General features: G+C 35.0%; 1 protein-coding gene and 2 long non-coding RNA genes across 8 annotated transcripts in view; 2 read left to right on the top strand and 1 right to left on the bottom strand.

The window, feature by feature from the left end:
* Positions 1–5,298, top strand: part of LOC127849275 (thrombospondin-2-like) — a 10,426-nt gene extending 5,128 nt beyond the window's left edge. The window contains exons 7-10 of the mRNA XM_052381991.1: positions 156–326; positions 538–714; positions 822–983; positions 4,883–5,298. Of these exons, the coding sequence (XP_052237951.1) occupies positions 156–326; positions 538–714; positions 822–983; positions 4,883–5,298 (926 nt within the window). The remainder of the gene's footprint in view (positions 1–155; positions 327–537; positions 715–821; positions 984–4,882) is intronic.
* Positions 5,299–57,241: 51,943 nt separating this feature from the next.
* On the bottom strand, positions 57,242–69,555 carry LOC127848754 (uncharacterized). Of its 6 annotated transcripts, none has more exons than XR_008034741.1 (5): positions 69,467–69,555; positions 68,160–68,319; positions 59,557–59,643; positions 58,257–58,416; positions 57,242–57,955 (listed from the first exon to the last, which is right to left on the bottom strand). It is a non-coding gene; the product is annotated as an uncharacterized LOC127848754 (long non-coding RNA). The 6 variants fall into 6 exon arrangements; XR_008034742.1 differs by lacking the exon at positions 68,160–68,319 and adding an exon at positions 63,813–63,972; XR_008034743.1 differs by lacking the exon at positions 68,160–68,319 and adding an exon at positions 61,644–61,803.
* On the top strand, positions 60,044–66,422 carry LOC127848759 (uncharacterized). The gene is made up of 2 exons (XR_008034748.1): positions 60,044–60,142; positions 66,190–66,422. It is a non-coding gene; the product is annotated as an uncharacterized LOC127848759 (long non-coding RNA).
* Positions 69,556–72,089: the final 2,534 nt, after the last annotated feature.

The raw sequence follows: 72,089 nt of genomic DNA, 5'->3' as shown, positions 1-72,089 counted from the left end.
CATTTGAACATTTGAATATGTTTTTGTAATAGTTCTATATATAATGATATTTAAACTTATTATTATATGCGAGATATACCTCATTATTAAAATGTTGAAAAATATATTTATATCGAAAATAAATAAAGGACTTTTATACTACAATATCGTTACAGTTGATGGCAGCTGGGCTGATTGGGGCGCCTGGTCAGCTTGCACGGTGACGTGCAACAGCGGAACGCAAGAACGCTCTCGAAAGTGCTCAAACCCGGCTCCTTCCAACAATGGACTCAACTGCACCGGGCCAGGTGTTGAGTCAAAAATCTGTCAGAACCAGCTCTGTCCAGGTATGAAAAGGCTAAAGCATATTTTAGATTTTAATTTTCCAAATGAATTCCATCGTTTTACGATTCAGTGTTTGTTAAACAATCGACGTTGAGTTTATGACGATATATTGCAAGTGACTTATATGAAACTATTTAAAAACAATATTACATTGATACACTTTCTGAAAGCATTGTGGAACTAAGTAGTCTTGTGGTACACTTTTTTCGCAAGTACACGGCAACTGGTCAGACTGGTCTATATGGTCAAACTGCTCAGCTACATGTGGTGTGGGGGTACGACAGAAGATACGAACGTGCACCAATCCAAAACCAGACCGGTCGGGTAACGATTGCGTCGGAGAATATATCGAATATACAGTGTGCCCAAATAAACCCTGCAGCGTAATTGGTAAGTTTCCGAATTCAATTGTATTCAAATGCCAATTAAGTTGGAAATATAATAAAATCAACTAGTTTAATCAAGTCTAAATTACAAACTTCTTATGTTTAACTTAGACGGTGGCTGGGCGAGTTGGGGTTCGTGGGAGAGATGTTCAGTCACGTGTGGAGTTGGTCAGAAGTTGAGGAGCAGGACTTGTACCAATCCGAGCCCCACATTGTACGGCAAGACTTGTGAGGGCGACTATACAGATTATGCTGTGTGTGTCAACACGCCATGTAAGTAAATATTAGCGACCAAGTGTATACAGAAGAAAACAATATTATTTTTAATTTTGACTCGTAGATCAATAAGAAGCATTAATCAGCACACCTTGCGTTATAGCATTATCGTAATACGCCAAGATGCCATGCTAAACATAATTTGAATGGTTGAATAAATAAATAAAGTTGGTATATATCGTCCGGAAATTATTATCTTGGTATACAGTAGTGAAGTGATACAAATATTAACGTGTGCCAAGAATTCAGGATATTGGTTAGTTTCTCGAAGTTTTGATCAGACAGACAGACATTTTATTCAAGACTTGTACATAGTACATCGTCGAAACACATACATTTACAAATATTATGTCGACATACTAAGACATTCTCATTTCCGCATTTCCGAGAAAAAATAAACAACAAAAAATCAACAGAAAGGAAAAAGGTGTTAAGTAAACATAAATGACAATGCCATCTCTGTAGTGGAGATGAGCTAGTAATGAATATACATTTGAACTTGCAAAATTAATGTATACAGACACGGTTAACAATTTTAATAAATACAACACTTTTAATAAATACAACTACTATTGCTCTATGCGTATTTAAACACAGTTAACAATTTAAATGTAAATACAAATACATGTGTTGCATTACATCAATTAAAACAATTGTTACATATGTATTCATACATAAATAGATCAACAAACATTAATTAGTATTGGATATATCACGAGCATTTAACATTTCAGACCGTATAGTGAGTGATTCTTTTATAAAAAGTGATACGCTTAATAAGTTCTGCTCTGTTACTTGATTTAAGCAATTCTAAATATTTATATACTGATGCCCTCATATAGTATTTACGTTTTATATATTTTTTTCTCATTTTTTCATATCTTGGGCACACACATACAAATCACGATGTTAAAAAATTTGGAGACATTATTCTTACGAATTTATTTAATTGTTTATACGAAGTATACACAACATTTATGTATTTAAGGGGTGTTGCAGCAGTTTATTTAACCGAGGATATTTTTATAGAAACACCGATGATGCTATTATCACAACTCAATATTTGTGTTATCAGTATCATCAGAAATGACCGAGTTGGTTCATAATACAATTGTCAGTGGTTCGATCCCAGGTGGGGTTAACTTTTTGTTATTATTTTTTATTTCTTTAATTTCATTCTTGTTTTAAACTGGAGCTTTTTGGTCCTGTTGTTTACATTTATAAATTTAAACATGTAAGTTATAAATGATTAAGGTCGAGTTTGATACTGTTTGTTATTATGTTTGTGATTAAATATTGTTTTTTATTTATGTCTTTTGGTAAGTTGTTGTGATCCCAGTTAAGATTGTAAACAATTTCTAATGTTTATGCATATTTCTAACAATCTATGCACCGGTACTTGGGTTTTGCCTTATTACTGCTTTTTTTTAATGAAATTTGACGTTTAAACGGTATGGATAATTAAAACAAAAAATCTCTGTTAAAAGTGCGATGACTCCCTTTTTTATTTGTGTTTAATGATGACATTACCTAGATGAACATATTTGAGCAATTTCGCAGAATTTTATTTGACAGACATTTTTTAAATTCCATTTATGTGGTTACAATAGTAAAAAATGACGTTTTTTTTGGGTGACATAAAACTTATAAAAAATAAATTTCTTAAAATTTAACTTGTGTACTCCATTTTATTTGTAGTGTGTGGTTTAATTTAATGGTATATGATTGATCTTAGCTTATATAATATCTACATGTTGCCAATTTTATAGGTCATTAATTATTTTGACGCAATAAGAGAGTTTTCAGTTTTATTGAAAAAGTACGTGTTATATAATGGTTAATAAAATCAAAACAAGGCCGATGACCCTATGTTTTTATTTAAATTTTTCATATAGTATTTGTATATATATCTTAAATATAAATTTTGGACAAAATATATTCGATGGAAAAAAATCAGCAAAACTGCAGCAACACCCCTTAAATGCCGCGTAAATCATATAACTGTACTTAGAGATATATGTACAAGGTATTGATGAATGCTTACACAATTGCTTCTTTATGAACCATTAAGGGAGCTGGTCGCTATGCAATATACTGTTACGCCACCAGCAGATTTTTAACAAACGAAAAACCGGAACATATTAATGTACATCTTATTTAAACTTCTCGATATCACGTTCATGTACAACAAACGTTAAAAAATGTCCTCAAATAAAATCCACCATTTTACAAACTCAATCAACCGTGAATGATATTGATCTAATTTACACACGGGTAATTATTTACTTAAAACAATTACACCTCCTAACTTGTTCTTTAATGTTTAAAACATATTATGTCTTTTAATACAGTTTTCAGATGCTAGTATGATGTTCCGATATATTTCGTGATAATTTCATTATAAATAGTGACCTTCTAAGCGGGTACTCTGTCATTTATTTGTGAAATGAGGGTTCACACGCCAAAGTTAGACATTTACATAACAATTGTCTGAACGAAAAAATGAGCTTGAAAAATATGTTTGTAAACGTATTGTGATAAATGAACATAGGGGAGCGCAGTTATACTATTTTGAAGATTTTTTTATGTAAATAATTTGTATTCTGATTATCAAATTATAAATATCAATATCTATCTATCTATGTATCTATCTATGTATCTATCTATGTATCTATCTATCTATCTATCTATCTATCTATCTATCTATCTATCTATCTATCTATCTATCTATCTATCTATCTATCTATCTATCTATCTATCTATCTATCTATCTATCTATCTATCTATCTATCTATCTATCTATCTATCTATCTATCTATCTATCTATCTATCTATCTATCTATCTATCTATCTGTCTATCTGTCTATCTGTCTATCTGTCTATCTGTCTATCTGTCTGTCTGTCTGTCTGTCTGTCTGTCTGTCTGTCTGTCTGTCTGTCTGTCTGTCTGTCTGTCTGTCTGTCTGTCTGTCTGTCTGTCTGTCTGTCTGTCTGTCTGTCTGTCTGTCTGTCTGTCTGTCTGTCTGTCTGTCTGTCTGTCTGTCTGTCTGTCTGTCTGTCTGTCTGTCTGTCTGTCTGTCTGTCTGTCTGTCTGTCTGTCTGTCTGTCTGTCTGTCTGTCTGTCTGTCTGTCTGTCTGTCTGTCTGTCTGTCTGTCTGTCTGTCTGTCTGTCTGTCTGTCTGTCTGTCTGTCTGTCTGTCTGTCTGTCTGTCTGTCTGTCTGTCTGTCTGTCTGTCTGTCTGTCTGTCTGTCTGTCTGTCTGTCTGAATGCACATGTAGTTGTTGTTGTTTGTTTGTTTCAAAAATAAAAAATAAAATACTTTTTAGCGCTTGTGTTATTCGATTCCATTCTTCATAGTTTGAAATCGGAGATAAAATTGTCAACCGCAAATGAATATCTTGCGAAAATATTTCATCATTGAATTACTTTTAATAAGTAATTTACTGTTAAAGAATAATTTAATAAAACAAAATGCATGAAATTATATCATTCGATATAATAATGCAATACCAAATATAAAACAAAGCGCCGGATTTCAATCTATCTGTCATAATGTTCTTAGGACAAATTGTGTCCCTCAGGATCAGTTGTGCAATCATGACCAATTATCTCACCAGTACCGTGTATTAACTTCTATATAGTTTATCAGGTTGCAAATGTAAAAAGTATTTTATGTTTTGTTATTTATTTGTTTAAAGCCAATGTCCTTCAAATGAGTAATCGAAATTGCATGTTTTCATTCATCAAAATGTCTATTACAAGGATTTATGAACTACATATTAACTGTAATCGATAAACGATTAGAATTTGTGGTGACATTTTAGGTTATTTATATACAATAGATAAAAAAAAGATCCGTTTACGATTGTAATACACTATTCATATTATATTACAGGCCATGTTGTAGCCTTCAACGCTCACGGATTCCATGAGTTGTCAAATAATGTCAATGCATTTCCAACCGTGATCTTCAACGAAGGCAATGCGTACAACGCCAGCACTGGACACTTCACAGCTCCTGTGGACGGGATATTCTACTTTACTACCCAAATGTGCTGTCAGGGCAATAGCGGTTTTTCCTTTTTCTTGGAAAAAGTCAGTGAAAACATGAGCGCCATGACGCGTCTAACAGCTACCATGCAGACAGAAAATGGCTATCCTGCATGTACATCTGCATCCAGCTCTGTGAAACTGACCAGGAATGAGCACGTGTGGGTAAAGATGGACGGCCAGTTAACAACAGGACAATTATATGAAAATTCAACTTTGACTTGGATTAGTTTTACCGGAATGTTGACCCAAGAGCTTTAATAAAGTAGTGAATTGTATATGGTTCGTTTGTCCCGAGAAAGTCCAAGTAGTACTTTGGATTAATATAGCCTGGTACCCGACCCATCGTTTTAACACGAAGTCATAAGTATAATAACACACATAATGTGCCACGTCGTTCATTAACCATTTTTATTGACCATTATTTTAAAGAAAAAAAAATCACTTTAAATACAACTATTTAATGCAATCGTGTTAACAACATATTTTCAGAAATGTTGCTTTATATTGTATGTGTTGATATCCAACACGTCATGCAATCATCTGTATTTTTTACATGTATTACAAGTGTTCATAATTAACAAAACATAACTCAAATGGCAACTGAATGGTGGGTGCTCTACCTGCATCTGAAAAACATCAAGGCGATGAACTTTAATGATTCAACTGTAGGGTTTATGCCATATTTCAGTTTAAATGTATTGTAAAATATGGTCTCTATTCAACTAGTTCTCTTCTTCTTATTCAGATTGAATAAGCAACTGTTGCTTTGTCACTAAATGACCTAATGCCGACGGACCAAACGTTTTGGTAAATCTCAATGCATTTTCAACAGTGACCTTCAAAATGCCTGCGCTCGACACTGCACAGCTCCTATGGATGGCAAATACCATTTTACTGTCCACTTATGTTCTTACCCCGGACTCAGTCTTTACGTTTACATTGGAGTAAGCCTTTAACAATTAGATACGTATTTCCACGCTTGTGTAGTCCCTGCGAGTTACTCGCAGGCGGTTCTGGTTTTATGCTTTTTGCATAAGGGATAAGCAAAGGAAGTATTAACAGAAAGACTCGTCTGACGGCTTCATATCAATACAGTTATATTGGCCTCCATCTCAGTGAAGCTTAACAAGAATAAGCACGTGTTTGTGCAGCTTAATACATATCGGTTCATGTTAGTGAAAAAATAACTGTTGAAATATGTTTAATGGAACGCTGATCAAATAGCTTTAATGAATTCGTGGCCTGTTTATGGATAGTTTTTTCCCTAAAAGTCAAAATAGTTTGTATAAATCATTTAGTCTTGTATAGATCCATCGTTATCAAAACACAACGTCAGTAGTTGCAACACCCACTAGATGAAACTTTTTTCTGAACACACCAGTTTTAATACGAAGATTCATTTCGAGAATTGTAATATCTGTCCTGCATGCGTTATATGTATTCTTACTTTGTACCAATAATAATAAATCAAATTGATTTCGAATTGGAGAGAGACGTGTACATTCGTAATAAATGATCCGATGTTGAAGCCTCGCCGTATATGTTACACTACGAGAATCATCCGCTTTTCAAAGAACCTATTTGTAACGAACGATGTCGTTTCTCAACATTCCAATAAAAATTGTGTTTTTTTCAGAATTTAGTAAGTTATTTGCTTCGTTATTCTTTGGAAAATGGCGTCGTACAGAAGAAAACCAAGATGTTCGAAAGAAAGAACGACTCTCAATAAATCTGGTTTATAGACAAATCAGTGAATTGCAATACATAAGTTTCAATATGAATCCGAAAGCAATATAGTTTCCAGATGGTGAAGGAAGATCGCCTTGCCTGTTTAGACAAGTAAAATGCGAAAAAAAATCGTTAACTTCATTGACGGTCGGTTTGATCTCGTGTTTAAGTATAGTTTATTGAAATTCAGTTAGTAACACTGCCAAATCGGTAACTATAATTGAAAGGAAATACTTGGAGCTGCAATGAAATATTGCCAGCATATTGTACAGTGATCGAAGAAAAATGTCGCGTAGAACGGAACTGACCCCTTATTTATGCTCTTAAATTTGCACCCTTAGTAGCAGAATGTATGAGAAGTAAACAAAGGTTGTTTTGTGTTAAGATAAAATGAAGCGTTTATTTCTATGTCTGGTTTAACATGTTCGTGAAAAATTAGTCAGCATAATTGTCTTCCTCTCGGGCATGATTCTCCACCACAGCCCGTTGTAAATAAATCCGTAGAAAAATACATATTGCACTCGAAGGGAAACATTGTAGGGGTGTTACATCAACTGGAATTTTCATATTTGGTTAAGCACATATATAATATCCTCTCGTATTTCTTGTTAAAAGAATGCTTTGATTGGTAAGGTATCCTGTATCGACGGTCGATCATCGCTCACAGGGTATTTTGTACTTGATACTTTCGTTTCAACACCATGGAGTTGTATATATCGGTTAAATGCGATTGTCTGGAGAAAAAAAACACTGAGTCTAACGCTCATCACACGATTTATTGTTTAAATAATACATAAGCGTTTGATAATGTGACTATTTGACTATTTTATTATTAATCACAATGTCAATATTACTGTTACAACAAAACTAAAATACGTATTGATTGTTAATCATACAGAATCATAATGTTAAGCACAAAAATCTTAATGTTAATCAAACAGAGTCTTAAAAGATTACACAGTTTGTTATTTAAAAAAAATGGACACATATACACTCTGTTCTACTATTATGTGTGTGAACACGCGCTTGTTCTACTCTGCTCGAAGCGTGATGACGCGATTAAATATATATGTCTTAAAAGGCCTGGTTTAAAGAATGTTTTGCATTTCCATTTGGTATCGCACTCATAGCAGCATCGTAGCCACGCTGAAGCACGGCGAATGAGCAGCCTCGCTTTCGACAGACACATGACAATCATAGTAATAACGCCGAGTAATATCACATGCCTCAAAGACATATACATGTACATTTTTGCACTTTTGTGTAACTACAGCCATAAATAAGACCAAAAAACAAAATAACTGAAACTGCAGTTTGCACGCCTTAAGCGTTACAATTTGTAATAATAATCCACTTGACGTAATTTACTTGGTTGCCTTACCGCGTCAGGTTGCCGATGTTCAAATTGTCACGTAATCGTTCATAGTTCATGGACGACACATAGTTACTAACAATGTTCATTACTCTTAAATTACCGGTATGTAGCCTATCATTCGATATCTCGTCATGCGCGAATTGCCAAGATGACGAGTTTTGCATTAACTCCCATTTTCTCGTGCCGCGCATGGGACAAGTCGGTCCATCACTATTTATGTTAATTTCTCTGCATAAAACAGGATAAAATATTCAACAACACCATGTATCAGTTTCTAGTCCAATTTAATGTCTAACATACTTAATATTTTCAGTTATACAAATGCGTTGTGATTGCTACATGATCGTATCTTTCTCGATCCGTACACCTCCAAGTCTAAACGCTAACTGTCTTGTTTCCCTCTAACATCTGGCCCGTGAAACTCAGTTATGAATCCCATTGGTCAGTGTTCTATGTGTCTTTATTTCTAATTGGCTGAATTACAATCTGGAGAAGTCACTATTCAAGTATGCACACATTAATGAGCGTTGTGGTACAAATAATAAATAATGCAAATACAGCCTAAGGCATGTGTCAACAGTATTGTAACCCCTTTGTTGTTAAACACACACCAGATCCAAATATTTAATCTTTTGACCGTGATATACTTGTCAATATTTCGTACATAAAGAAAACCCAAATATTTCACCCAATTTCTCATCATTATTTGACACAACTTATCCTCTCAATTTGATTTTTATGTATTTTAGGATACAGAAAAATCTTTAAGAATGTAAGTATGGAAATAACCGAAAACATATTAATACATACGATGTAGAAAATCAAACACGCAAACATGAAAACATAATTGACTAAAACATATATATGATGAAAATCTGCATATTATTAATGAAATTTTTATCGAATGTTTCTGCTGAAATAATAAAACGTCGGAATATTTAAATAGTCAATGTCAATCACAATGACGTGGAATGCGTCACTGATTTGGGAAATCCGATACGAATAGTGTCAATTTTTGACATCTTTGCTGGAGGCGATGTGGCGTCTAGGTGAAGAGATGAGACGTCCGGTATGTGACATCTGGTTGTAGATGGTAACATGCAGTCGATTGAAGACGTCGGCTTCCGAATGAAGACGAGTATGGTCGGTCGGAGAAGCTGTTGGTCCTCGGCTGTTGCACGATTTAGAATACTTCAAACGTTTATTATAAAGAGTTCTGCAGAATGACTGCGCTCATGACTGCAGTATTATACTAATTGTTTATGTACACGTATGTAAGGTAACACACATATATATATAAGTTCATAGACGATAAAATGTTCACCTAATATATGTACAACGTACGCGCGATTTTCATCACCAAGTCCTTTCATATCATCGTATCTTTAAAAATCATTTTCGACGACACGTGAAATGTCCATTAACAGTCCACTCGTTGTATGGTACTGATGTTGGTTCACAATTTGGATCAATGTCGACAATGTTGGATCCTAATTGAAGTCGTCTGTTACGTCATCTGATTCTCGACGGATACATCGTCGTCGAAGATATCGGTGTGTCGATGACATATTCTTCTTCTTTGTCGGGGTGTTAAGATCTGATCACGATCTCAAATGCGTTATGAACGCATGTTGCTGCAGGCAAACCACGCCAACGATGTCAGGAGCGCTGCTTTTCTCCTTAACTTGTATCGCATTGGCAAATCTTATAGGGTCAATTACATGAATCATAGCAATATAGTTGTATCTTTTACATTATACTAATAAAAGGTACACTGCTTTGCTTTTAAGGATATTTACAAACTGTATTAAAATGTTATTTATGCCTAAAATGTTGTTAACCTGAGCGCTGTAGGGCATAAGCTAGCGTTGGTTAATGTCGTTGTCAAGTGCGTTGTCATAAGCTTGTCATGAAATCGAACGTACTTAGTGAGTCCGCCTATTTTGAGTGTTATTTATACCAATTTCGTTACGTACTCGCCTAATTCGTGACCCACGCCTGTCATCAAGTAATGGGCGTCAAACGTTTGTATCTTGGCGTTCATAGACAGATAATGTACTTACTAATTGTTTGTATGCATTTTGCGAGTCACGATTCTTATATTTTACGCATCGGAATGTCGCGTTTTTTTTTTCTTAATGTACCTATTAATTGTTTATGTGCATTTTGCGAGTCACGATTCTTATATTTTCTGTTTGTTACATATTACTGAAATATATCTATTATATCACCCGTTGACTTAAATATGACATTTTCATTTCATTCTAAACCCGTAAATCAATGCTAATGACGATACATTATCAAAATCGGACGATACCGTCCTCTATAATCCTGTTTTTACATATATACTACATATACATTCAAAACATATTTCTCTATATACACAATTTTTGGCGTCTTTACGTCTCGACATCTATCTCGCTTTATTTTGTAGTCCATTCATTTACATGTGTTCAGCCATTGTCTGAAGGCACGTGAAAATTGCTTTCTTCATTGCGTTATTTGAACGTGAAGTCTTTTTTGTCAATTTTCGTTTTTTGTGTTTTAACGCTACCGCGTCAATTTGCATCTGATCGTCTGAAGAATCATTTTCAAACCTACGTACAGGTGAGTTTTGTGAATTACCGTTATTGTAATGCATCGTATCTGATCCACTGGAGCTTGACTGTATATCCGCGAATTGTTTGTTTCTCAAATGTTTTTGCAGTTCCGCAAGTGGAATATTTTCCTCGTCGTCCGTATTATCTCTAATCTGTCGGGTCTGTTGCGTAATTACAGGTAACCCATGTACTGAGTTATTTGAATCGCTATCAGAAGATAATGTGTCGTCCGCAAAGGCTAAATTTGCTTTTCTAATCGGGCGCGTTAACGGTTGATTTATCACTGGCCATTCATCGATATTTGCGTGTCTTATTTGATCAGCGTGAACTTTAATAGTTGAGTTGTCTAACTGATTTTTTATTACGTATGTTAACGGCGACTTTTGTTCGATTATACGATAATATGGCCTCCATTTACTGTCTAATTTATTTGTACGTTGAAAGTTTTTGTAGTAAACGGGGTCATTGATTTCGAATTTAATATCTTTCGTATTTTTATTCGCATAATCAGCTTGTCTACGTTTCGATTTTTGAATTTGGGCACATACCTTTTTAAATGATTTGTGTTGTTCTTCTAATATTATTTTATGATAATCTTCACCGTGATATTTACGTCTAGGCTTGAACAAGTTGTCTATTGGAAGAATAGGGTCTCTATTAAAAAGTAAGAAGAACGGTGTGTGCTTCGAAGTCTCGGATGTACAAAATCTCATTGCCGCTAAAGACATGTTTAAATGTACGTCCCATTGTTGTACATTTTCTTGAACCCGTTTTGATAGTATATTGTTCATAGTCCCATGTGAACGCTCGTTCATGCCATTAGACGCGGGATGATATATTGTCGTCTTTACGTGGTCAATGTTCATTGATTTTAATGTTTCAGTGAAAGCTGTGCTTGTGAATTCTTTTCCGTTATCAGTTATAATTCTTATAGGACAACTATGACGGCAATAAATCTCGTTCATTAACAGGTGTATTACGCTATCAGAAGACTTATCAGGCGATGCGAAAGCTTCTATGTATCCTGAGAATTGATCTACGAAACATATTATATATCTATTTCCGGAAAGCGTTGTTGGGTATGGACCGCATATATCTATGGAAACAACTGAAAACGGAAACGGCGGTATTGAGGTATCCGACGATATGGGAGCTTTAATTGCTTTTAAGTTTCTACTTTGACATATAATGCACTTAGATACATAATCATTCAATTCTTTGAACATTTTAGGCCAGTAATATTTCTCTTTTAGTGTCTGGAAAAGCCTTTGAGACCCAGGATGTCCGTTTTCATCATGGTATTGCTTGACAACTGAATCAGTCAGGTGTTTAGGTACAAACAGCCTGAGGGTAGGTTCCTCATCTACGTTTGATATGTAGTACAGTATGTCATCAACCGTTAAATATCTATCATCTTCACTCTTGTTCTGTTTCCCTAATCTTAATCTCGCTTTAATCTCAGATATATGGGGGTCTTTTTCTTGTTCTATTTGCATATTAAGCCCTGATATGTTATCATTCGACGCTGTGTCGTCGACTGGAAGTGGCCGCGGGGTAATAATATTATCAATTATTTGCCTGTGATCGATATGCGTAGAGTCAATTACATTAATTTCGCGCGTCTGGTTTTGTCCATTTATTTCCGAACTAATCGTCAAATGTTTATCGTTAATATCTAATTCTAGTTCTGTTTGATCGCATTGATTATTCTTTATTTTGGTTTTTGGAGGTCGGCTTAGAAAGTCAGCAATAATATTCTTTTTTCCCGGTATATATTCAATTTTGCAGTTGTAACCCGCATACTTAAGGCCCATAATTGTATTTTCTTGTTTTGCATCGGACTTTCCAATAAATACTTAAGCGGCTTGTGATCACTCTTTATAACAAATTCAGCATTGTGTAAATAATGGTGCAATTTACTTAGACTGTAAAATATGCTGTAACATTCTTTTTCAATAGTACTATATTTGCATTGCGTGGGGCTTAATCTGTGCGATATGAAAAATATCGGCTTTTCGTCCACATAATCCCCGGTCTCGTTACTGTCGCATTTTTGAGTCAAACAGGCTCCGACGCATTTATCAGATGCATCCGTATACAGAATATAACCTTTTTTTGGATCAGGGTATGAAAGATAAGGGATTTGCGTAAATGAGTCTTTTAATTGTATGAAACTATCTTCGCATTGTTTTGACCATTTAAATGGGACATTCTTTCTCGTGAGATTAATGAGTGGCTCGACTACTTCTGAATACGACGGACAGAATCTCCTATAAAATCCTGCAGCACCTAAGATAGATCGTACATCGCGCACGCACTTTGGCCTAGGGAATTGTCGGATCGCTTCCACTTTTAACGGATCCGGCCTTATACCATTTTGATCTATGATGAAGCCTAGGTATCTAGTCTCTCTTTGTAAGAATTGACATTTTGATAGTTTTAGCTTTAGGTTATGTTTACTGAGACTCTGTAGTACTGTATCTACGTGTGATAAATGAGATTGCAAGTCAGGTGAAAATATTAAAATATCGTCTAGATACGCCACAGCGAAGCTCTCACAACCTTTGAGTACTTTATTAGCCAATTCTTGAAATATAGCCCCGGTGGAGGAGGCACCGAAGGGCATAACATTAAATTGAAATAGACCCCTGAATCCCGAAGCGAAAGCCGTTTTTTCTCTGTCTTCTTCCTTTATAGGTATTTGCCAATATCCCGATATCAAATCTGGATAGGCAATTGGTTTTGTTATTTTGTTTAATTGTCTAAAATCAACACAAAACCTTTTCTCGTCTTTATTATCTTTGTTTGAGTCATGGTTATTTTTCTTTTTATCTACTAAAACAATAGGGAAGCTCCACGGACTTCTTGATGGACTTATTATGTTTGCGTCTAGCATTTCGTCGATGGCTTTATCTATGAATACCTTATTGTTTAATGGTGTTCGATACGGCCTTAATTTAATGGGCGGATGATCCCCTGTATCTATGGTAAATTCTATCGCTGAAGTTTGTGTTAATTCTAAATTATTTCTTGCGAAGAGAGTTCTGTGTTTTAAGAGTATCGGTAGAATATTTTCTTTTTGATTTTCATCTACACGTAAATCTGATAAGATTTCATCTTTAGATAAACCTGATTTCGGCTGATTATTTTTAATAACTTCTTGTACTGAGCATATTTCATTATCATTTACCGATTGTATTCGCCCTATGGCACAGTGTCGTCTAAGCCTTATTGTTTTGTGCGTATTGTTTATAATTAAAATGGGAAATTGTCTATCACGCGTTGTCTTGACGACTGAATTAACAATTGTTAAACCGGGTTCATTATCAAAGAAAGAATTGCTTATTCCATTGAATTCATAATTTGTATTTGAACGTATGCATTTTCTTTTAGCTTGAGCAAAGAGTCTATAGGCAGTTTGTGGTTTTAACACAGTATGTATAGTTAATCTCGCTATCGTTGAAAGATGTACATCTTCTTCTAGAGGTCGATAACAGTTATCAATCCTCAAACATCCTAAATCAAAGTATAAACGGACACCATTATTTTGTAAAAAGTCTCTTCCTAAAATAACATTTCTATTTATGTTACTTACTACAAAAAACATGTGCTCTTTATATATGCTCCCTATTTTGAATCTCAATTTTACACTTCCGTGGACATGTAATGAATTTCCATTTACCGACTTTAGATTTACTTTTTTTATTATCAGTGCTGGTTTGTGTTTTAACATATCATAAGTACGTTTACTCACGATGCTGACTTCAGCGCCCGAGTCTATCAAGCTCCTAAATTGATAACCACCTGTTGAAATAACACAAGAATTTGGACTACCACACAAAGCGATATTATATGTCTCGACTTTTTCATTCTTACCATAGACCCCTTTTTGGTAAGAATTTCCCAGTTTTTTCGATTAATGTACGTTTTCCTTTCAGTACATTCTCTACTAAAGTGTCCTAATTTACCACAATTCCAACAATCAATTTTATCTTTCCAATTTTTGTCATATTCGTTCTTCCGCCTCTTACCGTTTTGATCTATCGTATGACAGTTCCGCCCTACCGTATATGCACTTATTTCGCGTTGCCTACGGCGACATATTTCAATAGAATGACCGTGTTTCTTGCAATATGTGCAAACAATAGATGACCTAATATAATCGATATCTGTCTGAATATTATCGGTCGTAATGTTATCAAGTCCATTTATTTGCGATCGTAACTCAAACCTAGCTCTGACACTTTGCTCATGTATAGCGCTTTTTAAAGCATTTGATAACGTTGCATGATTTTCGCGCATTAATTTAAGTCTCAAATAATCGTGCGATAATCCGTCAATAAAAATTTCTACTAACTGTTTTTCTTTATAGTCTAAATTTCCTTCAATATTTTCGTATGCGTCAGTCGCAAGAGATAAAAGTCGCTCAGCGTATATTTGAACATTTTCGTCGGTCTTTTGTTTAGTCGTCTTTAATAATGAGAAAGCGTATTGTGGGTCTTGAATTTCCGCGAATCTTAATTTAAGCTGTTCCTTTAAATCTGTCCACGTCCCTGTCGGATCATCAGTCAAAAAACGATGTATGTAATCACTAACAAGCCCTTTACTAGATTGGTAAGCAACAAATTTTAATTTATTCTCATCTAAATTGGTAAGTGTTCCATATTTTTCTACATTTTTAATCCAATGTTTAAATTCTTTTGAATTTCCATCAAATGATTGTACCACCTGTGAAATAGTCTGAGTGCTTATGGCGGTTTTAACATCTTTAATTTGTTCATTTAAATTTTGAAATAATTCAGGGATTATTTGATTTGCCATTTTGATACAAGCGTTAGGAAATAAAACAGTCACTCACCGGAAGTTGCAGAATATGTGCGGTCTGATGTCGTTGTTCCCGGCTCACGGTTGTTGTTACTGGTTACATAAGTTGCCGAAACGGAGTTTCTTCGCGTTGTTTTTCATGGCTTCGTAATCGTAAGTGGTAGTATTTTTTTGTTCGAATCCTTGGTTCACGAGCACCATTTAACGTCCTGTGTCCCGTAATCGTTCATAGTTCATAGACGACACATAGTTACTAACAATGTTCATTACTCTTAAATTACCGGTATGTAGCCTATCATTCGATATCTCGTCATGCGCGAATTGCCAAGATGACGAGTTTTGCATTAACTCCCATTTTCTCGTGCCGCGCATGGGACAAGTCGGTCCATCACTATTTATGTTAATTTCTCTGCATAAAACAGGATAAAATATTCAACAACACCATGTATCAGTTTCTAGTCCAATTTAATGTCTAACATACTTAATATTTTCAGTTATACAAATGCGTTGTGATTGCTACATGATCGTATCTTTCTCGATCCGTACACCTCCAAGTCTAAACGCTAACTGTCTTGTTTCCCTCTAACATCTGGCCCGTGAAACTCAGTTATGAATCCCATTGGTCAGTGTTCTATGTGTCTTTATTTCTAATTGGCTGAATTACAATCTGGAGAAGTCACTATTCAAGTATGCACACATTAATGAGCGTTGTGGTACAAATAATAAATAATGCAAATACAGCCTAAGGCATGTGTCAACAGTATTGTAACCCCTTTGTTGTTAAACACACACCAGATCCAAATATTTAATCTTTTGACCGTGATAAACTTGTCAATATTTCGTACATAAAGAAAACCCAAATATTTCACCCAATTTCTCATCATTATTTGACAAAATGCTACATATGAAAGTGTCCTGTGTACTCCATAAAAATGTAAACCCACAATTCCAAATTATACTTACATAACTGGTTACGGTAGACAGACAATTGTTTATACTAAAATACCTGATGCGGGTTTTTTTCGTGTAAAAAACATGGTTTGTATTGATTTCTAAGAGAAATTCTTGGTACCGTGCGCGGTTAACATAAAAATAAAACCCGAAAAGGTTTAAATTTGCCTCTAGTTACGCTTCTGAAGAATTTTGATCCACCATTCCACAATTATGTTCCCTTGAACATACATTACAAATAAGCGGGGTTTTGTTTGAGTTTGTGTTAAAGCTCTAGATGAAGGATCATTTCAATAAAATCCTCCTTTAATCACGAAAATAATATACATGTATTACTTTTAATAAATAGAGGACATTTGTTGGATTCGGTGGAATATCGAATTTATTTCACGAGTGATCATATAAAATAATATTTTCACGAGTGGCGCAGCCACAAGTGAAAATATGTATTTTTTATGATCACGAGTGAAATAAAATCGATATTCCATCGAATCCAACGAATTTTCTTTTTATTTTGTGCTTTTTTTCACTGTTTTTTACATCGCAAAAGAGTTTAACTGGATAATTTCGCTGGATTTATGACGTCATTTCGTCAAAAAATGACGTCATTTCACAGTAAAACAAAATAAAAAGAAAATTCGTTGGATTCGATGGAATATCGATTTTATTTCACTCGTGATCATAAAAAATACATATTTTCACTTGTGGCTGCGCCACTCGTGAAAATATTATTTTATATGATCACTCGTGAAATAAATTCGATATTCCACCGAATCCAACAAATATCCTCTATTTATTAAAAGTAATACATGTATATTATTTTCGTGATTAAAGGAGGATTTTATTGAAATGATCCTTCATCTAGAGCTTTAACACAAACTCAAACAAAACCCCGCTTATTTGTAATGTATGTTCAAGGGAACATAATTGTGGAATGGTGGATCAAAATTCTTCAGAAGCGTAACTAGAGGCAAATTTAAACCTTTTCGGGTTTTATTTTTATGTTAACCGCGCACGGTACCAAGAATTTCTCTTAGAAATCAATACAAACCATGTTTTTTACACGAAAAAAACCCGCATCAGGTATTTTAGTATAAACAATTGTCTGTCTACCGTAACCAGTTATGTAAGTATAATTTGGAATTGTGGGTTTACATTTTTATGGAGTACACAGGACACTTTCATATGTAGCATTTTGTCAAATAATGATGAGAAATTGGGTGAAATATTTGGGTTTTCTTTATGTACGAAATATTGACAAGTTTATCACGGTCAAAAGATTAAATATTTGGATCTGGTGTGTGTTTAACAACAAAGGGGTTACAATACTGTTGACACATGCCTTAGGCTGTATTTGCATTATTTATTATTTGTACCACAACGCTCATTAATGTGTGCATACTTGAATAGTGACTTCTCCAGATTGTAATTCAGCCAATTAGAAATAAAGACACATAGAACACTGACCAATGGGATTCATAACTGAGTTTCACGGGCCAGATGTTAGAGGGAAACAAGACAGTTAGCGTTTAGACTTGGAGGTGTACGGATCGAGAAAGATACGATCATGTAGCAATCACAACGCATTTGTATAACTGAAAATATTAAGTATGTTAGACATTAAATTGGACTAGAAACTGATACATGGTGTTGTTGAATATTTTATCCTGTTTTATGCAGAGAAATTAACATAAATAGTGATGGACCGACTTGTCCCATGCGCGGCACGAGAAAATGGGAGTTAATGCAAAACTCGTCATCTTGGCAATTCGCGCATGACGAGATATCGAATGATAGGCTACATACCGGTAAGTTAAGAGTAATGAACATTGTTAGTAACTATGTGTCGTCTATGAACTATGAACGATTACGGGACACAGGACGTTAAATGGTGCTCGTGAACCAAGGATTCGAACAAAAAAATACTACCACTTACGATTACGAAGCCATGAAAAACAACGCGAAGAAACTCCGTTTCGGCAACTTATGTAACCAGTAACAACAACCGTGAGCCGGGAACAACGACATCAGACCGCACATATTCTGCAACTTCCGGTGAGTGACTGTTTTATTTCCTAACGCTTGTATCAAAATGGCAAATCAAATAATCCCTGAATTATTTCAAAATTTAAATGAACAAATTAAAGATGTTAAAACCGCCATAAGCACTCAGACTATTTCACAGGTGGTACAATCATTTGATGGAAATTCAAAAGAATTTAAACATTGGATTAAAAATGTAGAAAAATATGGAACACTTACCAATTTAGATGAGAATAAATTAAAATTTGTTGCTTACCAATCTAGTAAAGGGCTTGTTAGTGATTACATACATCGTTTTTTGACTGATGATCCGACAGGGACGTGGACAGATTTAAAGGAACAGCTTAAATTAAGATTCGCGGAAATTCAAGACCCACAATACGCTTTCTCATTATTAAAGACGACTAAACAAAAGACCGACGAAAATGTTCAAATATACGCTGAGCGACTTTTATCTCTTGCGACTGACGCATACGAAAATATTGAAGGAAATTTAGACTATAAAGAAAAACAGTTAGTAGAAATTTTTATTGACGGATTATCGCACGATTATTTGAGACTTAAATTAATGCGCGAAAATCATGCAACGTTATCAAATGCTTTAAAAAGCGCTATACATGAGCAAAGTGTCAGAGCTAGGTTTGAGTTACGATCGCAAATAAATGGACTTGATAACATTACGACCGATAGTGTGGTAAACTTGAACGTCTTATTGGTGAAACAGTTTTCACCTTGTAGTACCTAGCGCATCCTAAAAAATTGACAACCGACACGAAAAACGAAAATTGTGAAGAATTCTTCATATTTTTTTGTCATTTGCTAAAAAAATATATTAGCGATAGCATTTTTTATGAACTCCTATGTATACAAAACGTTGTTGAGTGATAATACACCCCGTGTACATTCAATCTATTGACATAAAACAAATGTTTTTCATAATGATCATATTTACAATGTTTATGCTTCCTTCCTTTAAGGACATTCTACGCTTTAGTTTTATTGAAATAAAAATAAGTTTGTTTTATAAAAAAAATTGAATCACGTGGAACTTAGCAAAGAATAAGTCTGCATATATTAATAGTCATTTATAATTTTTCAAGTGGGTCTTTTAAAATGAAGACTTTAAATACACTTACACGAACAAAGCGGCGAGTATACGTTCCCCCAATTGGGGACAATAAATTAAATTAAAGCAACCGGATAAAGTCAAATTATATTTCCATTTAAAACACATTGACCATGAGCTATAATTGCTTGCCTAATTAAACAAATTGCCATTTTTTATCACCAATAGTTCGATAAGTACAGACTATAATTCATGCTCTGTATATGCGTTTGGAAACAATTAACATAGTTTGCTTGGATTGATAATGTTCACATGACACTGATTAACGATTCTATAATAAGAAAGAAATACCATATTTGCTTGTTTTATCCTTATTAAAAATATGTTTCTGCCTATCTTTCAATATATGTTTCCCTAATATCTACATACTTTGAAAACAAATGGCATGGCCAAAAATATACTATTAAATATGAATGTAAAACACTGATAAACGATTTTGAAATTAGAAATACCGTACTTGCTTGTTTTATCCTTATTAAAAATGTGTTTTTGCTTATCTCCCAATATTCGTTTCCCTAACATCTGAATGCCTTGAAAACAAATGGAATGGTCAAATATATACTTTTTAATTTGAATGTAAAACACTGATATAGAACGTATGCCATAATATTACGCTTTCCCTGAAAACATTTCATTTTTGTTTTACATGAACACTATTTGTAAGTAAAAATGCAATGTATCATGCCTCTGAAAATTGTCTAATTAATGAAATCTGGATTTGATATATTGGCGATGATTTAAAAACAAAACATGACAAATAGTGAAATTATTGTTGGTGAGGAAAACATAACACCCACTTAGATGCTCAAATTGTTGATATCCGTTATGTTATCAGTGAGATTGTTAATGATGTCTCTTATCCGTGTAAACCGACCAATTCCTGCCGGTAACATTATTGTCGTAGATTTCTTTCGTATTGTAATTTCGCATTGGTTTTATTATTTATGTATATAACCTGCGTTAACCGATTGATTTTTGCTGATTTTTATTAAAGTCGTTAAATAATTTCGTATTATATGTTTGCCTTGCTTTTACGACCCCAATCTGGTATCATCGTAATTTTACTTTTTTCGACTAACAAGTGGGCTGCGTTGTGCTTTCTTAAGATGAGTGCTGCGTATTACCATGTTTGAGTACATATCAAGTACACTATAATATTGTATCTTATTAAAGGCTATGATCAAGTAATACTAAATCATACTTATTACACTGTTATTATATCATCTTAATGCAATTGTTTTGAGCATACAACGTGTCGTATTTCTGCAATGATCTGTGCTTATAAAATGTGTTGTTGTTTTTTGCTATTTTCCAACATAATTTGATCGATTTAAAACCAAAATACAAAAATTGACAAAAAGGCAATATGTTTCTTGAAGGCATTAGGGTGAGTTATTTTGAACAAGTCGTCTTAATTCTGAAAGTTTATTTAAAGTCTTCATTTTTAAAGACCCACTTAAACAATTATAAATGACCATAAATATATGCAGACTTATTCTTTGCTTAGTTCAACGTGATTCCACTTTTTTATGAAACAAACTTATTTTTATTTCAATAAAACTAAAGCGTAGAATGTCCTTTAAGGAAGAAAGTATAAACATTGTAAATATGATCGTTATCAAAAACATTTTATTTTATGTCAATAGCTTGAATGTACACGGGGTGTATTATCACTGAACATCGTTTTGTATACATAGGACTTCATAAAACATGCTATCGCTAATATATTTTTTAACAAGTGCTGTCAGTGGCATGCGAGTTATGATGCTGATGGTGACAAGTTGATGATAAAGATTACAATGAATAGTAGTAATCGTTGTAAAGTACAAAAAATTAACTTAAACATGTTTGTTTAACTTTATAAAACTGTTCAGACGAAAGCCATATATTCGGCATGAGCGGTTGTCTGTAACAACTTTAACACTTTCGGTCCGTACAATTTACGTTTCAACATGTGTGTTTAAACACAGGAATCGATAACAGACAAAAGTAAGTGTTTATCCTAATAAATTACTAGTGAATCCGCGAAACATGTGAACAGAAGCACCGAAAAATTAGTTCTTTTTTTAAATAAAAAACAACAACATATAGTAACGCGATTTAGTAATGTAATGCATATTATGATTTCATGTTTCTTTTATATTGCAACAAAATGAAAATAACGTATGATCTTGTCATTAAACATCTTTGTAGCATAAAAAAGACATGTTTGTCCATAAATTTTTAATATAAAAAACTGAACGGGGGCGGGGCAATTTGTATATTTAGCTTTTGTGAAAAACATTGTGCACACTCTAATAGTAACATATGTCGTCCAATTTTTATTAAACTTCGAAACGTTTGTCCTTATGATATTAGCGCGGAGTTGAAACATGTTTCTGGTCCGTTTGCAAAGGGGCGTGGCCGTTTTTCTAAAATGGTCATAATAAAACCATGTTTATGCTCTATTAGAATTTTTTCCAATCTTCGTGAAACTTGTTTAGAACATTAAAAGCTTTGTTGAAAAATATATCAACCGAGTTAAAAATGGCTGGATGTGGGCGGGGTTATTTTCCTTATATTGCTTGAGTGAAAACTTGTGTTATTCAAGAAATCACAGTACAAATCCAATCTTCATGCAACTACCCAGCAAACATGCACATATGGGTCCCAGACGGGCTGTTTCTGGGCAAACCCATATGGGTAAGCCCATATGGGAATCATTTGGGACCAATATGGGCTAGCCCATATGGGAATGCCCACAAGGGTCCCATATAGGTCCCATAATATTGCGCTATCGGGAAAATATGTAAACTTGTATTTATTTGATTAAAAAACCATTTCTTAAAACGTATGTAGGACTTACTTGATCTAAACTGCTAATATTTTACCCAAAAATAGAAAATCAATGCATAAGCAAATAATATGCGGCCCATATGGGAGTCATTTGGGAGCTATATGGGCTTGCCCATGTGGGAATGCCGATAAGGGTCCCGCATAGGTCCCATATTATTGCGCTATCACGAAAAAGATGTAAACTTGTATTTATTTGATTAAAAACTCATTTCTTAAAACGTATGCTGGACTAACTTGATCTAAACTGCTAATATTTTAAAATAGAAAATCAATGCACAAGCAAATAATATGCAGTCCATATAGGTCCCATATGGGCCGCCCAACAAAGCACAAAATCAGCTACCGGGCTGTTTCTGGGCAAACTCATATGGGTAAGCCCAAATGGGAGTCATTTGGGACCTATATGGGTTAGCCCATATGGGAATGCCCTTAAGGGTCCCATATAGACCGTTCCAGAATTTAGTAATTACCCAATTATCTCCCCTGAATACTCTCCGCGTCCGCCATTAAACTACTGCCTAACAACCGGTAACATATATAAGAGAGCGCCGATTATTCAACGGATGACTTTCTTTCTTTTTGTAAAACTTTTTTGTTTGTCATGCAAATTGTATGAAATAAAGTTTTTCTGCTAGAGATGTTAAGCTAGTGTTATAACAGATTTTTTTTTGAAAAACGTGCATTTTAAAGGTATTTGTCTGGAAAATAAACACGTTGACACATTAAAAAAAAACATTTAATTAAATTAAATGCAATATTTATCATTTGATTATTTGCATCAATCTTAAAATCGCGTAATCCTTTGCATTCCAGTGTTGAATTGCCCGTTTGTTCTGCATAATCCGATCTCGTTTTGATCAGATATTATCCAGACTTAACTAACAACATGGTGTCATCCCGGGGTGTCATAAAACACACTGGGTGGCAGATGACAGTCTGGTCATTAAACACAATTGACCAGTCGCCAAATTATTGATCTCTGCCCACATAGTCACGTGGTCTAGTGATTAGAAAACCTCGTCAAGCAGATCGCAATTATAGCGGATTACGTGAGGGAAATTTTATGTTTGTAATGATGTATTATGCTCTTTTCTAAAATATAAATTATTAAAGCCGCACACTAAACTAAACTGCTTTGTAAAACGTTAAAACAATCATAAATACTTTAGAGAGAAATGGCGTAATCAAAATAAATGAGTTAACGGCAGACTGACTATCAGAAACGTTTCTTATACATATTATATAGGGAGTTGATGAAAAATCCGTTGTAAAAATGAGCATTTATTTCATATTGATTTTGAACTTGTATTCAACCGTCTGACAGTGAACCCGGTGGCTATTCATATATAATTTTGAAAATATTTTTATTAAATGCAAATGACATATCCATATCATGATGGGTTCTTTGTTATTTAAAAATGTTTAGATCTTTGTTTTATTGTGTTATTTTTAAAAAGACACCGATTTTTTTTATTAAGATATAAATTAAATTTTGATTGTAACCATAATTTAATACAGGCCTAATTTCGTAGTTTCATTAACAGATAGTCTAATATGCATTTTATTTCATTTATGTTTAATGCAAAGTTGTTACATTTCACTATCAAAATGTGAAATGTTGGTATTACGTTGCTGTTCACGAACATTCGAATTGAATACATAGAGGATATTTGTTGGATTCGGTGGATTATCGATTTTAATTCACGAGTGATCATAGAAAATATATATTTTCTGTGATCACGAGTGAATTAAAATCGATATTCCACCGAATCCAACAAATTTTCTTTTTATTTTATGCTTTTTTTCACAGTTTATATACATTGTTAAAGAGTTTAACTAAAGAATTTCGCTGGGATAATGACGTCATTTCGTCAAATAAATGACGTCATTTCACAGTAAACAGTGAACATTATCGATAATTTACACTGTTAATTTTCATTGTTTGAAACAGTGAAATTATCAGTTTTAATTCACTGATATTTCGCTATAAACCACCTGAAAGCATAAAATAAATTTAGCATATTATGCATTTGCTTATTTATAACAAGATGGCCCTTATATGTTAATTGCAATTTTCACATTTCTCCCCGTATCAATATATGTTGTATTAGAAATGTTGTTGTTGTATTATAAGCCGTACATTTTACACTTGAAGTGGCGTTAAGCTGGCTAAGCCGCGTTGAAATCACCTTTTTGTTGTTTTTACTTTAGTTAAAACAATATTTAAGTTAACAATTTATAATGATTTCCCTTGTTTATGATACACAGAAAATAAATATATAATTGGAAATCATTTAAGTAATTAAATAGTTTTCTTTTCTTGTGTACAGTACCTAACAATGCATTAATGTTCCTTCATTCTGAGATCCACGCAACATACTGCTATTTATTAAACATCGACAATTACGCTGAGATTAATAAGCACGTCTGGCAATTAATATGTTGCCCAAACTGCTTAATAATATTGTGCATTAAACGGTATAACACGTTTTATAGAACACAAACCTGGTGTGGTTAAACTATTTATTGTGTTTGTTTTCTCATTACTCGTTCATATGTTCAAGAAATAAAGATAAAATAATAACCTTTAATAAAGTTTGTATAGCACCTACAATTTTGAATAATGATCGAACAGTAATGATCATGCATTTGATATAAAATCTGTGTAAACTCTTAAAAATTACGTCCATTCCATATGTACAACACGCTTTGTTTGTCAGACAAAATGGCGGCCAGATTAGCGTCGCTGAGGGGTGTGTGAAAAATCGATATCTGATTGGCAGATCGAAAAATGTGGGCGGAGCGATCGATACTTTGGCGACTGGTCAATTGATGATACCACCATGTCTTCTCTTTCTGGTAGTATTAAGCCGTCATTTGGTTTAATATTTTACCTCCGACATACTTAACAGTTGCGTACATTAGATATGTTACATATTGTACAAATTAAAAGTTATGTCCAATATAGAATATCAGAAATTGTACACCGTAAAGATACTAGCCCGTTTAATTCCTGGTTTAATTTATGAAAAAAAAGTATTTGATAATTATAAAATTTACCTAAAAACATAACATTTAACGTATTTAGCGGGTATCGGTTAATTAAAACTACCTCATTTCGTATGAAGCTTTAATGTTATGGCAATGCACGAACGCCATCATAAAAACAAGAAATTACATTTGACACCAACGGGGGTAAATAATGTTTAAAACAATATGTATATAGATATATATGTGTTAAAATGTTAGATATTTGCCACTCATACTCACTAGTAACGAGTTTTCAATATACAGTCCACTCTCGTTATCTCGAAGTCGGCGGGAACAAGAAAAAATATCGAGATAACGAGAGTTCGAGATATCCGATTGGGCGTTTTCAAAAAAAAATGAGACGAAAATTTACCTTGTTTTTAGCATCTAAATACCTGCTAAGTGGTCTAACTAAAGCCGTCACCGTGTGGCATAATACTCTCTACCTGATATATACGCGTTTTTACGAGGTAAGATTACTTTTGCTATTTAATTGCTTAAAATGACGTTTTAAGTATTACAAAATTGCATGAACACATGCTGTTATAATTTTTCTAAACTGTCGAGTAAACATCCGGTAATGTTGCTATTTAAAGTAATGATGCAATTGACGTCCAATCAAGACGAGGGTTTTCCATCTGAACATGCGTAAATCACGTTCCGGAATACTGAACTGTACATGTACATTTTGTAGTTTGAAATATTCTTTCAAGTTAGCCATGATAATGAGTTTTGGAGAACAACATTCTGTAAATTTGCAACGGTTTATATACGCAAAAATATAACTCAATGCATTTTGGAATGTTGTTTGTAAAAACAAATAGTCTTTCGGTTTCGGCAGACTGTGTATTAATTGCAGTTAATATTGATGTTAAAAAGTGACAGTTAAAGTGACAGGCCTTACTCAAGTGTTAATCGCTAACGACATTATACACGTGTGATCAGTGATGCAATTAACGGATCAATTTCCTACCGCACAGTATGGGGAGCAGCCGGGCGAAGCGGGACGGTGAAGTATCAAAGACAATTTTCTCACCTTTTGCCGACTCTGAGGCAGTTATTCGCACTTCGAGATAAACCACAGTAAAAACATGTAAAATCGGGACTGGGGACACAATTTTATATCGACATATCGAATTATTCGACATAACGAAAATCGAGATAAGCGATGTTTATTTATATAGACAAAGAAGGGGAAAAAATGGGACATTGAGCTTACTTCGACATATCGAGAATATCGAGATATCCGATGTCGAGATAACGAGAGTGGACTGTACATGAATACACAGTTCAATTTGCATCATGTAAAGTTGTGTTTTTCAGTTGTATGTTAATATTCCTAAATAGCGTCATTCTCTGTACGAAACCCATCAAATACAGTTTCATGTAAAAACTGGCATGCACTTCGCTTTTAATAGGGCTTTGTAGTACGTTTATTTTCAATGCACCCCTTACACTTTCTATCACTCACGTGTTTATCACATTAACGTACTCTTGTCATTCATAATTATATTTTTAAAATTAGATGTATTACTATTGTAATTTATTGAAGCTTTTCTGCAAAAAATAATACGGCTTATGCATAGAGCTCTTTGTTGTGTCAAATTGTCGGCCTTTCAGTCTTCAGATAATCTTTACTTTGATGCTAATGACGCGTTTTTTAAGACACCAATAAATGTATTAATAAATGATTCTGGCACTAAATAATATATTTTTGAAATATTATTTAGGTGTGTTTTTTTTCGGAGTTTCGTTTCGATTAATTGACTAAACAAGCGTCGTTATCCATATGTTTTGCGTTACTACAAAAACCTATAAAATACATTTTTAAAGATTTTTAGCTTAATAGCTCGTAAATGATTCCAAAGATGAAAATCTACTCAACTAAATAAATTCACTTTCTCTTCGTCTTCCATATAATCTCCTAAAAGATCGTCAAGATCAATATCACTCTCCCAAAAGTTCGGGTTTTTGTACGAGACATAATTCCAGCTCACAAAATAAAATTTAAGTCCAAACAACAATTTGTTCATATCTGATTTCAGTTAGAACAAGAAAAATAATGGAAGGCGTATAAAAAGTACCATACTTAATACAATGTGTTATGATTTTAGAGTATAGAGTTTTACCCATTTCAAACAATTAGCGTTAAATAATTGCGCGAGAATCTTTAATAAGTATAATCTGCTTGATGTTGCGGCTATTAAAATCAACACAACAATACATGCGTGAAATGTTTGTAACAAGTAATAAGTAAAATGTCTAATCAAAATAATATGAGCGACTGAACCGGCAAATTTTCGCCGATGATTATCACTTGTTTACACACACACACAAAACACACAAGAGCATTTTATTTTTTTATTTGTAACAATCAATCTCAACTTCAAACAATCAATTTAACAACAAAAATGTGATAGTCGTCTGAAAATAATTCATTTAGTAATTTATTTATCCGACGTCGGCGAAGCGGGTATTCGCTACGTCTTTGGCTTTTGGAATCGCTGACTCGCAGAAGTTGGCAGTAGTGTAATGGCGGACAGTCACGTGACTGACAATATGGCGGCGGTCAATTTATCGATTCTGGAACGGTCTATAGGTCCCATATTATTGCGCTATCAAGAAAAAGATATACACTTTTATTTATTTGATTAAAAACTAATTTCTTACAACGTATGTATGACAAACTTGATCTCAACTGCTAATATTTTACCCAAAAATATAAAATCAATGCATAAGCAAATAATATGCAGCCCATATGGGTCTCATACGGGTCCCATTTGGGCCGCCCAACAAAGGACAAAATCAGCTATCGGGCGCACATTTTTTGAACATTCTGTTTTTGATATTGCTTTGTCTTAAATAATGTATATACTATGATTAATATGTAGTTATTTTCAAGAGATAGTTTTAATTTAAATAATCGCGCAGAAAAATAAAGTATTTAAATAATATGCGCATGCGCAGATGTTAATTCCGCCTCGCGAAAACATTCATAACAAAAACACTCGAAACAAGATACAACAAGATACAAGATACAAACTTTTATTTCAAGTCGGTTAACAATAAATAACAGTATAACATTAGCTATGTATAGCTATTGACCGACACATATAAATAGTAATATGGTTATGTACAAGGCATAGATAAATAAATAAATTTTCATATTTCTTGTTAAAATATCAAAGGCATATTTAGTTTACTAACAAAGCACATGATAATAACTTAGCAACTATAAAATAACTAAGCAACTATATAATAACTTAGCAGCTATATAAAAGATATAAACACATAAAAAAGTAAGCTTGTAATTAAAACATAATTTTTTACTTAAAGGATTTACAATAGTTGTGATGAAAGTATATTTACTTAATAATGATTAAGCTTATTTATAAAAAAGCATATATCACAGTGTGCATGAAACATAAGAAACATGCAGGCAACAAGCAGCCAAATTTTTAGCAACTTAAACAAGCAAGCAACAAAAAGCCAAAATTTAAGCACTTACATATTTAATGAAAGTATATTTTACTTATAATGATTTAACTTACATATTTATATTCAAATCAGGTTCGTTGCATGAGTAAAAAGAAAAGCGAATATCACAGTGTGCATGCAACACAACAGCAAGCAAGCAACAAAATCTAAAAAATTTAGCACCTTAAACGAGCTAGCAACAAAAAGCCAAATAAAAAGATTTTTTTTAAGCAACTAACATATTTAATAATAATCAGTTTCGTTGCATGAACAAGCTTATATCACAGTATGCATGAAAACATAGAGCATGCAAGCAACAACAAAAAGCAAAATTTAGCAACTATGTTTGATACATGCAATAGGAGCAGCGGCAGCTCTCCACGTCCCATGAGCTAACCAAACTGGAAAACTGGTTGAAATGTAATTGGTCCCTGTAATGTTGGGGGAGAGAGTTCCACAGTTTGGCAGCCCCGAAACGGAAAGAGTTGATGCCGTAACTTGATGTTCTTACTTGGGGGATTTCAGCAGTTCTGGTGTATCTAAAAGAATAGGAATTAGATTTAAGATTTACAAGGTCATTAAGATAAATTGGAGTTTGATTATTGACTATTTTAAATGTTTCCAAAATAATTGATCTTAGTCTCCTAATTTTTAATGAAGGCAATTTTGACTTATTCAATAAATCGTCATAAGTTGAAACATAATCGTCATAAATAAATCTTAATGCTCTCTCTTGATTTTTTTCCATTTTCTTTGTATTTACTTCCCCACAGTAATGCCATACTACAGGACAATAGTTAAAACTAGATAGGATAAAAGAATGATAGATGGTAAGTTTACCTAATTTACAAAGGTGTTTTCCAATTCTTTTAAAAACATTTAATTGCCTTGAGGCTTTTTTACATATGTTAGATATATGGCTATTAAATTTAAGTTGAAAATCGATTGTGACACCTAATAATTTTACTTCTTCATCACATTTAATGGCAATTTGTTAAATTGTGATATTATACACGTAATTATATATTTCTTTTGAATTCAGATATATATTGCTGATCACGCATTATTTATTTATTATTTATGTTTAATAATTTGAATGGCAAATTATTAGATTTCTTTATTCGCTTTGCCTTTGCCATGTATTTTCGCGACGTAAGTCGTTACGTTCGATTGTCGCCATAGACCAATCTCTTAGTTAAACTGCTTAATTCAACTTGATTCTGCCTAAAATTCAATACAAACTATTTATGGCAGACAGGCGCATGTCTGAAAAAATGGAACACTTAATTAGTAATCATGCTAATGCATGAGAATCTTACTTATCTCATACATTGATAATATTAATTTAAACGTATTACATCAAAGACATATAATATAATGTTTTTTTATAGGTCTTTGATTACTTGCACGCAAGCCAAGGTTGTCTGCCTGTGGACAAATTTTAATGATTATTTAAACACATATTTGCAGAATATTAAAAAAGTCTGTGTATAAAGAAATAATTAAATTCGTAATGTTTATTGAACACATTTATTTCAGAAAATAAAATATTCACCACCACCTTATTTGCCAACATTATCTTTACAAGGAATGTCCAGCAGTGCATGACAGAGGCCGGTCACTACCATTAAGTCCAGGCAGCTTAAGAGCCTTCCCAAAGACAGTTCATAGGACAAAGGAACTGATTTTTGTGCTTGAAACTTTAACTTAAAATAATTTCAGTTTTGGAATTACTGCTTATAAAATACCTGATAGTTAATGTCATAAATAATTGATGTAAACAGATAATCCAACTTAAAAAATATATAATACACAGTCATTTAGTGATCTATAATAATACGTACTTCTACTTAGTGTTGCAACAATATATCGGTATATATCGCAATACGCAATCCGCATATTGTATTGCGATACGATTTTCATCATACCGGTACAAACATTTTACAAAAATTCATTCACATTTCGTCCAGAAAAGCCATCCGAAATAATGATAACAAGGTAAACAAAACAAAGCAGTGTAAATAATTTTTTTCGTAAAAATAGCAGTCTGAAAAGTATATTATACAGAGTAGCGTTGTTACATCGGAGCATTCGTTTGATGCTTTTGAACAGATTATCGTTGAATGAATTGCGCACAGCTGTAAATGTTTCGTTCAATTCTGAATTGAGCATTATTAAATTTGTAATCCAAATTTCGGAAATACGCTTCAAAATTTTAATGCTAATGCGACAATAACAAATTATAGCGTCTAATAAAAAGTGCTTTAGCCTTTGTCTCAATAAAAATCACGCGAAAATTATACAGACATGTAGAACGTCGCATGGAAAGTATGTGTGTATTTTGTGTTGTATAAAAACGTGAACAACACGTCAGGTGAATTAAGCGTGTTCAGTGGAAAAAACGCCCCGGTTGGACGTTATTTCATCACATCTTTAAATAGTAACAAATGCCAAAATGTATATGATACTTTATGAAAAGTTGCGAATGTTTGTGTTTCTTGTTATTCTTGAGCACATTTACCGGTATAGTAAATATTTACCAAAATTTGCTTTAAAACTGGAATATACGGGATTATCGGGTAATTGGCAAGTTATAATTTTGGTACAAGTTAGCAATATATTGCGATACATTGCAATACGGGTTTTTGAACTGACAATATATTGCAATACGGGTTTTGGCATATTGTTGCAGCACTACTTCTACTAATAAAAGAAACAAATTGACGTTGACGGGCATATAGGTGCAAGTTGCTATAATCAGCCCTAGGTGTACAACAGCTGTTGGGACATATCGGGCCCGCCGCCGTTATATCGGCACACATCCGATATAATTATATCTGACCCAGCTGTGATATATATTATTGTCAACATAATTTTAGGTACAGTTGTTTTTTACTCTGTCGTCAGATGCAGTTACACAGATTTTAACAGTGTTGGAAACAATGAGAGACGAGAGCAGGGAAATGAAGCGGATGCTGCAGCAGCTCTTGGCTAGGTCAGCTACTGATGACGAGCCAGTGCAACTGCCAGAGAACATCAGTCTTCCAATTGGAACATTTGAGCAAATGGATGAGTTTGAAGAGCATCTTGGTGATGAAGCTAAGATCCATCTTTTCTAGGACTGCTGCATAGTTCAAGCTTTTTTATCAAATACATTAAGCAATGTTGTAAATGTAATTGCCAGTTTTTTCTCCATTGATCCTTAACCATTCCTTTAAGGCTCATCTTCTAAGAAAGCATACAATCTTTTTTATCTGGAAATGAAACGGTATATACATGTATTCCTTTGCAAAAGAAGAAACAGCATTCCAGTTTTTGAAGGTTTTAAAAGACATATATATATATATATATATATATATATATATATATATATATATATATATATATATATATATATATATATATATATATATATATATATATATATATATATATATATATATATATATATATATATATATATATCATGTGCAATTACGAAAAACACTTCCTGCTATGTATGTATGAATCCATGTATATGTGTGTAATACTTTATGTGAATAAAAGTTGAGAGTACTTTAATAACTGTTAAGTCTTTTAACAAAAAACCTTGTATTTCTTGCAGGATAATGCTATTAAGCTCTTAAACCCTTTGATATCACTCTGTTCCATCAAGAAGAAATAGATAAAACATTTAAAAAAATGAAATTGGAAGTACATGTACAAGAATCTTTTGTCTGATGTTCAATTTGAACACACAGTATTTCATGTTTGCAGCCAACATATTATTTCTAACATAACCTGAATTTCCATTAATGCGTTGTCCAAAATTTTACAGGCTCTGTGTACCCATATTGAATACAATGCTACCAGCTTGTAGCCCATATTTAGTACAATGCTGCCCGTATGTAGCCCATATTGAGTAAAAGGGCTACCCTTAGTAGCCCATATTGAGTAAAAGGGATGCCCATGTTGGACCTACATGGGTCCCATGTGGGCACCTATATGGGACCCAGATGGGTAGTGCAACCGGGCTCCATATGGATCCCATCTGGGCTGCCCCATATACTTTCATGGGGCAGCCCAGATGGGACCCATGTGGAGCCCGGTTGCACTTCCCATCTGGGTCCCATGTTGGCAGCCCACATGGGGCCCATATAGGTACCCACATGGTACCCATATGGGTCCCATATAGACTGTTTGCTGGGTAAGACAGAAAAATTGGCCTAATCATAGCTTTGCCGAGTGAACAATTGTTGTGGTTCGTTGAAAAGCATTACCGACACGGGCAGTGAAGTTTTACTACAAATGCGGATATGGTTATACATGTTTAACTCTAAAGATGTTAAATCGTCATCAAATTTGGTAAGTCGATCAGTGCTAATGATAAATCGGCCGTGTTAGACAATGGTTTCGGTACGTTTTAAAGAATATATGCCAGAGTTAGCGGCAGTTTTTCTTAAATGGATTAAGTAACACATTGATAACACACTAGATGTCATATTTGTAGTCCAATGTTCTTGCTTGCTCTGAATTTTTGTTCTAATAATATCTGAGTCGATTTCGAAACATGTCGTATGAATTAAAACCCTAGGTAACTTACTAAATTTGAAGAACGCTCTTGTTAACAGTCTAGCAGTCGCATTGCAAGTCTAATCTTCCTGAAACATATGGTCAGAACATTTTTCCCAATGATATCTCAGTCGAGTTTGAAAATACAATATGCCTTGAAATGATTTATTCGTGTTTCATAACGTATGAAAGTTTGTAACAGGTCTATAAAATTAGTTTTGTGTAACCGATTTATTGTATATAAGGTGGTGTATCGGTTGTGACTAGTTGGACATACAGAAGTTCCGGTTTATGGTGCTTGGTTTTATGAAACCTCCGCGCAGTGATTTGACGGGAACCAGCATATCCCTGCCCAATCGGGACTCCTCGGACAATTCCGCCATATCGGCGATCGTCTCTCGGGTGTATTTGGTGGAAGGATATGTCTAACGCCTGTAGGCGGAAGATATTACACCGAAAATATAGTTCGGGTTACACACCATTAAATTTGCACTGAATCAACCGATAATATAGATATATAAGGACCAATATCTTTAAGGAGTAATATAATAGAATATTTATTAATGTTATTGTTTAAAATTAGATATTTTGCATGCAAAATATTCAAATTTTAATAAAATGCTAAGAAAGCCAATAAGTTGTTTATTGAAGTGAAAACATCAACATTATTCAAACTTAAAAGAATCAGTATTTCTTAAATTATATTCATTGCAACATTGCTGATGTTCGGCTGCAGGCGACAAACTTTGAGATTTAATCAATATGTCTATGTTCTATACCATCAACAATCGTACAACACTGTACAGTGGTACAGAGAAAACTCTTCGATGTAATATAAGAAATAGTAAACTCCACGTTGGTCCCAATGGCATTATAGTGACCAGCCAGGCAGTCACAAACTGTATATTTCATGAAATGGAATGAGTGGGGCTTGATTGAATTTGAAAAACGATTCTTTCTGTACATTTGATGATGGCAACCATACAGTACTTCTGGCAGATATTGTTTATACTTTATCCTAGGCATTTTAATTCCAGATGTTGTTATAATCCCGGCCAGGCAACTAGCTTTTCAAAGCCTTAAACAATCCAGTGCCATTAAAATTAGGGACAGTGTAACAATGTTCAGTTTTGTAATATTAATATATTAAGGCATAACTTTGCCCTTGGAAATGAACTCAATTCAAAATGGCCTCTAAAAATAAGACATACTGTATTGGAAATGTTAAAACTGAGCTGTGGTGTTGTTAAAATTTATATTATTTATCTTTTAAGAAACTTTAAGATACATATCACAGGCATGCCAATGGTTTTGGGTCGGTACTCTTTAGATGGGAAACAAAAACACTAAATATGGTCGACAGTGCAGGCAACAATTGTAAAAAGATATTTTCCATCCATGACTGCCATTACTGACATGAAGTAATTTAACTGTAATATGTCTGGAAACAGTGTCAGTCACACTTTCCTAAATATTGATTTATTCATGCATATGTATATATATGTCATACAGTTTATATAAGATGGGTGTTACTCGTAATTATCGGTGGATTGACAACTGACAAAACTCGCTGGACTTAGATCTACTATTGGATCTACGTAATTAATAGACCTTTGATCAATATGGTTTTCACTTTAATTAATTTTGCCGACTTTCTTTAACCATGCCGTCTGAAAAGTCTGCAAAAAACCCTGCAATTATCGGATTGTCAATCAATTATCACGCAATCACTGCTGCCAATTACCCAGTTAGTGGGCACGCACTATTTATACGGTGACATGTGTATTGGAAGAGATGAGATAAGATAAACAACGCCCGGGGTATTCCCTTGATTATAGACCGAGTTTCAAATACTGAAACATTAATTTCGATTAGGAGCACAGCGAGATTTATTACCATGGAACTCGAGATGTTAACTGACTGACGCACGGGTCAAATTTTCGACGCGTCAAAATGACGCAGAAAAAAGGGTTGCGTCAAAAATGAGTCATTTTTAATTTGCTCGCGTCAAAACGCAGGATTCTGCGTCTATTGAAATCCCTGGTATAAAGATTATACAGTAAAATTTAGTTCTCTGACATTGAGATAAAAAAGTAAAATATCAAAGAAATACAGGCCAAAGTCTTATATTTTCTTACCTTATTATTTGTCTAGATTTGCTTTAAATCTCACCACAGGCGTTATTGGATTTAAACAATTTCTGGGGGAGGACCCCCGCACACACACCCCGTTTTTATGTAACATATTATGGCCTACAGCTCAAACAATGCTAGCTACGCCCCTGAAGAATCTTATTCTTGAGTTCACCTTTTTTAATTATATTATTAACAATAGATGTAGCAGAAAGATCAGTGTCGAATATTGAACCAAGGTGTTCAACAGATGATTGAGAAACAATAGTGTGATCATTACATTTTACATTAAAATTATGAAGTTTAGATTTCCTTTTGGAACCAAACACTATACATTCAGTTTTTCCAAGGTGTAAAGACAGTTTGTTATCCACTAACCATTTAATACAATTTGCAAGTTCTTTACAAAAAACACTACTGATGATACTAGGATCTTTGTGAAAATAAAGGATGACACTTTCATCAGCATATAGAATAAGTTAACATAAATACAATAATCAAAAATCACTAATATCCTATATCAGTGTTAAAGCATTATGAAATGGAAATGGTGTGACAAGTAACAAGAACTCTACACATTTACATCACAAAACATATGATATCTACGATTACTGGATATAATATATATGTTGAAAGTTAATATAAAGAGTGCAATACAAAAGAATGTACAAAAGTAGTAATAAAGACAAAACAACCAGTTTACAATGTTAAGATTTATGCAGTTGTTGGCAATAAGAGAACAATTACCATTCTTAATTTTGAATTTTGCAAGTGTAAATACATGTATGTAAATCAGAACACAAGAATTTGTTTCCCGGTCACTTTGAGCTATATTAGTGCCCAATGTTTACACTCAGTGAATTTGTAAAACCAACTTATATGTGCTAACTGTCTGTCCGAAAACTTAAACATTTCCTATAACTTTTGCAATATTGAAGATAGCAACTTGATATTTGGCATACATGTGTATCTCATGGAGCTGCACATTTTGAGTACTGAAAGGTCAAGGTCATCCTTAAAGGTCAAATATACGGCTTCAAAGCGGCGCACTAGGGGGTATTATGTTTCTGACAAACAAATCTCTTGTTTTTACATGAAAAACCACAGACATTGTTGGAATTTGCCACATATTAGGCATTGTGCATACATTTTTAAACTCAATTTTCCACACAATGAAGCAACTTTTTTAAAAAGGCACCAACAAATGTTCGTCCATCCCCTTTGCACGCTAAACAAAGAATCAGATTTTAGCTCCACTGGCCAAATTTGTTCAAATTATGCCCCTGGGTCATATTTGACCCTGCCCCGTGGGTCACAAAATTGAAAATTGCTTATTTTAGGCCTATTTTGTGAAGACTTTCAAAATCTTCTCGCCCATAAACATTGGGTCTAGGGCTATACAATTTATTATGTAGAGACATCTAATAGTCCTCTACCAAATTTGTTCAAATTATGCCCCTGGGGTCAAATTTGACACTGCCCGGGGTCACAAAATTGAGTATATGCGTATATAGGGTCTATTTTGTGAAAACTTTACAAATCTCATCCATAACCATTGGGCCTAGGGCTACCAAATTTGGTATGTAGTGGCATCTTACAGTCCTATACCAAGTTTGTTCAAATTATGCCCCTGGGGTAAAGTTTGACCCTACCCCGAGGGTCACAACATTGAACATATGCTTATATAAGGCCTATTTTGTAAAAACTTAAAAAATGTCTTGCCCAATTCCATTGGGCCTAGGGCTACCAAATTTGGTATGTAGTGGCATATAAAGTCCTCTACCAAGTTTGTTATGCCCCTGGAGTCAAGTTTGACCCTGTCCCGGGGGTCACAAAAGTGAATATATGCTTATAAAGTGCTTATTTTGTGAAAACTTTTAAAATCTTTTGTCCATAACCATTGGGCCTAGGGCTACCAAATTTGGTATGTAGTGACATCTTATAGTCATCTACCAAGTTTGTTCAAATTATGCCCCTGGGGTCAAGTTTGATCCTGCCCTGAGGGTCACAAAATTGAACATATGCTTATGTAAGGCCTAATTTGTGAAAACTTCTTGTCCAGAACTGTATGGCATAGGGCTACCAAATTTAGTATGAAGTGACATGTAATAGTTCTCTTCTTAGTTTGTTCAAATAATGCCCCTTGGTCAAATTTGAATCTGCCCCGGGGGTCACAAAATTGAATATATGCTTATAAAGTGCTTATTTTTTGAAAACTTTAAATATCTTCTTGTCCTTAACCATAAGGCATAGGGCTACCAAATTTGGTATGTAGTAACGTCTAATAGTTTTCTACCAAGTTTGTTCAAACTATGCCCCTTGGGTCAAATTTGACGCTGCCCGGGGGGTCACAAAACTGAACATACGCTTATATGGGGCCTATTTTGTGAAAACTTTAAAAATCTTTTTGTTCATAACCATTGGGCCTATGGCTCCCAAATTTGGTATGTAGTGGCATCTAATAAACCTCTACCAAATTTGTTCAAATAATGCCTCTGGGGTCAAATTTGACCCTGCTCCGGGGGTCACAAAATTGAATAAACGCTTATAAAGCGCCTATTTTGTGAAATCTTTAAAAATCTTCTTGTCGAAAACCATTCGAACTACAGCTACCAAATTTGGTTTGCAGTAACATCTTACAGTCCTCTACCAAGTTTGTTCAAATTATGCCCTTTGGGTCAAATTTGACCCTGACCGGCGGTCACAAAATTGAACATTATATACGCTTATATCTTGCTTATTTTGTGAAAACTGTTAACATATTCTTATCCTTAACTCTAGGACCTAGGGCTACCACATTTTGTATGTAGTGAGGTATAGTAGTCCTCTACAAAGTTTGCTCAAATTATGCTCCTGGGGTTAAATTTGACCCAGCCCAGGGGGTCACAAAAGTGTACATGTGCTTAAATAGGGCCTATATTTAAGTATTTGCACATGCCGAGAATACCGGTATTTGATTCAGCCTTTTTTTCAGCAGTGGAGCGATACAGGGCCTTCGCGGCCCTCTTGTTTATAAGAATATGTCAAAATGGGCAAAAGTCAGGGACAATACTGTCTAAATGCCCTTTTAACAACTCTGGTGACATGCGGCTGTAGTATATTTTCTCTGCAAATTTACAGCGAAACACAAAATGTCATTATCATAAATGTATAGCTTACATGTATATAAATATGATACGAGGTCTTACCCGGTATTTATACAAATAAACCTGGATATTTATGAAAAACACCATCACCCTGTAAAGTATAAAGAGAGAAGGCATTTGTTCACCAGTAACATTATGTTCAGTACTGGTAAATTGCAAGCAACGAACATGAAAAATTCAGTCCCCAATTCATCAAGTTTTTAAAAAGTTCCACTTTGCTTAAGTAATAATGCATCAATGTTGATTTTAAAGAAAAAGAGTAATCATTTATGCCTAAACTGTTCTGCTGTCCAGAAGCAAGGACGTCATACACAAGCTTTGCAACATTTATAGTTTTAGTTGCTTAACAATCTAAAATGAATGTCCATTCTAAGTTTGCTGTTGTATTCTTCCCTCAAATCATACATGTTTCTTGCATAATTGAATGTTCATGTCCATGGATCACAAGGTATATAGAAACAAACATTATTTTGAATTATCTTTCACAGTTATATAAAATATTAGGTTAATTTTGGGATACACTAAAGCAACTATTAACATTTGTCTCAAAATGAATCATCCTCTGAAGCCCCCGATGGGATTCAAACCCATACCTCTTTCCTCTGGATTCTATCTTAAAATACAAGGGCATGTAAGAGGAAAACTAGCAATTTCAAAGGGACGTTTTCACAAATTAGGCATGTATTAGAGTTTGTTATTAAATACTTTAAATTGATAAGTAAATATTTGAGCAAAATACCTCAATAAAAAAAATATAAAAAAAGAAAGGAAGTCTTCCTTAACTGGGCTCGATCCACTGACCCTTGGAGTAAAAGCTTAAACCAATGGGCCATCAGTGCTCCCATATAGTCAGTGGTTTATTTTATACTTTATATAAGCAATCCTTGTAATGTTACAAAATCTAACTACAACATAAGAACTCCCCAAATTATTTTTTTTAATTACTCTATGCTATATTGATAATAGCTTAAGAAACTTCAGCGTACAGTTTACATAGACTAGTATTGACAGACCTATAAAGTCGCGCCATTCAAAAATCATAAAAAGCGACATTTAAAGTTATGGTAGCCAGAACTATATTATAGTTATTCACATCCGACGTTAAATAAAGATTCTTGTATCTTGTAGCCAGAACTATATTGATAAATGCAAACATTGGATCTAAAAAGCTGCAATAAAAAAAGAATAAAATTGAATACAAATATAAAAGTAATCCTCAAATGGGCTCGAACCATTGACCCCATGGAGTAAAAGTCTATCAAGTTTATGTAAGCAATCCTCGTATCTCACAAAATATAACGAAAACAGTCGATTTAATTTTTAAATTTACTCGATGTCAATACTATAAGTACTCCTATCAGTATGTCAGTAATGGCATCTTTATTGTAAAAAGTTTTTAAGTACGTTGTGGGAATTCACAGATCTACATTAAATTATTACTTAAAGAATGTTTTCTTAAAAAAGACGAGCTAAAACACACATTAAAATTTTTCCTCTCTACCTAGGGTCCGCCATCTGTTCTGTTCTGTTCTGTTCTGTGTTCTTCTTCAACCCCCTTTGTAGAGGAACCAAACAATCGTTTGTAGACAGTGAATAATCCTCCACCGAATATAAACACTATATTACACGTTCACACTATTCACTCCTTAAATCACACACCTTTCACTAGAATATAAGTCTATCCACGAATCGCGAATATATGCGACTTAGAACTGTACGCGCGATTTTTCATTAGTTGTTAAAATATTAAATGAGATAAAAATAAAAATAAAACATTAAGTGAATTTACGGAAGGTCGGAGAGTGCATCTGTACATACATTAGAATTGTATTCCCTTGAATAAAAATACCCAATAAACACTATTGCCAGTTTAATTAAGAATTATGCCCTTCTTTAGTTTTGTTTTTTGTGTTTGGTACGGGGTGGTCGCTGGCTTGCATTGGTCACCAAGAGCAACTGACGTGTCCTGTCCAGACCGTACAACAACCGTCCACAATGCTTCTCAAACTCGTGAAATTCTGTAGACAAATGGGTTTTCAGGAAAGTCTTTAAAGTTGGCCAACTGTTGATGAGTATGTAGAGCTGTTCGTCTACGGGTAAAGTATTAAAGGAAGTATCTGTTATCGCCCCCCACTGACGTTCTATGTCTGCCATAATTGACTGTCTAACACTATGTAGGGCACTACACTTGAGCACAAAATGTTCTGCGGTTTCGTTCTCTTCACCACACATCTGACATGTTGGGTTTATATCATACTGGTTAAAGTTCTTACGTTTTGTTTGGAGCATGTAAGTCCCTGTGAGTAACCGTACCTTCGTTTTTAACCGTTCCGACTCTCTGGCCGTATATTCCAATGAGAGCAAAGAGAGAATCTTACCAGGCACATACTTATCTTGTCTCAGGAAAAACAATGTGGAATATAAGGGTGTTAAACTGTCTATTTGATCACTCCAGTAGCTATGAACCGCCTTGAGTACACGTGTCTTCCATTTTCCCTTCGTGGGTGTGTTGTCAGCTAAGTCAGCAACAGTCCCCAACTCGTACTTCCACATTATATGCTGCACTTGTATGAACCAGGATGAGCTGTCAACTGATTTAAAGCTAATCTGACGTACAAGTAGCGCCCACTCAATACTGTTTCTATCCTGCGAGCATATTGTATGTAAGAAAGTCAGTGCCTGTATGTGAATTTGTGCTTCGATCGGTAAAAGTCCGGATAGAAGATATACTGCCGCATTGGCTGTGTTGTCTGGTAGTCTAAGAATTTCTTTAACAAACTTTCTTTGGAATGCTTCGAGACAGTTTATAATGCGTTCAGGAGGTAATAACAGTTCCAATCCACATAAAAGCACGGGAAGAACATAAGATTTGCAAAGATGAATAATGGACAGTACATTTAGTCCCGCTTGCCCTTTGTAACCACTACCGAATATACTATATGCTTTTCTTCTTGCTTTTTTAAATTTTCATCCACATTAGCTTTTTGGTTGTTCAGCATAGAGTCAGTTCGTATAATACCGAGATGTATAGCTCTTTGCACAGATGGAATTTCGTCATTGTTCATGAAGAGGGGAGTAGACACGCCCTTTTTACGTTGGTGACTAACATGGATATGCACGCTCTTGGTAGGTTGTAACAGGTATCGCTCCATATTGGCGAATTCTGCTGAAATGTTTAACAGTTCCTGAGCTTCATTGGCCGTCTCGGCACATAAGCATATATCGTCCGCACAAGCACTGGCCGAACATTTGACGTCACCAATAGTGGATCCCACCCTGGCTTCTTGTAGGCGATCAAGCAGCGGGTTAACATAGACCTTGTAAAGGTCGGTGCTCAGTACTCCACCCTGCCTAACGCCCTGCTGAACACTGAACTCAGCCGAGACACGCCCCTTCCACTTAACTGCACTAGAGGAGTCCCTATGGAAGCTATCGATTAGGGACCAATGTTTGTCGTATACTCCAATGTGACCCAGTCGTCGCATAAGGTGTTTGTGGTCTACCACATCAAACGCAGATTTCGCATCCAGAAAGATCAAATGCATTTCGGATCTATTGTCATGACATTCACGATACAGTTCTTCTACTATAAAAGCTGAATTTAGTGGTGAAGAGTTCTTAGTAAAGCCCCGTTGGAATATATTCTGGGTGCTCTTTATGTTTGGTGCTATCCTATCACGCAGTATTGCTTCAATGACCTTGCCAATCACCGGTAGAATTGTTATGCCCCTATAGTTCCCTGAAACATTTGGTTCACCTTTGTTTTTGAAAATGGGAGTCACCACACCTCTCTTCAAAGCCGCAGGAAACAGTCCACTAGCAAATACATGGGATACAACCTTTAAAAGATACTCAAAGGTGCTGTCTTCACAGTTTAATAAATGTTCGACTGACATGTTGTAAACATCAGGCGCTTTACCAGTATTCAGACTTTTAACTGCTTTTTCAAGTTCAATTTTAGTTACAGGTTGGACGTATTGATTGCGGTTCATATTCACAGTCAGTTCGTATTCAATATTGACGATTTCATCATATACATTGTCGAAAAGGTCATTGGCAGCCTGTTGCCCAAGAGCTTCAAAATGATCATGAAAACCACATAAAATTTTATCTTCTTGGTACCGTTGGTTACCTACGTATAAATCAGTAATAAACCTGCCCTGCTTGTTACGTTGGCTATTCACTAGCTTATGAAATGTTCTAGAGTCATATTTCCTGCTTTCAATTATCTTCTGTTTTAGTTCATAGTCTTTTTTCGCAATTGCCTGCCTAACACTGGATCGTAGTGCCCTCTTAGCCAAGTTCTTTTCAGTTAACAAACTACTCTCTCCACGCGGTCTACCCGCCCGCTTCCAAGCTTTGTATGCACTTTTCATGTTCATGACATTGTCTCTAATTTCTGGGTTCCACACCTTTAACTTAGGTTTAGAATTAAACGGTTTCCTTCTACTGGCAAGATTTGACGCAGATTCACTCATAAGCTCACAGAAATCTTTAACAACCTCCTCGACATTATCATCATCAATTTCAGTTTCTAGGGTTGCGAGACCGTCCTTGACCCTAATGGAATATACGTGTTTATCAATAGTTCTCCAGTTCACCCTAGTGCTTATTACGCTCTCTTCTGGCTTTATATTTAAAGTAAAATTACACAAAAGTTCAACCTTAATAGGATAGTGATCCGATGTATTTGTCCGCAGGTCATTAAGTACGACCTTTCTTGAAGTGATTAGCACTGATGGCACTTTGTACAGAAAAAAGTCTATCTCGGTGCACTCATTGCCTCGAGGGTCAAGGTATGTTTCTCCGGAATTCTCAAATTTAAGATCAAAGTCATTTACCAGTTCTTTCAAGTAATTAAGTCTTCTAGATCCATGAGCCCCTCCAAGATTTTCGTTAAAGTCGCCGCCCAAAAGGATATAATTGTCAGTGTTATATTTTAAAATGATTTCCCTTAACTGGTCCACACAATCGCAAAACTCAGTCACATTACCGCTCAACCCCCGACAGGGCATGTATACAGACACTATGACTAATCCCTTATTGTCCTTGAAGTTAGAAAGTTGCAGGCATTGAATTCTGTTTCCTCCGTCGTCAAGCACGGTCACTTTTGGATCAAGTTCTTTCTTCCATAAAACACCTACCCCGCCAAAACCTCGCGGAAGCTGTGTAGGCAATAAGGGGTCATTATAATCTGTACCTTTTCCAACAGAGTTTATGTTTTCGTGAACTTCACTTAAGAGATCAGTTTGAGACTGAAATAGCCAATGTTCTTGCACAAGTATAATATCGTTACACTTAAAAATGTCCGCTATGGCGAGTGTACTAGTCACAATGTTCTTACAATTAAAGGAAGCTATCCCTAACGTTTTTGGAGACTAGGTTCAAAACTAGGTTCAAAACTAATAACACTCGATTCCGACCCTTGCGCTATCTGGGAATGTTCCGATGTTTGACGTGGTACAAAAAAGGATGCTGATCAGGAAAGCTCCTTACACTTGTTTTCTAAAGTAGTTCCAAATCCAATATGACGGCCGCCTACCAATCGTGATACATCGGCTATCTCGGATTCCTCCGTAAGATAGGCCTCGTGGCTAACGGTCGCCATATTGCCTTGTATTACTACTTTACTATCCAAAAGGTTGTCAGTCTATTGTTATGAGGCTGTATACGATGCGCGTTGAACTAGCGCCAAACTTTTTACCGAAACTTTGATATTAAGAGCACTATTAACGTTCATTTGCGTTGCATTTTGACCTATTATTCAAGTGATTTACTTTTCCATTATTATTTAATCACCCTATCTTCCAATTTTTAAGATGAAATTACGGTGTTTACAAAACCAACCAAACCGAAAGTGAAACTAGATGCATTACGTTTCGCGATGTAAACATTAAATATTTGTTCAGTTTGAGGAAGCGAATCGATAATAGATGGTGGAATATGTATGCAATACAGTCTATCATTGCCGATTGTAGTACTGGCTAAAAAATACCTTTTATGACAGGTCATGTATAGAACGTTAATCAAAATAGTGACCATAAATCACTACAAATGTCTGAGTTGATCATTAATATAATTAATGCACGTTTCTGATCTAATTGCCTGTATCTAGTTGTAATTACCATGATATTGATAAAATTAAAACGTTTTTTTCATAAATTAACATTACATGTTTTATTTTTATCATTTAGGCAATATGTATCATTATCATCATTAAATATTCTGAAAATAATCTAAATTATCATGATTACTTTTTAAAGTATAATTTTCTCATTATTTTTAATGAATTTCCACATTTGCTTGATTCAAAATAAAATGTATTAATAAGGGTTTCAGTTTTTAATTTTTATCCATTTTTTAGTTCGATTCAATTCAAAGTACTAACTACATACATGTATGTGAAATGCTCTTGAGTTCGTTTCCTGGGCCTAGAACCAGTACTTGGGTGTCTCTTGGAGATTTCTTAAGAATGCTCCCACTCTGGGGATCAAAACAGTGACCTCCAGATTATTAGGTGGACACCACATCCATTACACATCAGCGACCTTTAATTAGTAAATTACTTTAGTATTGCAGCATTATATAATATAATGTTGCTACATATTTTTGGAAAATGATTAATGTGCAGTACTAAATAAATCTAAATGCATACAATTTTAATTGTGTATATTGTGTGATTATTAGTTACAAATTCACTTTTTACAGGTATACTGTATATATAAGCGTATATAATGTTCAATTTTGTGACCCGCGGGTCAGGATCAAATTTGACCCAAAGGGCATAATTTGAACAAACTTGGTAGAGGACTATACGATGTTATTGCATACCAAATTTGGTAGCCATAGTCCGAATGGTTTTCGACAAGAAGATTTTTAAAGATTTCACAAATTAGGCGCTTTATAAGCGTTTATTCAGTTTTGTGACCTCCTGGGGCAGGGTCAAAGTTGACCCCAGAGGCATTATTTGAACAAATTTTGTAGAGGTTTATTAGATGTCACTACATACCAAATTTGGTAGCCCTAGGCCCAATGGTTATGGACAACAAGATTTTTAAAGTTTTCACAAAATAGGCCCCATATAAGCGTATGTTCAGTTTTGTGACCCCGGGCAGGGTCAAATTTGACCCAAGGGGCATAATTTGAACAAACTTGGTAGAGAACTATTACATGTCACTACACACCAAATTTGGTAGCCCTATGCCTTATGGTTAAGGACAAGAAGAGTTTTAAAATTTTCACAAAATAGGCACTATATAAGCATATAATTGATTTTGTGGCCCCCGGGGCAGGGTCAAATTTGACCCCTGGGGCATAATTTGAACAAACTAAGTAGAGGACTATACAATGTCACTACATTCCAAATTGTGTAGCCCTAGGCCTAATGGTTATGGACAAGATTTTGTTTAAAGTTTTCACAAAATAGGCATTATATAAGCATATGTTCCATTTTGTGACCCCCAGGGCAGGGTCAAATTTGACCCTAGGGATTAAATTTGAACAAATTTGGTAGAGGACTATTAGATGTCACTATATACCAAATTTGATAGCCCTAGGCCGGATGGTTATGGACAAGAAGATTTTTGAAGTTTTCACAAAATAGGCCTAATATAAGCATATGTTCAATTTTGTGACCCTCGGGGCAGGGTCAAACTTGATCCCAGGGGCATAATTTGAAAAAACTTGGTAGAGAACTATAAGATGCAACTACATACCAAATTTGGTAGCCCTAGGCCCAATGGTTATGAACGAGAAGATTTGTAAAGTTTTCACAAAATATACCCTATATAAGTATATGTTCAATTTTGTGACCCCCGGGGCAGGGTCAAATTTGACCCCAGGGGCACAGTTTGAACAAATTTGGTAGAGGACTATTAGATGTCTCTACATACCAAATTTGATAGCCCTAGGCCCAATGGTTATGGACGGGAGATTTTGAAAGTTTTCACAAAATAGGCCTTATATAAGCAAATTTTCAATTTTGTGACCCCCGTGGCAGAGTCAAATTTGACCCCAGAGGCATAATTTGAACAAACTTGAAAGAGGTTCACCCCAGGAACATTCCTAAGAAATTTCATCAAAATTGGACCAGTAGTTTAGGAGAAGATGTATAAAGGAAAAGTTAATGCACGGACGCACGATGGACACATGACCTTTGGCCAGTGGAGCTAAAATCAAATTAAACATTAAGTTTTGATGTAAAATCAGTTTTTATATGCAAGTGTCTATTTCACTTATAAAAATTAAAACAGCATATTATACATTATTGAAAAGATTATTCCAAGCTTGATGTCATATTTCAACTTTTCATAGTGTAGTTAATTGAACATTGTATTGAACTGTATGGGCAGCTATATTTTTTAATTTATGTATGTTGTATTATACAAAATGCATTATTTCTACCACAAGTAGACCATTTAAGGCCTACTGCTACTAAATAGGCACTGGTATGAATTTGACACTGTTTTTGATGCTCATACAAAACTTTAATTATTACTTCACTTTAGTATATTAAATATTTTCAAGTTTTTGTTCAACATTTCTTGCAAAAGAGTGTCTTAATGCATTTGAAAATATACTTAAAACAAACTAAAAATGCATTTTAACATACCTTTTTCCTGGTAAAGTGTATTTGGGATGATAATAAATACACTTGAAGAGTATTAATGCTGGAAAAATGCAGAAAAAAATACATTTGTTTCTGTTAGAAGTGTGTCTGGTCTGCATTTTTAAGTGTATTAAATGCACATCAAATGCAGATGAATACAATGCCAATACTGTTACATGTATTGTAATGGACATAAAATGCACTTGTTCTTGTAATTAAATGCTTTAGTGAATTGAAATAACCTTTTATAACGTTTTAACAATTAATAATACCTTTTTATATAAATTTTCTTTTGAAATGTGACACTTAATTGATTTTTGCACCACTAGTAAGAGATATAATTTGTGCTCATAATGCTTTATCATTACACTATATAATATCATTTGTTGTATGAAAATTACCCGTAAAATTCATGTGAAAGCTCAAGAGATCAATAGCAGCGTGCTATACCCTGCTCCTTTTTACATGACTTGATGGTATTTAGTCCCCAATTCTACATGGCCAAGGGCAAATTAATGTGCAGATTTGACAAATAAGTCATAACTGGGATCCAATAGGCAGACTTTCATATTACTTGTATTTAATTTAAATCATGATCTGAATTGCTCTTTGGCAAATCTTCGTTGGTCACAGTATTCAACTGAATTTTGTTCATGTTGTAGTGATTATATTTTCAATATTTATCAGACAACATCTTTCTTCAAAAGTTTAACATGATTGCTTGGTTAATTTAGAAACAAGATCAATGCATCATAACATAAAATGAAAAAAATGTGTAATAGTAAAAATGGCAGCAAAAAAGCACTAGATTATCTGCCTTAAATCTGAGACTTTATGTTGATGTATTGGAATTTCTCATAAATAATGTGTTCCATAGTTGTATAATTGTATAGTCGCATGCATGAGTGTTGTCAATGTCACAATACCAATTAAAGCCTATAATTTACTACAACAATTTGTGTTTTTTTCAAGATCTGTATATATATATATATATATATATATATAAAAAATATATATATATATATATATATATATATATATATATATATATATATATATATATATATATATATATATATATATATATATTGTTGAAAAGTTAACATGCAATAAGTTTACTGTAATTAAGTGACAAATAGTTTTACTGATTTGGTTGGATGCATATATGCAGATATATCATGGTTTGTGCAGAGGACAGTAGCAAAAACAAGAGCTGTCACCGTAGGATGACCTACGCCCACGATAAACGCTTTGATAGAAGTTATGAGCATTTTTCAAAACCTAAACGCCGACCCTAAGTTCAAGGTCAAAGGGGTCAAAATTCGTGTGTGTATGGGAAGGCCTTGTCCATATACACATGCATACCAAATATTAATGTTACATCTGAAGCGACATAGAAGTTATGAGCATTTTTTCGAAACCTAAATGCAAAGTGTGACGGATAGACAGACGGACAGTGCGATCACTATATGCCCTCCATTGGGAGCATAAAAATGTGTTTCACATTGTTTTGGTAAATTAGTAATGTAGTTAAAATAACAGAATCATCAATTATAAAGTTATTGATTATAAAGTGTTGCTGGCATATTTGATGCATTCATCTAGCTATAAGAAGGTCCCTGTTTTATTCCCACTGGCACTGAGCGAGGGTTCTCAAAATCTTTAAACAATATGAATAAGTACATATAGGGTCGAGAAAGCCTTGTTGATATGGGGCCTAAACACCTGAAATCAAAGCGACTTAGTTTAAAGGCCGAGGCCAAATAAATAAACCAGAGGCTGCATGAGCCTGCTATACTCTGAACAAGTATTGTTTCTTCTCAGAAAACTGGCTTAAGTGTCTTACTAAGCTTTAGACTTTGAGTTTCAGTGCAATCTATCTAAAATAAATTGGTTAAATTATCCTAGCGTTACTAGTTTCCGATAATTTAACAATAAAACTCACCTTAAATTTTTTTCTGTGTTTATTGTCGTCTTTTCTGTCACTGCATCATCAAGATGAATGTTCAAAGTGTAATTTACAACGAAAAACGGGAACAAACGAGCCAAAATAAGGGAAGTTAACAATAAAAACAAACGGACGTCAAAAACTGTATAAATAATAATTTGTAAAAAATAAACATTCTGCACAAATTCAATTATTTACTTTACCTGTGTGCATGAATCATTTCAGTCTTGATGGTTAGTGAACTATGTCAAAAGCACCATTGCTATGAAACACTTGTATTTTGAATATTGCAATGTTCCACAGAAATGATGCTGATGATAATTCTACACGATCATGACATGAAAATGATGAATTATTAGATATATTTCTAAATTCCATTTCCACCAACAATTCGGTTATTCCACTACCAGTTCACATGCTTCGTACACAGTTGAAAATAACACTATTCCACTCAACAACCGTGACACATGTACTCAATTTTTCAACTTTTCGCAATTAAAATTGTCTTCTACTGTTTTTGTTGTTGTTTTACTTTTGAAAGTAGTTCGAAAGATGGCGACTATTAACCCAGAGATTGATTTATGAAATAAATTTATGAAATAAATCGTCTGCTGATCCAGAGTGGGCCGCCTACGTACATCAGAGAGACGGTGTGGTGTAGCCCACTGTCCGATGCGTTCAGATTGATCCCAATCGTGATACATCGGCTATCTCGGATTCCTCCGTAAGATAGGCCTCGTGGCTAACGGTCGCCATATTGCCTTGTATTACTACTTTGCTACCCAAAAGGTTGTCAGTCTATTGTTATGAGGCTGTATACGAAGCGCGTTGAACTAGCGCCAAACTTTTTACCGAAACTTTGATATTAAGAGCACTATTAACGTTCATTTGTGTTGCATTTTGACCTATTATCCAAGTGATTTACTTTTCCATTATTATTTAATCACCCTATCATCCAATTTTTAAGATGAAATTACGGTGTTTACAAAACCAACCAAACCGAAAGTGAAACTGGATGCATTACGTTTCGCGATGTAACATTAAATATTTGTTCAGTTTGATGAAGCGAATCGATAATAGACGTTGGAATATGTATGCAATACAGACTATCATTGCCGATTGTAGTACTGGCTAAAAAATACCTTTTATGACAGATCATGTATAGAACGTTAATCAAATAGTGACCATAAATCACTACAAATGTCTGCGTTGTTCATTAATATAATTAATGCACGTTTCTGATCTAATTGCCTGTATCTAGTTGTAATTACCATGATATTGATAAAATTAAAACGTTTTTTTTCATAAATTAACATTACATGTTTTATTTTTATCATTTAGGTAATATATAATTGTATCATTATCATCATTAAATATTCTGAAAATAATTTAAATTATCATGATTACTTTAAACTAGAATTTTTTAATTTTTCTCATTATTTTTAATGAATTTCCACATTTGCTTGATTCAAAATAAAATGTATTAATAAGGGTTTCAGTTTTTAATTTTTATCCAATTTTTAGTTCGATTAAATTTAAAGTACTAACTACATACATGTATGTGAAATGCTCTTGAGTTCGTTTTCTGGGCCTAGAACCAGTACTTGGGTGTCTCTTGGAGATTTCTTAAGAATGCTCCCACACTGGGGATCAAACCAGTGACCTCCAGATCATTAGGTGGACACCACATCCATTACACATCAGCGACCTTTAATTAGTAAATGACTTTAGTATTGCAGCATTATATAATATAATGTTGCTACATATTTTTGGAAAATGATTAATGTGCAGTACTAAATAAATCTAAATACATACACTTTTAATTGTGTATATTGTGTGATTATTAGTTACAAATTCACTTTTGACAGGTATACTGGATTATGAAAGACTGATAAACATAAAATTGACAACTCATCTCCCCAACGATACTTTGTGTGGCTCATTCTCAGAACAAACCCATAGTCAGTGAGAAAACTACAGTGTAAAAAGACCACTTGATTGTGACAATTATGGCTGACCAAGCAAATGTTATCATTTAAAATAAAGAAAAATTCCAGTTCAATATACATTTTATACCAATTATGACATTGACCAACACAGAAAATAATTATAAGGTTGATTTTCCGAAAAATTGACTGTTACAATTGGATACTGATTTAAGCTTCACTCTACTTTGTCTGAAAATAAAAGTCCTAAATGATGTTATAGAAACATACATATTTAATTTTTAGTTTTACAAGTATATATATATATATATATATATATATATATATATATATATATATATATATATCTTTTTATCGATGGTCAATCAATTTAAGTTTAACTAATATATATATACATTATATACATGTGTATGCTTTGATTTTTTTCTATTGAAGCCAAATTAATATCCCATTAGATAGATAGATAATATCACAGCAGTATTCCTAGTTTGTCTGCAAGTACTGCAGAAATCATGGATTATTATTTTACTGAGTCAGCCTTAATCTTTATATTATAATTGTTGAAACAGATTAAGATGTGCATAATACAATTGAGGATGCATCAAGATTAAAAAATGGTACATGTATAAATTAATTATGAATCAATAACAATCAGAAACTGTGCATTTTTTTCAGTATTGTGTGAAAGGATTTGAAGTAATTATGTGTTTTTGAAATATGATTTATGTGAATTTGAATAAATATATAAAATATAGAGATTTTCTCAGACAAAACTGTTAATTACATACCAAAGTATTCAGAATGTATTATTGTAATATTCATTCGAATGTTTTAGTACAAAAAGCACTTTTCCCTGGCATTTGTATTTATAGTAATTGCATATTTTATTATTCTGACAGCATTTATAAACTGTGTTCATGCAAGGTTTTATTTTTTGAGTATTCAAACAAGAGGGCCATGATGGCCCTGTATCGCTCCACTGCTGAAAAAAAGGCTGAAACAAATTTCTCTGCATGTGCAAATACTTAAATATAGGCCCTATTTAAGCACATGTACACTTTTGTGACCTTCTGGGCTGGGTCAAATTTAACCCCAGGGGCATAATTTGAGCAAACTTTGTAGAGGACTACTATATCTCACTTCATACAAAATGTGGTTGCCCTAGGTCCTAGAGTTAAGGACAAGAATATTTTTAAAGTTTTCACAAAATAAGCAAGATATAAGCGTATATAATGTTCAATTTTGTGACCCGCGGGTCAGGATCAAATTTGACCCCAGAGGCATTATTTGAACAAATTTGGTAGAAGTTTATTAGATGTCACTACATACCAAATTTGGTAGCCCTAGGCCCAAAGGTTATGGGCAACAAGATTTTAAAGTTTTCACAAAATAGGCCCCATATAAGCGTATGTTCAGTTTTGTGACCCCTGGCAGGGTCAAATTTGACCCAAGGGGCATAATTTGAACAAACTTGGTAGAGAACTATTACATGTCACTACATACCAAATTTGGTAGCCCTATGCCTTATGGTTAAGGACAAGAAGAGTTTTAAAATTTTCACAAAATAGGCACTATATAAGCATATAATTGATTTTGTGACCCCCGGGGCAGGGTCAAATTTGACCCCTGGGGCATAATTTAAACAAACTAAGTAGAGGACTATACAATGTCACTACATACCAAATTGTGTAGCCCTAAGCCTAATGGTTATGGACAATAATTTTTTTAAGTTTTCACAAAATAGGCATTATATAAGCATATGTTCAATTTTGTGACCCCCGGGGCAGGGTCAAATTTGACCCTAGGGATTAAATTTGAACAAATTTGGTAGAGGACTATGAGATGTCACTATATACCAAATTTGATAGCCCTAGGCCGGATGGTTATGGACAAGAAGATTTTTGAAGTTTTCACAAAATATACCCTATATAAGCATATGTTCAATTTTGTGACCCCCGGGGCAGGGTCATATTTGACCCCAGGGTCATAATTTGAACAAATTTGGTGAAGGACTATTAGATGTCACTATATACCAAATTTGATAGCCCTAGGCCGGATGGTTATGGACAAGTAGATTTTTGAAGTTTTCACAAAGTAGGCCTTATATAAGCATATGTTCAATTTTGTGACCCTCGGGGCAGGGTCAAACTTGATCCCAGGGGCATAATTTGAAAAAAACTTGGAAGAGGACTATAAGATGCCACTACATACCAAATTTGGTAGCTCTAGGCCCAAGTGTTATGGACGAGAAGATTTGTAGAGTTTTCACAAAATATACCCTATATAAGCATATGTTCAATTTTGTGACCCCCGGGGCAGGGTCAAATTTGACCCCAGGGGCATAATTTGAACAAATTTGGTAGAGGACTATTAGATGTCTCTACATACCAAATTAGATAGCCCTAGGCTCAATGGTTATGGACGGGAGATTTTGAAAATTTTCACAAAATAGGTCTTATATAAGTAAATTTTCAATTTTGTGACCCCCGGGGCAGAGTCAAATTTGACCCCAGGGGCATAATTTGAACAAATTTGAAAGAGGTTCACCCCAGGAACATTCCTAAGAAATTTCATCAGAATTGGACCAGTAGTTTAGGAGAAGATGTTTAAAGGAAAAGTTAATGCACGGACACACGATGGACACAGGACCTTCGGCCAGTGGAGCTAAACATCAAATTAAACATTAAGTTTTGATGTAAAATCAGTTTTTATATGCAAGTGTCTATTTCACTTATAAATTAAAACAGCATATTATACATTATTGAAAAGATTATTCCAAGCTTGATGTCTTATTTCAACTTTGCATAGTGTAGTTAATTGAACATTGTATTGAACTGTATGGGCAGCTATATTTTTTAAATTTATGTATGTTGTATTATACAAAATGCATTATTTCTACCACAAGTAGACCATATAAGGCCTACTGCTACTAAATAGGCACTGGTATAAATTTGACACTGTTTTTGATGCTCATACAAAACTTTAATTATTACTTCACTTTAGTATATTAAATATTTTCAAGTTTGTGTTCATTATTTTTTGCAAAAGAGTGTCTTAATGCATTTGAAAATATACTTAAAACAAACTAAAAATGCATTTTAACATACCTTTTTCCTGGTAAAGTGTATTTGGGATGATAAAAAATACACTTGAAGAGTATTAATGCTGGAAAAATGCAGAAAAAAATACATTTGTTTCTGTTAGAAGTGTGTCTGGTCTGCATTTTTAAGTGTATTGAATGTACATCAAATGCAGATAAATACAATGCCAATACTGTTACATGTATTGTAATGGACATAAAATGCACTTGTTCTTGTAATTAAATGCTTTAGTGAATTGAAATAACCTTTTATAACGTTTTAATAATTAATAATACCTTTTTATATAACTTTTGTTTTGAAATGTGACACTTAATTGATTTTTGCACCACTAGTAAGAGATATAATTTGTGCTCATAATGCTTTATCATAACACTATATAATATCATTTGTTGTATGAAAATTACCCGTAAAATTCATGTGAAAGCTCAAGAGATCAATAGCAGCGTGCTATACCCTGCTCCTTTTTACATGACTTGATGGTATTTAGTCCCCAATTCTACATGGCCAAGGGCAAATTTATGTGCAGATTTGACAAATAAGTCAAAACTGGGATCCAATAGGCAGACTTTCATATTACTTGTATTTAATTTAAATCATGATCTGAATTGCTCTTTGGCAAATTTTCGTTGGTCACAGTATTCAACTGAATTTTGTTCACGTTGTAGTGATTATATTTTCAATATTTATCAGACAACATCTTTCTTCAAAAGTTTAACATGATTGCTTGGTTAATTTAGAAACAAGATCAATGCATCATAACATAAAATGAAAAAATGTGTAATAGTAAAAATGGCAGCAAAAAAGCACTAGATTATCTGCCTTAAATCTGAGACGTTATGTTGATGTATTGGAATTTCTCATAAATAATGTGTTCCATAGTTGTATAATTGTATAGTTGCATGCATGAGTGTTGTCAATGTCACAATACCAATTAAAGCCTATAATTTACTAAAACAATTTGAAGTTTGATGTGTGTTTTTTTCAAAATCTGTTATGTATATATATATATATATATATATATATATATATATATATATATATATATATATATATATATATACATATATATATATATATATATACATATATATATATATATATATATATATATATATATATATATATATATATATATAGTTGAAAAGTAAACATGCAATAAGTTTACTGTAATTAAGTGACAAATAGTTTTACTGATTTGGTTGGATGCATATATGCAGATATATCATGGTTTGTGCAGAGGACAGTAGCAAAAACAAGAGCTGTCTCCGTAGGATGACATACGCCCCCGATAAACGCTTTGATAGAAGTTATGAGCATTTTTCAAAACCTAAACGCCTACCCTAAGTTCAAGGTCAAAGGGGTCAAAATGTGTGTGTGTATGGGAAGGCCTTGTATATACACACATGCATACCAAATATGAATGTTACATCTGAAGCGACATAGAAGTTATGAGCATTTTTTCGAAACCTAAATGCAAAGTGTGACGGATAGACAGACGGACAGTGCGATCACTATATGCCCTCCTTTGGGAGCATAAAAATGTGTTTCACATTGTTTTGGTAAATTAGTAATGTAGTTAAAAGAACAGAATCATCAATTATCAAGTTATTGATTATAAAGTGGTGCTGGCATATTTGATGCATTCATCTAGCTATAAGAAGGTCCCTGTTTTATCCCCACTGGCACTGAGCGAGGGTTCTCAAAATCTTTAAACAATATGAATAAGTACATATAGGGTCGAGAAAGCCTTGTTGATATGGGGGCTAAACACCTGAAATCAAAGCGACCCAGGTTAAAGGCCGAGGCCAAATAAATAAACCAAAGGCCGCATGAGCCTGCTATACTCTGAACAAGTATTGTTTCTTCTCAGAAAACTGGCTTAAGTGTCTTACTAAGCTTTAGACTTTGAGTTTCAGTGCAATCTATCTAAAATAAATTGGTTAAATTAAATAATAATTTGTAAAAAATAAACATTCTGCACAAATTCAATTATTTACTTTACCTGTGTGCATGAATCATTTCAGTCTTGATGGTAAGTGAACTATGTCAAAAGCACCATAGCTATGAAACACTTGTATTTTGAATATTGCAATGTTCCACAGAAATGATGCTGATGGTAATTCTACACGATCATGACATGAAAAATGTTGAATTATTAGATATATTTCTAAATTCCATTTCCACCAACAATTCGGTTATTCCACTACCAGTTCACATGCTTCGTACACAGTTGAAAATAACACTATTCCACTCAACAACCGTGACACATGTACTCAATTTTTCAACTTTTCGCAATTAAAATTGTCTTCTACTGTTATTGTTGTTGTTGTACTTTCGAAAGTAGTTCGAAAGATGGCGGCTATTAACCCAGAGATTGATTTATGAAACAAATCGTCTGCTGATCCAGAGTGAGATTGATCCCTGCCATCATAGGTTACACATGCCCAATTAATTTCCTTCTTTGTTATATATAGAATTCGCAATCTTTGATCTCAAATTTCACCATGACCGAGCGATAAGCCAATATATAACTATACATGACTGGAAAGGTGGTTTCATAAGCTTACAAAAAAACTGCATTTGAAAAAATTCTATACGGTGTAACTCAAAATAATTACCTTAGAACATATGAACCGGTTTTGACAGCTACCGGCACTGCCATTTGAAGGCAAAAACCATGCCCTACTATTGAGGCTGGCAACCACTAACATACAAAGAAATGCACAAATCAGGCCTTTTGCCCTGTGACTTACACATGTACCTTTAAACTCACACCTAAACTCTTCATTTCAGATACATTTTTAAAATCTTATGCACCAGGACCTGCATCATATGTACTTAGTAGCAAACCGACTGCATGTAACCCCCCAAATTCCACTTCCGTTTAGGATAATGTAACCTATAAGGGAACCCAACCCCTTCAAATTTGAATTAAAGGCACTTTTTCCATAGGTATAATCTGTTTTAAAAAAGATCACAAAGTTCCAGTACCATGACACACAGATTTATTCATTAAAGTTGACGTTGAAAGCGTCACGCGTAACAGCGTTTCGCGTCAAGAATTAAGGTAGAAAAGCCGACCTTGGTTACATCATACAGACAGCACTTAGACTCCATACAAGGCATCACTTTCGATTCTAATATCATAGCAGATGTAACATATGACTTAATAAGTGAAAACAAATCATCAATGGCATTATATGTGCATCATAGCAGGTTTTGAACAAGATCCGAACAAACTTTTTATATATTCTTTGGCACATTTTAGGTAAAATCCATGTTGCAGCAGCATTTCTGATGTCATTTGACCCAACAAAAGGGCTTGCTTGCATGGGAAAACAACACACTTTACTTCCTGACACAAAAAAAGTCATCGTCCGACATGAGCTTTAAGTTTTCTGTCACACCTGCACCTATGATTCCTCGGCGCGAGTTCCGTCTCGGACAGCCTTCGGAAAGTGTCAGTCTGGCCCGGGTGCTCAATTCCGTGTAATCTGAGAAAACAAAAAGTTGTTTAGTGCACATTTACCCATTACGGTGCTAACTTATGTAAGTGAGATACAATTAGAGTAAGCTTTCAATAGTCTGTGTGGCTTTATTTACTGTAAATGGATAAGTCACCACGCCGGCATCACATTGTCGGGCACACTGGCAAAGTTATCGCCACAAAATGTGGTTTCAGAGCTGCAGTAATTGTAAAAACAACAATTTTCCTAATTTTGGTGACAAAAGTGTGCCATGATATCAAAGAAATCATTTTACAATAGATTTCATTGAAAATAACAGCGTACTAACCTGCAAAGACACCGATCCTCTCGACACGACTGGGCGAGTGTTGAGGGCCGTCTCCGAATCAGTCATACTGTGCAGTTTTTGATGGCCTGTCATTTCAGCCGGACTTGTAAACCAATTGGACAGCAGTTCAGGCAGAGCTATAGACTAATTCCGACACCACCTAAAAATGTACATTTAGGTTTACGTATAATATTGAGGTCACTTAAATACAGATTCCCTGCTGTTTTTCACGCACGGTCTATCACAACAACATCGTTCCAAGAAAGAAAGCATAATATTATTATCCTTTTTGTGTTTTCAGCTGAATACTTGATTTAACTTGAACTCAGCAAGATATCCAAACAGGAAAAATAAGGCAAAGTAGTGTTATTCTGAGTAGATCTGCCTGGCGGGATTGAAAGCGAAGGCAGATAGCAGTGTCGGTCCAAAATTGCTTGCATGGAAAAACAACACACATTACATTTTAAATAGTAAAAGGCTAAAAGTAAACAATAGCAATAAATACAGATGAAATAAAGACAGGAATTAGGTTCATTATTGAGATTGATGCAAATTAATGTCAAAATGTCACTGAAAAACAATACCGAGTGTTTACGTAGTCTTAGAATATGTCTCCGGAACAGGTTTCGGAGTGATTTTCAAGCATTTACCCCCCTTTGGACCCCAAGTGCAACAGCCCAATTGCAAACAGCCCTTAATTTGGTCAAAGTGACATCTTGTAGTTATGTTTTGCAATACAGAGAGTTTTTGATGGTAAATTGTCAACATTCTGGAAGACGACTAACTTGGTCGGAAGTTCGGGAAACCAACCCCTTCAAATTTGAATTAAAGGCACTTTTTCCATAGGTATAATCTGTTTTAAAAAAGATCACAAAGTTCCAGTACCATGACACACAGATTTATTCATTAAAGTTGACGTTGAAAGCGTCACGCGTAACAGCGTTTCGCGTCAAGAATTAAGGTAGAAAAGCCGACCTTGGTTACATCATACAGACAGCACTTAGACTCCATACAAGGCATCACTTTCGATTCTAATATCATAGCAGATGTAACATATGACTTAATAAGTGAAAACAAATCATCAATGGCATTATATGTGCATCATAGCAGGTTTTGAACAAGATCCGAACAAACTTTTTATATATTCTTTGGCACATTTTAGGTAAAATCCATGTAGCAGCAGCATTTCTGATGTCATTTGACCCAACAAAAGGGCTTGCTTGCATGGGAAAACAACACACTTTACTTCCTGACACAAAAAAGTCATCGTCCGACATGAGCTTTAAGTTTTCTGTCACACCTGGACCTATGATTCCTCGGCGCGAGTTCCGTCTCGGACAGCCTTCGGAAAGTGTCAGTCTGGCCCGGGTGCTCAATTCCGTGTAATCTGAGAAAACAAAAAGTTGTTTAGTGCACATTTACCCATTACGGTGCTAACTTATGTAAGTGAGATACAATTAGAGTAAGCTTTCAATAGTCTGTGTGGCTTTATTTACTGTAAATGGATAAGTCACCACGCCGGCATCACATTGTCGGGCACACTGGCAAAGTTATCGCCACAAAATGTGGTTTCAGAGCTGCAGTAATTGTAAAAAACAACAATTTTCCTAATTTTGGTGACAAAAGTGTGCCATGATATCAAAGAAATCATTTTACAATAGATTTCATTGAAAATAACAGCGTACTAACCTGCAAAGACACCGATCCTCTCGACACGACTGGGCGAGTGTTGAGGGCCGTCTCCGAATCAGTCATACTGTGCAGTTTTTGATGGCCTGTCATTTCAGCCGGACTTGTAAACCAATTGGACAGCAGTTCAGGCAGAGCTATAGACTAATTCCGACACCACCTAAAAATGTACATTTAGGTTTACGTATAATATTGAGGTCACTTAATTACAGATTCCCTGCTGTTTTTCACGCACGGTCTATCACAACAACATCGTTCCAAGAAAGAAAGCATAATATTATTATCCTTTTTGTGTTTTCAGCTGAATACTTGATTTAACTTGAACTCAGCAAGATATCCAAACAGGAAAAATAAGGCAAAGTAGTGTTATTCTGAGTAGATCTGCCTGGCGGGATTGAAAGCGAAGGCAGATAGCAGTGTCGGTCCAAAATTGCTTGCATGGAAAAACAACACACATTACATTTTAAATAGTAAAAGGCTAAAAGTAAACAATAGCAATAAATACAGATGAAATAAAGACAGGAATTAGGTTCATTATTGAGATTGATGCAAATTAATGTCAAAATGTCACTGAAAAACAATACCGAGTGTTTACGTAGTCTTAGAATATGTCTCCGGAACAGGTTTCGGAGTGATTTTCAAGCATTTACCCCCCTTTGGACCCCAAGTGCAACAGCCCAATTGCAAACAGCCCTTAATTGGGTCAAAGTGACATCTGGTAGTTATGTTTTGCAATACAGAGAGTTTTTGATGGTAAATTGTCAACATTCTGGAAGACGACTAACTTGGTCGGAAGTTCTTATAAGGGAACCCAACCCCTTCAAATTTGAATTAAAGGCACTTTTTCCATAGGTATAATCTGTTTTAAAAAGATCACAAAGTTCCAGTACCATGACACACAGATTTATTCATTAAAGTTGACGTTGAAAGCGTCACGCGTAACAGCGTTTCGCGTCAAGAATTAAGGTAGAAAAGCCGACCTTGGTTACATCATACAGACAGCACTTAGACTCCATACAAGGCATCACTTTCGATTCTAATATCATAGCAGATGTAACATATGACTTAATAAGTGAAAACAAATCATCAATGGCATTATATGTGCATCATAGCAGGTTTTGAACAAGATCCGAACAAACTTTTTATATATTCTTTGGCACATTTTAGGTAAAATCCATGTAGCAGCAGCATTTCTGATGTCATTTGACCCAACAAAAGGGCTTGCTTGCATGGGAAAACAACACACTTTACTTCCTGACACAAAAAAAGTCATCGTCCGACATGAGCTTTAAGTTTTCTGTCACACCTGCACCTATGATTCCTCGGCGCGAGTTCCGTCTCGGACAGCCTTCGGAAAGTGTCAGTCTGGCCCGGGTGCTCAATTCCGTGTAATCTGAGAAAACAAAAAGTTGTTTAGTGCACATTTACCCATTACGGTGCTAACTTATGTAAGTGAGATACAATTAGAGTAAGCTTTCAATAGTCTGTGTGGCTTTATTTACTGTAAATGGATAAGTCACCATGCCGGCATCACATTGTCGGGCACACTGGCAAAGTTATCGCCACAAAATGTGGTTTCAGAGCTGCAGTAGTAATTGTAAAAAACAACAATTTTCCTAATTTTGGTGACAAAAGTGTGCCATGATATCAAAGAAATCATTTTACAATAGATTTCATTGAAAATAACAGCGTACTAACCTGCAAAGACACCGATCCTCTCGACACGACTGGGCGAGTGTTGAGGGCCGTCTCCGAATCAGTCATACTGTGCAGTTTTTGATGGCCTGTCATTTCAGCCGGACTTGTAAACCAATTGGACAGCAGTTCAGGCAGAGCTATAGACTAATTCCGACACCACCTAAAAATGTACATTTAGGTTTACGTATAATATTGAGGTCACTTAAATACAGATTCCCTGCTGTTTTTCACGCACGGTCTATCACAACAACATCGTTCCAAGAAAGAAAGCATAATATTATTATCCTTTTTGTGTTTTCAGCTGAATACTTGATTTAACTTGAACTCAGCAAGATATCCAAACAGGAAAAATAAGGCAAAGTAGTGTTATTCTGAGTAGATCTGCCTGGCGGGATTGAAAGCGAAGGCAGATAGCAGTGTCGGTCCAAAATTGCTTGCATGGAAAAACAACACACATTACATTTTAAATAGTAAAAGGCTAAAAGTAAACAATAGCAATAAATACAGATGAAATAAAGACAGGAATTAGGTTCATTATTGAGATTGATGCAAATTAATGTCAAAATGTCACTGAAAAACAATACCGAGTGTTTACGTAGTCTTAGAATATGTCTCCGGAACAGGTTTCGGAGTGATTTTCAAGCATTTACCCCCCTTTGGACCCCAAGTGCAACAGCCCAATTGCAAACAGCCCTTAATTGGGTCAAAGTGACATCTGGTAGTTATGTTTTGCAATACAGAGAGTTTTTGATGGTAAATTGTCAACATTCTGGAAGACGACTAACTTGGTCGGAAGTTCTTAAAGGTTACACATGCCCAATTAATTTCCTTCTTTGTTATATATAGAATTCGCAATCTTTGATCTCAAATTTCACCATGACCGAGCGATAAGCCAATATATAACTATACATGACTGGAAAGGTGGTTTCATAAGCTTACAAAAAACTGCATTTGAAAAATTCTATACGGTGTGTAACTCAAAATAATTACCTTAGAACATATGAACCGGTTTTGACAGCTACCGGCACTGCCATTTGAAGGCAAAAACCATGCACTACTATTGAGGCTGGCAACCACTAACATACAAAGAAATGCACAAATCAGGCCTTTTGCCCTGTGACTTACACATGTAACTTTAAACTGACACCTAAACTCTTCATTTCAGATACATTTTTAAAATCTTATGCACCAGGACCTGCATCATATGTACTTAGTAGCAAACCGACTGCATGTAACCCCCCAAATTCCACTTCCGTTTAGGATAATGTAACCTATAAGGGAACCCAACCCCTTCAAATTTGAATTAAAGGCACTTTTTCCATAGGTATAATCTGTTTTAAAAAAGATCACAAAGTTCCAGTACCATGACACACAGATTTATTCATTAAAGTTGACGTTGAAAGCGTCACGCGTAACAGCGTTTCGCGTCAAGAATTAAGGTAGAAAAGCCGACCTTGGTTACATCATACAGACAGCACTTAGACTCCATACAAGGCATCACTTTCGATTCTAATATCATAGCAGATGTAACATATGACTTAATAAGTGAAAACAAATCATCAATGGCATTATATGTGCATCATAGCAGGTTTTGAACAAGATCCGAACAAACTTTTTATATATTCTTTGGCACATTTTAGGTAAAATCCATGTAGCAGCAGCATTTCTGATGTCATTTGACCCAACAAAAGGGCTTGCTTGCATGGGAAAACAACACACTTTACTTCCTGACACAAAAAAAGTCATCGTCCGACATGAGCTTTAAGTTTTCTGTCACACCTGCACCTATGATTCCTCGGCGCGAGTTCCGTCTCGGACAGCCTTCGGAAAGTGTCAGTCTGGCCCGGGTGCTCAATTCCGTGTAATCTGAGAAAACAAAAAGTTGTTTAGTGCACATTTACCCATTACGGTGCTAACTTATGTAAGTGAGATACAATTAGAGTAAGCTTTCAATAGTCTGTGTGGCTTTATTTACTGTAAATGGATAAGTCACCACGCCGGCATCACATTGTCGGGCACACTGGCAAAGTTATCGCCACAAAATGTGGTTTCAGAGCTGCAGTAATTGTAAAAAAACAACAATTTTCCTAATTTTGGTGACAAAAGTGTGCCATGATATCAAAGAAATCATTTTACAATAGATTTCATTGAAAATAACAGCGTACTAACCTGCAAAGACACCGATCCTCTCGACACGACTGGGCGAGTGTTGAGGGCCGTCTCCGAATCAGTCATACTGTGCAGTTTTTGATGGCCTGTCATTTCAGCCGGACTTGTAAACCAATTGGACAGCAGTTCAGGCAGAGCTATAGACTAATTCCGACACCACCTAAAAATGTACATTTAGGTTTACGTATAATATTGAGGTCACTTAAATACAGATTCCCTGCTGTTTTTCACGCACGGTCTATCACAACAACATCGTTCCAAGAAAGAAAGCATAATATTATTATCCTTTTTGTGTTTTCAGCTGAATACTTGATTTAACTTGAACTCAGCAAGATATCCAAACAGGAAAAATAAGGCAAAGTAGTGTTATTCTGAGTAGATCTGCCTGGCGGGATTGAAAGCGAAGGCAGATAGCAGTGTCGGTCCAAAATTGCTTGCATGGAAAAACAACACACATTACATTTTAAATAGTAAAAGGCTAAAAGTAAACAATAGCAATAAATACAGATGAAATAAAGACAGGAATTAGGTTCATTATTGAGATTGATGCAAATTAATGTCAAAATGTCACTGAAAAACAATACCGAGTGTTTACGTAGTCTTAGAATATGTCTCCGGAACAGGTTTCGGAGTGATTTTCAAGCATTTACCCCCCTTTGGACCCCAAGTGCAACAGCCCAATTGCAAACAGCCCTTAATTGGGTCAAAGTGACATCTGGTAGTTATGTTTTGCAATACAGAGAGTTTTTGATGGTAAATTGTCAACATTCTGGAAGACGACTAACTTGGTCGGAAGTTCTTAAAGGTTACACATGCCCAATTAATTTCCTTCTTTGTTATATATAGAATTCGCAATCTTTGATCTCAAATTTCACCATGACCGAGCGATAAGCCAATATATAACTATACATGACTGGAAAGGTGGTTTCATAAGCTTACAAAAAACTGCATTTGAAAAAATTCTATACGGTGTAACTCAAAATAATTACCTTAGAACATATGAACCGGTTTTGACAGCTACCGGCACTGCCATTTGAAGGCAAAAACCATGCCCTACTATTGAGGCTGGCAACCACTAACATACAAAGAAATGCACAAATCAGGCCTTTTGCCCTGTGACTTACACATGTACCTTTAAACTGACACCTAAACTCTTCATTTCAGATACATTTTTAAAATCTTATGCACCAGGACCTGCATCATATGTACTTAGTAGCAAACCGACTGCATGTAACCCCCCAAATTCCACTTCCGTTTAGGATAATGTAACCTATAAGGGAACCCAACCCCTTCAAATTTGAATTAAAGGCACTTTTTCCATAGGTATAATCTGTTTTAAAAAAGATCACAAAGTTCCAGTACCATGACACACAGATTTATTCATTAAAGTTGACGTTGAAAGCGTCACGCGTAACAGCGTTTCGCGTCAAGAATTAAGGTAGAAAAGCCGACCTTGGTTACATCATACAGACAGCACTTAGACTCCATACAAGGCATCACTTTCGATTCTAATATCATAGCAGATGTAACATATGACTTAATAAGTGAAAACAAATCATCAATGGCATTATATGTGCATCATAGCAGGTTTTGAACAAGATCCGAACAAACTTTTTATATATTCTTTGGCACATTTTAGGTAAAATCCATGTAGCAGCAGCATTTCTGATGTCATTTGGTGTATGATTTGACCCAACAAAAGGGCTTGCTTGCATGGGGAAACAACACACTTTACTTCCTGACACAAAAAAAGTCATCGTCCGACATGAGCTTTAAGTTTTCTGTCACACCTGCACCTATGATTCCTCGGCGCGAGTTCCGTCTCGGACAGCCTTCGGAAAGTGTCAGTCTGGCCCGGGTGCTCAATTCCGTGTAATCTGAGAAAACAAAAAGTTGTTTAGTGCACATTTACCCATTACGGTGCTAACTTATGTAAGTGAGATACAATTAGAGTAAGCTTTCAATAGTCTGTGTGGCTTTATTTACTGTAAATGGATAAGTCACCACGCCGGCATCACATTGTCGGGCACACTGGCAAGTTATCGCCACAAAATGTGGTTTCAGAGCTGCAGTAGTAATTGTAAAAAACAACAATTTTCCTAATTTTGGTGACAAAGTGTGCCATGATATCAAAGAAATCATTTTACAATAGATTTCATTGAAAATAACAGCGTACTAACCTGCAAAGACACCGATCCTCTCGACACGACTGGGCGAGTGTTGAGGGCCGTCTCCGAATCAGTCATTACTGTGCAGTTTTTGATGGCCTGTCATTTCAGCCGGACTTGTAAACCAATTGGACAGCAGTTCAGGCAGAGCTATAGACTAATCCGACACCACCTAAAAATGTACATTTAGGTTTACGTATAATATTGAGGTCACTTAAATACAGATTCCCTGCTGTTTTTCACGCACGGTCTATCACAACAACATCGTTCCAAGAAAGAAAGCATAATATTATTATCCTTTTTGTGTTTTCAGCTGAATACTTGATTTAACTTGAACTCAGCAAGATATCCAAACAGGAAAAATAAGGCAAAGTAGTGTTATTCTGAGTAGATCTGCCTGGCGGGATTGAAAGCGAAGGCAGATAGCAGTGTCGGTCCAAAATTGCTTGCATGGAAAAACAACACACATTACATTTGAAATAGTAAAAGGCTAAAAGTAAACAATAGCAATAAATACAGATGAAATAAAGACAGGAATTAGGTTCATTATTGAGATTGATGCAAATTAATGTCAAAATGTCACTGAAAAACAATACCGAGTGTTTACGTAGTCTTAGAATATGTCTCCGGAACAGGTTTCGGAGTGATTTTCAAGCATTTACCCCCCTTTGGACCCCAAGTGCAACAGCCCAATTGCAAACAGCCCTTAATTGGGTCAAAGTGACATCTGGTAGTTATGTTTTGCAATACAGAGAGTTTTTGATGGTAAATTGTCAACATTCTGGAAGACGACTAACTTGGTCGGAAGTTCTTAAAGGTTACACATGCCCAATTAATTTCCTTCTTTGTTATATATAGAATTCGCAATCTTTGATCTCAAATTTCACCATGACCGAGCGATAAGCCAATATATAACTATACATGACTGGAAAGGTGGTTTCATAAGCTTACAAAAAAACTGCATTTGAAAAAATTCTATACGGTGTAACTCAAAATAATTACCTTAGAACATATGAACTGGTTTTGACAGCTACCGGCACTGCCATTTGAAGGCAAAAACCATGCCCTACTATTGAGGCTGGCAACCACTAACATACAAAGAAATGCACAAATCAGGCCTTTTGCCCTGTGACTTACACATGTACCTTTAAACTGACACCTAAACTCTTCATTTCAGATACATTTTTAAAATCTTATGCACCAGGACCTGCATCATATGTACTTAGTAGCAAACCGACTGCATGTAACCCCCCCAAATTCCACTTCCGTTTAGGATAATGTAACCTATAAGGGAACCCAACCCCTTCAAATTTGAATTAAAGGCACTTTTTCCATAGGTATAATCTGTTTTAAAAAAGATCACAAAGTTCCAGTACCATGACACACAGATTTATTCATTAAAGTTGACGTTGAAAGCGTCACGCGTAACAGCGTTTCGCGTCAAGAATTAAGGTAGAAAAGCCGACCTTGGTACATCATACAGACAGCACTTAGACTCCATACAAGGCATCACTTTCGATTCTAATATCATAGCAGATGTAACATATGACTTAATAAGTGAAAACAAATCATCAATGGCATTATATGTGCATCATAGCAGGTTTTGAACAAGATCCGAACAAACTTTTTATATATTCTTTGGCACATTTTAGGTAAAATCCATGTAGCAGCAGCATTTCTGATGTCATTTGACCCAACAAAAGGGCTTGCTTGCATGGGAAAACAACACACTTTACTTCCTGACACAAAAAAAGTCATCGTCCGACATGAGCTTTAAGTTTTCTGTCACACCTGCACCTATGATTCCTCGGCGCGAGTTCCGTCTCGGACAGCCTTCGGAAAGTGTCAGTCTGGCCCGGGTGCTCAATTCCGTGTAATCTGAGAAAACAAAAAGTTGTTTAGTGCACATTTACCCATTACGGTGCTAACTTATGTAAGTGAGATACAATTAGAGTAAGCTTTCAATAGTCTGTGTGGCTTTATTTACTGTAAATGGATAAGTCACCACGCCGGCATCACATTGTCGGGCACACTGGCAAAGTTATCGCCACAAAATGTGGTTTCAGAGCTGCAGTAATTGTAAAAAACAACAATTTCCTAATTTTGGTGACAAAAGTGTGCCATGATATCAAAGAAATCATTTTACAATAGATTTCATTGAAAATAACAGCGTACTAACCTGCAAAGACACCGATCCTCTCGACACGACTGGGCGAGTGTTGAGGGCCGTCTCCGAATCAGTCATACTGTGCAGTTTTTGATGGCCTGTCATTTCAGCCGGACTTGTAAACCAATTGGACAGCAGTTCAGGCAGAGCTATAGACTAATTCCGACACCACCTAAAAATGTACATTTAGGTTTACGTATAATATTGAGGTCACTTAAATACAGATTCCCTGCTGTTTTTCACGCACGGTCTATCACAACAACATCGTTCCAAGAAAGAAAGCATAATATTATTATCCTTTTTGTGTTTTCAGCTGAATACTTGATTTAACTTGAACTCAGCAAGATATCCAAACAGGAAAAATAAGGCAAAGTAGTGTTATTCTGAGTAGATCTGCCTGGCGGGATTGAAAGCGAAGGCAGATAGCAGTGTCGGTCCAAATTGCTTGCATGGAAAAACAACACACATTACATTTTAAATAGTAAAGGCTAAAAGTAAACAATAGCAATAAATACAGATGAAATAAAGACAGGAATTAGGTTCATTATTGAGATTGATGCAAATTAATGTCAAAATGTCACTGAAAAACAATACCGAGTGTTTACGTAGTCTTAGAATATGTCTCCGGAACAGGTTTCGGAGTGATTTTCAAGCATTTACCCCCCTTTGGACCCCAAGTGCAACAGCCCAATTGCAAACAGCCCTTAATTGGGTCAAAGTGACATCTGGTAGTTATGTTTTGCAATACAGAGAGTTTTTGATGGTAAATTGTCAACATTCTGGAAGACGACTAACTTGGTCGGAAGTTCTTAAAGGGAACCCCAACCCCTTCAAATTTGAATTAAAGGCACTTTTTCCATAGGTATAATCTGTTTTAAAAAAGATCACAAAGTTCCAGTACCATGACACACAGATTTATTCATTAAAGTTGACGTTTGAAAGCGTCACGCGTAACAGCGTTTCGCGTCAAGAATTAAGGTAGAAAAGCCGACCTTGGTTACATCATACAGACAGCACTTAGACTCCATACAAGGCATCACTTTCGATTCTAATATCATAGCAGATGTAACATATGACTTAATAAGTGAAAACAAATCATCAATGGCATTATATGTGCATCATAGCAGGTTTTGAACAAGATCCGAACAAACTTTTTATATATTCTTTGGCACATTTTAGGTAAAATCCATGTAGCAGCAGCATTTCTGATGTCATTTGACCCAACCAAAAGGGCTTGCTTGCATGGGAAAACAACACACTTTACTTCCTGACACAAAAAAAGTCATCGTCCGACATGAGCTTTAAGTTTTCTGTCACACCTGGACCTATGATTCCTCGGCGCGAGTTCCGTCTCGGACAGCCTTCGGAAAGTGTCAGTCTGGCCCGGGTGCTCAATTCCGTGTAATCTGAGAAAACAAAAAGTTGTTTAGTGCACATTTACCCATTACGGTGCTAACTTATGTAAGTGAGATACAATTAGAGTAAGCTTTCAATAGTCTGTGTGGCTTTATTTACTGTAAATGGATAAGTCACCACGCCGGCATCACATTGTCGGGCACACTGGCAAAGTTATCGCCACAAAATGTGGTTTCAGAGCTGCAGTAATTGTAAAAAACAACAATTTTCCTAATTTTGGTGACAAAAGTGTGCCATGATATCAAAGAAATCATTTTACAATAGATTCATTGAAAATAACAGCGTACTAACCTGCAAAGACACCGATCCTCTCGACACGACTGGGCGAGTGTTGAGGGCCGTCTCCGAATCAGTCATACTGTGCAGTTTTGATGGCCTGTCCTTTCAGCCGGACTTGTAAACCCAATTGGACAGCAGTTCAGGCAGAGCTATAGACTAATTCCGACACCACCTAACAAGGGACAAAGTTGTCACAAAACCAGGTTTTCATTGTGAAAAAAAAATCTGATAAAGGGCGAATAACTCAACTGAACTTTTGAAATGACCAAAAAAATTAACCCCCTTGTAAGTTTTTTTTTTTTTTAATCTATTTTAGTCATGGCGACCTTGACATTGGAGATGTATTGACTGTGATTCTTTCGTGGGACACACCGTCCCATGATGGTGAACAAATGTGCCAAATGATTTTAAAATCTCACAATGAAGACATAGTTATGGCCAGTACAAGCTTCATTTATGGCCATTTTTGACCTTTGAACTCAAAGTGTGACCTTGACCTTGGAGATACTCGACGTCATTAATTTCGCGCGACACACCGTCCAATGATTGGTGAACCAAATTGTGCCAAATGATTTTAAAAATCTGACGATGAACGACATAGTTATGGCCCGGACAGCTTATTTCCGCCAGCCGCCAGACAGCCAGCCAGCAAGCCCGACAGCCAGCCAGCCAGCGCCCGCATTCGCCAATCTAATAACCAGTTTTCCTTCGGAAAACCTGGTTAAAAACCTGGTTAAAAATGTACATTTAGGTTTACGTAAATATTGAGGTCACTTAAATACAGATTCCCTGCTGTTTTTCACGCACGGTCTATCACAACAACATCGTTCCAAGAAAGAAAGCATAATATTATTATCCTTTTGTGTTTTCAGCTGAATATTGATTTAACTTGAACTCAGCAAGATATCCAAACAGGAAAAATAAGGCAAAGTAGTGTTATTCTGAGTAGATCTGCCTGGCGGGATTGAAAGCGAAGGCAGATAGCAGTGTCGGTCCAAATTGCTTGCATGGAAAAAAAACACACATTACATTTTAAATAGTAAAAGGCTAAAGTAAACAATAGCAATAAATACAGATGAAATAAAGACAGGAATTAGGTTCATTATTGAGATTGATGCAAATTAATGTCAAAATGTCACTGAAAAACAATACCGAGTGTTTTAGTCTTAGTCTTAGAATATGTCTCGGAACAGGTTTCGGAGTGATTTTCAAGCATTTACCCCCTTGGACCCCAAGTGCAACAGCCCAATTGCAAACAGCCCTTATTTGGGTCAAAGTGACATCTGGTAGTTATGTTTTGCAATACAGAGAGTTTTTGATGGTAAATTGTCAACATTCTGGAAGACGACTAACTTGGTCGGAAGTTCTTAAAGGTACACATGCCCAATTAATTTCCTTCTTTGTTATATATAGATTCGCAATCTTGATCTCAAATTTCACCATGACCGAGCGATATAAGCAATATAAACTATACATGACTGGAAAGGTGGTTTCAAAGTTACAAAAAAACTGCATTTGAAAAAATTCTATACGGTGTAACTCAAAATAATTACCTTAGAACATATGAACCGGTTTTGACAGCTACCGGCACTGCCATTTGAAGGCAAAAACCATGCCCTACTATTGAGGCTGGCAACCACTAACATACAAAGAAATGCACAAATCAGGCCTTTTGCCCTGTGACTTACACATGTACCTTTAACTGACACCTAAACTCTTCATTTCAGATACATTTTTAAAATCTTATGCACCAGGACTGCATCATATGTACTTAGTAGCAAACCGACTGCATGTAACCCCCAAATTCCACTTCCGTTTAGGATAATGTAACCTATAAGGGAACCCAACCCCTTCAAATTTGAATTAAAGGCACTTTTTCCATAGGTATAATCTGTTTTAAAAAAGATCACAAAGTTCCAGTACCTGACACAACAGATTTATTCATTAAAGTTGACGTTGAAAGCGGTCACGCGTAATAGCGTTTCGCGTCAAGAATTAAGGTTAGAAAAGCCGACCTTGGTTACATCATACAGACAGCACTTGACTCCATACAAGGCATCACTTTCGATTCTAATATCATAGCAGATGTAACATATGACTTAATAAGTGAAAACAAATCATCAATGGCATTATATGTGCATCATAGCAGGTTTTGAACAAGATCCGAACAAACTTTTATATATTCTTTGGCACCTGTTAGGTAAAATCCATGTAGCAGCAGCATTTCTGATGTCATTTGACCCAACA

This window comes from Dreissena polymorpha, chromosome 10 (genome assembly GCF_020536995.1).
Source record: "Dreissena polymorpha isolate Duluth1 chromosome 10, UMN_Dpol_1.0, whole genome shotgun sequence".
Classification (NCBI taxonomy): domain Eukaryota; kingdom Metazoa; phylum Mollusca; class Bivalvia; order Myida; family Dreissenidae; genus Dreissena; species Dreissena polymorpha.
The sequence above is the reverse complement of the archived record's forward strand: the minus strand, read 5'-3'. Positions and strand labels throughout refer to the sequence as shown.